Source organism: Carcharhinus amblyrhynchos, chromosome 13 (genome assembly GCF_965287045.1).
Source record: "Carcharhinus amblyrhynchos chromosome 13, sCarAmb.v2.hapA, whole genome shotgun sequence".
NCBI classification, from domain to species: Eukaryota; Metazoa; Chordata; class Chondrichthyes; order Carcharhiniformes; family Carcharhinidae; genus Carcharhinus; species Carcharhinus amblyrhynchos.
Window position 1 is genome coordinate 72,751,922 of NC_137336.1, and position 59,847 is coordinate 72,811,768.

The window sequence follows — 59,847 nt, forward strand, 5'->3', positions numbered from 1 at the left end:
ATTTGGTTTTTGGAACAAGCAAGGAATGGATTTGTGCCTGCCAGGTCCACCCTGAACATTGGCTTTTTAACTATAAAAATGGAGTAAAAAATTTAAAAAAAGCACTTGTCCAATTCCTTTCTCAAATTATTTCTGAATTCCATTTCCACCGGATTTTTTGTCACTAGTTTCTCCCTGAGAAAATTTCCTCTCATCCTCTTCCAAATCTTTGGCCAATTATTTTAAAGCTGTGACCTTGGGTTATTGACAACTCTGGAGGGAGAACATAAGAAATAGGAGCAGGAGTAGGCCATCTAGCCCTTTGAGCCTGCCCCGCCATTCAATAAGATCATGGCTGATCTGAAGTGGATCAGTTCCACTTTCCCGCTTTCTCCCCATAACCCTTTGTCTATCAGAAATCTATCTACCCGTGACTTAAATATATTTAGCGTGGTAGCCTCCACCACTTCAACGGGCAGAGAATTCCAGAGATTCACCACCCTTTGAGTGAAGAAGTTCTTTCTCAACTCTGATCTAAACTGCCCCCTCCTTATCTTGAGGCTGTGTCCTCTAGTCCTGCTATCCTTTCTAAGTGGGAAGAATCTCTCTACCTCTACCCTATCCATCCCATTCGTTACCTTTCTGAGAAGACCATTGAGAAGATCAGTGGTTTGCCAAGCTTTTTTTTCCTCTCTGGTGACCCACTTCAACCAAACGGCTAACCCACGCCACCCAATAATAAAAACTAGTTAAGTATGAATCTAATTGTAGGTGTAGTCAAACTACTTTGGAAAAGGCACTGGTGATAAGAAAATGATATTTCATACACAGAAAACAAAGTGCTGAAAAACTCAACAGGTCTGTCAGCATTTGTGGAGAGAGAGTAGAGCTAATATTTCATAAGAACATAAGAAATAGGAGCAGGAGTAGGCCATCTAGCCCCTCGAGCCTGCCCCGCCATTCAACAAGATCATGGCTGATCTGTCGTGTCTCAGTTCCACATTCCCGCCCTCTCCCCATAACCTTTAATCCCCTTGCCTATCAAAAACCTATCAACCCGCGTCTTAAAAATATTGAGCGAGGCAGCCTCCACCACTTCAACGGGCAGAGAATTCCAGAGATTCACCACCCTTTGAGTGAAGAAGTTCCTCCTCAACTCCGTTCTAAACCGACCCCCCCTTTATCTTGAGGCTGTGCCCTCTAGTCCTACTGTCCTTTCTGAGCGGGAACAGCCTCTCCACCTCTATCCTATCCATCCCATTCAACATCTTATACGTCTCAATGAGATCTCCCCTCATTCTTCTAAACTCTAATGAGTACAAGCCTAGTTTATTCAGCCTCTCCTCATAGTTCAACCCTCTCAACTCCGGAATCAGCTTAGTAAACCTCCTCTGCACTCCCTCCAAGGCCAAAATATCTTTGCGTAAGTGCGGCGACCAAAACTGCACACAGTACTCCAGCTGCGGCCTCACCAGTGCCCTGTACAGTTGCAGCAGGACCTCCCTACTTTTATATTCAATCCCCCTCACTATGAAGGCCAGCATCCCATTCGCCTTCCTGACCACCTGCTGCACCTGCAGGCTGGGTTTTTGCGACTCTTGCACAAGGACTCCAAGGTCCCTCTGCACAGTCGCATGCTGCAGTTTTTCGCCATGTAAGTAATAGTCCTTCCTACCATTATTCCTATCAAAGTGGACAACCTCGCATTTGCTAACATTAAATTCCATCTGCCACTTCCTGGCCCATTCGCCCAACCTATCTAGATCCTTCTGCAGACTCTCCACACCCTCCGCACAATTTGCCGTTCCACCAATCTTGGTGTCATCAGCAAATTTCGACACCATACACTCGGTTCCCTCCTCCAGATCATCTATATAAATGGTGAATAGCTGAGGCCCCAGCACCGACTCCTGATTTCGAGTCAGCATGACCCTTCATCAGAACCCAATTTCATGAACAGGCTGTTACAGGCTTAATTCACTTACTTAACATGATAGGTCAATCTGCTTGGTCCTTGCCATCTCACTCCAGTCAGCTTTACAGGATGAGTGGGCAACGCACAGAAGCGAATTAAAGCAAAATGGGGAAAGAAGAATACTGATCCAAACTTATTGTATATACTTAAAAATGGAACACCAGTAGGATGGGGATATAATACTGGTCAACTGTTTCTGCCTCCTGGGCTGCATCATATTCAGCCGGTATCTGTGTGTCATCTCCGCTTTTGTCAAAATGTGAATTCCATCTCACTCATAGAGTAATTGAGTCATAACATTTTACAGCACAGAAAGAGGCCCGTTGTTCCATTGTGTTTGCACTGGCTATTAAACACCTATCTATTCTAATCCCATTTTCCAGCTCTTGGTCTGTTGCCTTGTATGCTAGGGTGTTTTAAGTGCCCACCTCTTAGAGCCATAGAGATTTACAGCATGGAAACCTAAACCTTCTTATATTTTCCAGGGCTTTCTGGCACTAATATTCTCTCAGGCAGTGCATTCCAGATTCCCAACACACGCTGGCTGAACAAGGTTTTCCTCAATTCCCCTCTAAGTCTCCTGTTCACTACCTTAAATCTATGCCCCCTGATTATTGACCTCTCTGCTAAGGAAGAATGTTCCTTTCTATCTTCCCTATCTCTATGCCTAACAATTTTGTACACCTCAATCCAATCTCCCCTCAGCTCTCTCTGCTCCAAGAAAAACAACCTCAACCTATCCAACCTCTCCATAGCTGAAATGCTTCAGCCCATGCACCATCCTGGTGAATCTCTCTTGCACCGTCTCCAGTTCAATCACATCATTCCTATAATGTGGGGACCAGAATTGCACACAGTACTCTAGCTGTGGCCTCCCAAATGTTGTATACAGTTCCATCTTAACCCCCCTGCTCTTATATGCTATACCTCGATTAACATAGGCAGATAACCTATATGCCTTCTTAACCACCTCTTAGAACATAGAACATTACAGCACAGTAATGGCCCTTCAGCCCTTGATGTTGTGCCGAGCTATGTCCGAACCCAAGATCAAGCTATCCCACTCCCTATAATTCTGGAGTGCTCCATGTGCCTATCCAATAACCACTTGAAAGTTCCTAAAGTGTCCGACTCCATTATCACAGCAGGCAGTGCATTCCACACCCCAACCACGCTCTGAGTAAAGAATCTACCTTGGACATCCCTCCTATATCTCCCACCATGAACCTTATAGTTATGCCCCCTAGTATCAGTTACATCCACCTGAGGAAATAGTCTCTGAACGTCCACTTTATCTATCCCCCTCATCATCTTATAAACCTCTATTAATTCGTCTGTCATCCTCCTCTGTTCTAAAGAGTAAAGTCCCAGCTCCCTCAACCTTTTCTCATAAGACCTACCCTCCAAATCAGGCAGCATCCTGGTAAATCTCCTCTGCATCTGTCCAATGCTTCCATTTCCTTCTTATAGTGAGGTGACCAGAACTGCACACAATATTCCAAATGTGGTGTCACCAAGGTCTTGTATAGTTGCATCAGAACCCCATGGTTCTTAAACGCAAAGCCCCTGTTAATAAACGCTAACACACTGTAGGCCTTCTTCACGGCTCTACCCACTTGAGTGGCAACCTTCAGAGATCTGTGGATATGAACCCCAATGTCTCTGTGTTCCTCCACATTCCTCAGAACCCTGCTGTTGACCCTGTAGTCCGCATTCAAGTTTGTCCTACCAAAATGAATCACCTTTCACTTATCAGGGTTAAACTTCATCTGCCACTTTTTCGGCCCAGGTCTGCATCCTATCAATGTCCCTTTGCAGCCTACAACAGTCCTCCACCTCATCAACTATTCCACCAATCTTGGTGTCATCAGCAAATTTACTAACACACCCTTCAGCCCCCTCTTCCAAGTCATTGATAAAAATCACAAGTGCACTGTGGTACACTGCTGGTCTCCAGTCTGAAAATGTTCCCTCCACCATGACCCTCTATCTTCTATGAGACAGCCAGTTACTTATCCAATCGGCCAAATTTCCCTCTATCCCTCACCTCCTTACTTCCTTCGTGAGCTGACCTTAAATGCCTTACTAAAATGTATGTGACATCAACTGCTCTATCTTCATCTACATACTCAGTTACCTCCTCAAAGAATTCGTTCAAATTTGTGAGGCAAGACTTACCCTTCATGAATCTGAATTGACTATCTCTGATTAAGCTGCATCTTTCCAAATGGTCATAAATCCTATCCCTCAGGACCTTTTCTGTTAACTTATTGACCGCCGAAGTAAGACTAACTGACCTATAATTACCAGGGTCATCCCTATTACCTTTCTTGAACAGAGGGACAATATTCACCACTCTCCTAATCGAAGCCAAAGGCTCTGCAATCTCATCCCTCACCTTCCAAAGAATCCTAGAATATATCCCATCTGGCCCTGGGGAGTTATCGACCTTCATGTTTTCCAAATTGCTAATACATCTTCCCTCAGAACATCTACCTCCTCCAGCCTATCAACTTGTATCACATTCTTATCCTCAAAAACATAGCCCCCCTCCTTGATGGACACTGAAGAAATGTATTCGGCATCTCTTCTGAGTCCATGCACAATTTCCACTACTATCCTTGACTGGCCCTAATCTCAGCCTGGTCATTCTTTTATTTCTCACATAAGAGTAAAAAGTCTTGAGGTTTTCCTTGATCCGACCCATCAAGGACTTCTCATGATCCCGCCTAGCTCTCCTAAGCCCTTTTTTTTAACTCATTCCTTGCTACCTTGTAACCCTCAAGCGACCCAACTGAACATTGTTTTTTTTCATCCTTGTATACACTTCCTTTTCCCCCTTGACAAGACATTCAACCTCATTTGTGAACCATGGTTCCCTCACTCGGCCATTTCCTCCCTCCATTTCCTTATGAGAAAAGGTTGAGGGAGCTGGGACATTACTCTTTAGACCAGAGGAGGATGACAGACGAATTAATAAAGATTTATAAGATGATGAGGGGGATAGATAAAGTGGACGTTCAGAGACTATTTCCTCCCTGCAGTATTTGTTCCTTGAACAAGTTTCACTTTTCATTTGTGCCTTTACCTGACAGTTTCTGTTCCCATCTTATGCTTTATAATTCTTGCCTAATCGCATCATAACTACCCCTACCCCAATTATAAACCTTGCCGTGCCATATGGCCCTATCCCTCTACGTTGCAATAATGAAAGACACTGAACTGTAGTCACTATCTCCAAAGTGCTCTCCCACAAACAAATCTAACACTTGGCCTGGTTCATTACCCAGTACCAAGTCCAATATGGCCCCGCCTTTTGACAGCCTCTCAACATATTGTGTCAAGAAACCCTCCTGCACACACTGTACAAAAACTGCCCCATCCAAACTATTCAACATATAAAGGTTCCAATCAATGTTTGGAAAGTTAGTCATTCATGACTACTACCCTTTGACCTCCACACCTAGCTATAATCTGTTTTGCAATTTCCTCCTCCACACCTCTATTACTATTTGGGGGCCTATAGAAAACTCCTAACAATGTGACCGCTCCTTTCCTATTTCTAACTTCAGCTCGTATTGCCTCAGTTGGCAGATATCTCTCGAACACACAGCTGTTAAACTATCCTCGATTAACAATGCTACTCCTCCACCTCTTTTACCACCTTCCCTCCTCTTAGTGAAACATTTATACCCCAGAATTTCCAAGAACCATTCCTGCCCCTGTTCTAACCATGTCTACTTAATGGCCACAACATCGTAGTCCCAAGTATCAATCCACGTTCCAAGTTCACCTACCTTATTCCGGATGCTCCTTGCATTGAAGTAGACACACTTCAACCCACCTTCCTGTCTACTGATATACCCCTGCGACCTTGGTACCTTCCTCAGTACCTCACTACATTGAGCAGGGGCTTCTGGACACAGCTCATTTCCCCATCCCCCTGACAAATCAGTTTCACCACCTCCACCACCAATGCCCCCACCCCTGCTCCCCCCACGAAGAGCCTTGGCAAATTTCTCTCCCAAGATATTGGTGCCCCTCTGGTGCAAACTGTCCTGTTTGTAGAGGTCCCACCTTCCCCAGAATAAGCTCCAATTATCCATGTAACTGAAACCAACCACGCCGCCCCCCCCCCACCACCGCCCCCCCTCCACCGCCCCCCCACCACACCGCCCCCCCCACCCCCATCTGCCCCCCCACCCCCCCCGAAACAAATCTACACCATCCCTGCAGCCACATGTTTATCTGCTCTCTTTCCCTATTCCTCAACTCACTAACACGTGGCACTAGCAACAAAACCGGAGATGACAACATGGTTTGTCCTGGCTCTCAGCTTCCACCCTAACTCCCCAAATTCCTATTTTAAATCCCCGTCCCTTCTCTTACCTATGTTGTTGGTACTGATGTGTACCACAACTTGTGACTGTTCGCTCTCCCCCTTAAGGATCCTGAAAATACGGTCCGAGACATCATGGACCCTGGCACCCGGGAGGCAACATATCATCCGTTAGTTCACTGCCACAGAACCTCCTATCTGTCTCTCTAACTATCGAGTCCCCAATAGCTATTGCTCTCCTACTCTACCCCCTTCCCTTCTGAGCCACAGGGACGGACTCAGTGCTGGAGATCTGGTCACCGTGGTTTACCACTGGTAGGTCGTTCCCCTCCACTATATCCAAAGCGATATACTTGTTGCCGAGGGGAACAACCAAAGGGGATCCGTGTCCTGACTGCTTCCTCCCAGCTTCTCCCAGCGTCACCCATCTATCTTCATTCTTTGGAATAACGACATCCATGAAGCTTTTATCTATGACCACCTCTACCTTTGCCTCCCGAATGATCCGAAGTTCATCCAGCTCCAGTTATCTACCCAATCACTGACTCTGTCACCATATGCACATGACGTGGAGATGCCAGCGTTGGACTGGGGCAAACACAGTAAGAAGTCTCACAACACCAGGTTAAAGTCCAACAGATTTATTTGTACAAACGCCACTAACGTTCGAAACTGGCTGTTCCTTCGTCAGGTGGGTGGGAGTTCTGATCGCAAACAGCGTATATAAAGACACAAACTCAATTTACATGAATAATGATTAGAATGTGAGTCTTTACAGCTAATCAAGTCTTAAAGGTACAGACAATGTGAGTGGAAGTCTGATATGTGAGACCTTGTCAAAAGAGATTGGAGAGTTGGGTCTGTTTTCCGAGGAGAAAAGAAGACTGAGAAGAGACTTGATAGTTGTATTCAAGACCTTGAGGGTTTGGAACAGGGTAAATTGTAAGGAGCTATCCCTGCTGAGGGGAGTATCAATAAGGCACAGTGTCAGAATATTGGACTAAAGGTGTATAAGTGATGTGGGGACTGGTTCTTTCACCCAGTGTGTGGTTGGAGTCTGGAAACAGGCTTCCCATAAGAGTGGTGGAGGCAGGTTGGATCAAGTTGTTCAAAAGGTAATTGGATTGCTATCTAAAAAGAGTGAATGTGCAAAGTTACGGAGATAAGACAGGATGTGGGATTAGGTCAAATGCTCTGTCAGAGAAGCTATTGCAGATTCATTGGGCCGAATGGCTACTTCTGCCCTGTAAATGTTCCGTGGTTCTGCAAGTTTCCCACCATCTAATTTATAAATGCTTCACTTTGGCATTTTATGCTTTCAATTTCAAAGCCAAAAATTATTAAATTTTAAATCGGCTATACAGCTTTTTTGCTGGATCCAAGCTGAGTCAGTCCTTGTGCCATGTTTAAAATGGTGCATAGCTCTCAAGTAATGATTTGTGACACATTTTTAGCAGCTCCTGACATCCAGGTCAGGAACTGAAGATCAGTACGAGATCATTACCTACAATGCAATTTATCCTCCAGTCGATAATTTAGAAATAACTCCCACAGTAACAAATCCCTTCACAAAATCACTTCTTACATTAACTTTACACAAAGTAACAGGTTCATCCCTTCCATTAGCACCTCTTATTAATACTTCTTCCTTCATAAAACTTCCTGGAATACAGATTGTCTTATCAGCCACCATCAATGACTGATCTGCTCCCATATCTCTCTGAAACAAATTTTAATTTGTTTACTTCTTTCGTAAAATGGGGAAGGGAATACTTCTTCCTTTGAAACCAAACATCCAGAACCCCCAATAACCTGATTTCCTTCATTAGTATTGACACCTGGACCCACATCTGGGTGGTGTGGTGGGTAAGGGAGCAGCAAACACCCATGTGGGGCCCCATGATGGATGGAGTAGGAATCTCGCCTGTGTTTTGAAGATGCCACGACAGATGTTGTAACTCTGTACCAATGAGTAACCAGTGAATGATGAGCACGCTGAGGGCCCCCCCCGCCCATTGACATCTCCGTTGACCATTGGGGTAAGTATATTCCTGTTGCAGGCTAATCAGAGACAAATTAGTCATAAGTGTGGGGTGTCTGACGATTTAAGCCCTGTCCACTAACCCTAGTGGCTGAAAATGGCCTAGCCCATATTTTCAATGACTGGGTGCATATGATTGAGAGTGAAAATTTGCCCAGAAAGTGGATCAGGAACTCTCCTATTTACATGCTAGCTCAACGCTGAGAAAAAAATCCTGTAAAATTCCACTCAATGTGTCCGAATTTGTTACAATGGAAACATTAAGGCCTCTGAATGTCACTTCTGCCTCAGATCCTTTTTGATCTCTGGTGAACTTTCCTGACCATTCCCAAATGTTCCATCTTTTTCTTGACTGTGTTTTTGTTTCTCCTTTCCACCTTCTATCCTTCTCATGTTTAAAAGGATGATGGGAAAAAAAAATGTTTGGTTCACTGGACCAGTTCATAATCATCAGCCATGTCTGCTGCCTGTCTAGCAGTTTTAAAAACATTTTGGTTCCTCAACAAGCATCTTAACTGAAGGAAGTGAATCTTTAAATTCTTCTAAAAGAATAAAATTTCTTAGAGCTTCATATGTTTTATCTATATTTATTGCCCATATTCAAAAATATTTTGCTTCACTCCCTGAAATTGAATGAATTTGTCTTGACTGTGTTCTTACATTTGAAAATTTCTATCTGTGCACTCCAGGGACCAACTCTGTGCACTAAGAACAGCTTTCTCCACTGCATCATAATGTACAAATATGTCTTCTGACAATGATGCATATACCTTGTTAGCTCTATCTACCAATCTATTATGGAAAAGTAGAATCCACATTTATTTTGTCCATTTTATCTGCTTAATTACCTTTTCAAAAAAATGAACACTTCCACATCTTTTTCCTCAGATCTTAGAACAGTTATATACAGTTAAATATTTCTTCACTGTGTACTTGTTTAGAACTTTAAGCTCCTTCAACTTGCTCTCATGTCTGTGCTTTAACTTTCCACAGTTTAAGTGGAAATTCTTCCTCTTTCTCCTTTTCTCTTTCTTTCCTTGCTAACTTTTTTGTTTCCAATTTCCTTTGCAAAGCTCTCTTTTCGTCTCTTTCCCGTCTATTTGTTTGCTTTCCCTGCACCAAATTTCTTCAGTTCTATTTCTTTTTGTTTTTCCTTTGCTTCCGATTTGATCATCTGTATTTCTATTTCTTTCTCTTATATTTTGCTGCGTTTCTAATTGTTTATTTGTAATCTAATGTAACTAATACAACTGCCTATTTTTTTCAAAATACTCGGTTCCGCCAGAGAAATCTTCCAATTTCAAATGTTTTGCTATGATTTCAATAACTTCATTTCCCCTCAGCACTGCAGGTAATCCCAATTCCAGTTCTGACTCTTAGTTACTTTCTGTAAACTAGTCAAAGATCATTTCCCATCTTTAGGGAAGTCTTAGCAATTTCCAATGCTCCTTTGAATTCTAACCTGTGCAATATACCTCGGTATAACTCAAATTTGTTTGTCCACTATCTCAGTACTGCACTTTTTAAAAATGATTTACAGAACATTTACCCATAACAAATTTAATATTAAGCATCCAGTAACTTGCTTTCTGTATTTCAACATATGCCAATGAATTACTATTAAATAGTACCTAATAACCATTTCTCTATGTGCTGAAATGCCGCAAGAGTCCCCACATCTGCTACAATCCCAGTTGATATTATAACTGGGCAAGAAGATCCCACAATGGAACCCTGGTTTGAAAGGCTATAAATTTTATCTTTTTATTATAAAACGGGGAGGAATAGCACCACAGGTCCACTAAATAGACAACACGACAAGAAAACACATTTGTTAAACATGAAACATTTGTATTATGACACAGTACGCTTTTACTCCCTGTTTATCTTAACAATGACATACAGGTTTTAGGATTAACACATTACAAAGTACATCTTAATCTATAATGATCTCATTAACACAACATCCCTTTGACGCGCAAGATGACTGGGTAAATACACTCTCCAGTCCCAAGTGACTGTCTGTGGGTGTCTCCTCTCTCCAGCTGATTGTCAAGTGTGAGTTTTCAATCTCCATTCCGAAAAGCACACTTTAAAATCTTCTCTCACAGTAAACAGTTTGCATTCTGAAGTCCAGACCATATTTTGCAAATGACATTTTAAAACAAAGCCTCTGATTCACTTTTATCAGTGATTCTAGTCCATGGTTTTACAACAAGCTTTTTAGGATTTCTCTGTCTTGGCTGTGCAAGCAGATGCTAATTGTTTTTACTCTCAATGCTGTATTAAAATGGTATCAAACATTTCATCTAACTCAGAAGAAAGCTGTCCCACTTTAAATCTAGTTACTGCAATTGTCTCTTTAACTCAAGGCACTTTGTTTATTCTTCCTGTAATTCTTTTGAATAATACATTGGCCTTTGTTCTCTTATCTTCAGCCACGTTTTTTCTGTCGCTATTTCCTGGTTACCTAGGCTGTATCATTTTCTTTAGGGATCTTATATTTTTACAACTCTCATATCCTGTTCAGCTTTTCCTGGTAGACTTGAGAGTTGTTCACTTCCCAGGATCTTGTCTGAAACTACAATAAAATTCACCAAATAAAACTCAAATGTTTCTCTTGCTTACAAGGCCCCCGTTGCTAAACAACCCTCATCATTATGCCTGATATTTATTATTCATGCTGTAGTGCTCACTGAGCACAATAGAAACATAGACTGAACTTAACCAAACCAGACACATACAAATACCTTTGTCCAATATGAATCGAACTATAGGCACAGGAGCATTGGTTCAAACGCACTTAAAACAATACTTTATTTCTAATGTTTACCAATACAAATACAAATCCCTTAAAGTACCTTTGTTTTCCAAAACCAGTAGCAGTGAAGGGATACTGATATATATTTCCAAGTCAGGATGATGAGTAGCTTGGAGGGGTCTTCCAGGTAGTGCTATTCCCATGTGTTTATTGTCCTTTTCCTTCTAGATGGTAGTGGTCGTGTTTGGAATGTGCTACCTAAGGAGGCTTTGCAAGTTTCTGCAGTGCATCTGTTGGATGGTATACACTGCTGCCAGTGTGTGTATATGAGTGTTGGAGAGCACGTATTTTGATGGATGGATAATGAGTAAATGCCGTTGGAGCTTGGGTGGCACGGTAGCACAGTGGTTAGCACTGCTGTTTCACAGCTCCAGGGTCCTGGGTTTGATTCCCAGCTCAGGTCACTGTCTGTGTGGAGTTTGCATGTTTTCCTCGTGTCTGTGTGGGTTTCCTCCGGGTACTCTGGTTTCCTCCCACAGTCTAAAGATGTGTGGGTTAGGTTGATTGGCCATGCTAAGAAATTGCCCCTTAGTGTCGAGGGATTAGTGGGTGGGATTGTGTTTGGTGCAGACTCGAAGGGCCTCTTTCTGCACTGTAGGGGTTCTATAAACCTCATTTAGACTCAACATTTATTTCTTTAATTGTATTGTTGCCATCTCCTTTAGCTTTGTATCAGCATCCCTTTTTCAATTACACCTCTGTCTTCCATCCAGTCACAAATATTGCCTTACCATCTTTCACCACCGCCCCATTTCCACTGTTCTGTTTAAAAACTTTCACATATCAACCTGTAGGCAATACTTTCAGAATGACCAAAAATCTTAACTCTGATTAGCTTTCATTGGAGGTTAGTATTTTAAATTTTTAATGCACAACATCTCATTTCCCTGACTTACTATCTGTCAGACTCACAAGAAGCAATCTATTTCTCTTTTGACAAAATCATTCAAAACATTTCGTCCCAATACTTATCCACCAACGAACATCTCCAGAACAAAACACTATTGTATTGCAGTGGGGGAGAACTCACTGTGCACCCACTGACTTCAGAATTTCCTACTTTCTATTCATGGCTGCAACTCAACAATATTTCATTGACTCCCAGGTGATTGCACTTGTCTTTCAAGGTGACACACAGACATGGGGTGGGGTGGTAGTGTACTGGCATTGTCACTGCTAGTAATCCACAGATCCAGGGTGATGCTCTGATCACTGGAGAGCCACGAGACTTTGGAATTCTCTTCCTGAATATAAGGTGATAGCAGAATCTTTGCTTTTTTTTCTAACAGTGGTGTATATTTTCTTAGTAAGCTGAGAGGGGGTTGGTGGGGAGGGTGACAGGAGAAGGAGGATGATAGACAATATTGGGGGGTGGGGTATGCAGGATGCAGATTTGAGGTTACTATTAATCATAGAACCCCACAGTGCTGAAAGAGTCCCTTCGGCCCATCAAGTCTGCACCAAACACAACCCCACCCAGGCTCTACCCCCATATATTGTACTCACTAATCCCTCTAACCTACACATTCATGGACACTAAGGGGCAATTTCTTAGCATGGTCAATCAACCTAACCCGCACATCTTTGGACTGTGGGAGGAAACCGGAGTACCGGGAGGAAACCCATGCAGACACGAGGAGAATGTACAAACTCCACACAGGCAGTGACACAAGCCGGGAATCGAACCCAGAACCCTGGAGCTGTGAAGCAGCGGTGCTAACCACTGTGCTACCATGCCGCCCTTAGGTCAGTGACGATCTTATTAAATAGCATAGCAGGCTCTAGCAGTTGAATAGAGGCTGGTGACCTCTGGCTTTAATCCAACCACGACTGATAGTGAAATCTGAATCCAATAAAAATCTGGAATTAAAAGTCTAATGATGACCATTGTCATTTGTTGCAAACGTCCATTTGGTTTGATAATGACCTTAGGGAAGGAAATTGGCCTTCCTTACACTCTTGGCTTACGTGTGACTCCGAGACCCACATCAATATGTTTGAATCTTTACTACCCTCTGGAATGGCCGAGTGAGTCACTCAGGTGAAAAGCAGTTAGAGATGAGCAATAAAGTCAGCCAGTGATGCCCACAGCCCATGAATGAATGTTTCAAAAATGGATTGGGTGCAGAAGTAGGCCATTTGGCTCCTCGAGCCATTTGATAAAATCATGACTGTTTGTGTTTCAAGTTTTTCTTATGGATTATAATAGAAACACAAGAATTGTTTTATTGTCTCTACCTGTAATATTGTTAAAACATGCATTTGCTTATCTGATTCTCACGTGTGAATCTTTTTCAAGATCGATCCCAGATCTTTCTCTGGAACTGCCGCAGAAATCTCGATGGGGAAGTGGAGAAGATGGAGACAGTACACAAAGTGACATCAGTAAAAAGGCAGAGAACGTGATCGCCTGAAGCTTTGCCAAGTTAAAAATATCTAATTTCTACATTAGGAGACTTGAGGAGCTGAGCATTGTAACAACACCAGGGGCATAGGAAGGGGGTGGGGAAACTCTACAGATTGAACCTGACCACAGTCTCCAAAGGGACGATACAACACCTGGAGCAGGAGTGGTAGTGTCTGTGTCCAGCCAATGAACCATAACTGATGTGTCTCAGATTTCAAATCATCTGCATTTGAAAACCTTACACTTCAATAAGATTCTCCTTTACAAGGACAGCAGTCCCCTCATTGTGTGCCTGCAACGGAATTATATCTGGAAACCTGATTTTTTAAGAATTTATATATAAACCACATGTAACAAAACAATGAGAAAGTTGACTCGCTACGTTGCCAGGGTAGTGGTGCTGTCTGGACTGATCTTGACCATTCTCTGTGGATATTTATTCTGGAGACCAGATGTGAGGCCGAACTCTCGGAAAACTGTTAAAGAAAAGCCAAGTTATCGTGTGCGGTATGAGTCCCTTGAGCTGTCGGAAGAGAACTCGAGTTGTTGGAAGATAATTCGCGGTGACCCGGAAGCCATTGAAGAGGCCCTTTTAGAGTCAATCCAAGTCGTGAAGAAGCATAAAGTCTTCACCGAAATCGATTATTTATTGATGACACGGAATTGCGACCGTTTTGTTAAAACCCGCAAGTATATCACATCCCCCTTAAGTGCCAAGGAGCGGGATTTCCCTCTGGCCTATTCAATCGTGATCCATGCCAACATTGAAATGTTTGAGAGACTCCTAAGGAACATTTATGCTCCACAGAATGTGTACTGTGTCCACGTGGACAGGAAGTCTACAAAACCATTCCTCTCAGCTGTCCAGGCCATCACTTCCTGTTTCACGAATATCTTCATTGTAGGGAAATCTGAGTCGGTGGTATATGCCTCATGGTCCCGAGTTCAGGCTGATCTGAATTGTATGGAAGAGCTCCTGCCCAGCCCCGTCTCCTGGAGATATCTCATCAATGTCTGCGGACAAGACTTTCCAACCAAAACCAACAGGGAAATAATCGACTATCTCATGGCCCAGAATGGCTCGAATGTTATTGAGTCAGATCCTCCGCCAGCATTCAAACAGGTAAGGAAGCCACCTTAGTGCCCCAAGAAGGGTCATTGGTATGGAAACATTCTCCACAGGTGATGCCAGACCTGCTGAGGTTCTTCCCCATCCTCCACCCAATTTTTATTCCCCCCCTCCAGTGTTGAGTGTCCATCTGCCCCATCACGGTACTCCATCCGTCCTTCTCTCTACCCGCTCGCCAACGAAGAGAAAATACTGCGGATGCTGGAAGTACTCAATATGTTTGGCTTAAACTATGGAGAGAGAAAGAGGGAACACTGATTTGCAATGGCCAGTATGGAGATTTGGTAATTAGGAGTGCTAATAGGACGCTATCATTTATAATGAGGGGAACTGAATTCAAAAGTAGGGAGTGAAAAACAGAAGATGTTGGATAAGCACAGGCAGCATGTATAGACATGATGAGGAGATGCCGGCGTTGGACTGGGGTAAACACAGTAAGAAGTCTCACAACACCAGGTTAAAGTCCAACTAGTTTATTTGACAGTAAACCCACTTAAAGAGAGATTGCCAAAGATGTCATGGGCACAAGACGATGGGTATGGTAATGGTATAGCATTAAGGGCTAAAAAAAGTGGTGGTGGTATAAAGCAAAGATAGCAGAATGTGGGGAGGAGGGGGGGCTGGGGAAGAGAGGGGGATTGGGAGGAGGGAGGGGGGATTGGGGAGAGGGAGGGGGGAGAAGGGGGTTTGGGGGGAAGAGAGAGGGGGCGGGGGGAGGGAGAGTGGGGGGAGAGAGGGGTAGGGGGGAGGGAAGGGGGAGAGGGGGGATTGGGGAGAGGGAGGGAGACAAGGGGGTTTGGGGGTAAGAGAGAGGAGGTGGGAGGAGGGAGAGTGGGGGGGAGAAGGGTGGTTGGGGGGAAGGAGAGAGATGGGGGTGTGGGGGGAGGAAGAGAGGAGAGAGATGGGGGGAGGAAGAGAGAAGAGGGGTTGGGGGGAGGGAGAAAGGGGAGGTTGCGGGGGAGGGAGAAAGGGGAGGTTGGGGGAAGGGAGAGTGGGGAGGAGAGGGGTGGTTGGGGAGGGAGGAGAGAGATGGGGTCTGGGGGGGAGGAAGAGAGAAGAGGGGTTGGAGGGAGGGAGGGGGGTTTTGGGGGGGAGGGAGAGAGACGGAGAGATGGGGTGAGGGGTGGAAAAGGGGTTGGGGTGATGTTTGCACTGGGACAGAATAAATCAAGGAAATGAAAGCAAGGAAGGGCCATGATGGAGCGGAATGTTCAGAGTCAAAAGTTGAGCTCAAAGTTCAATCCAGAAAGCTATAACATGCCTAAACAATTGTTCCCCCAGTTTGCATTGTTCTTCATTGGAGCATTGCAATGGGCCAAGGACGGACATCTGGGCATGAGAGCCAATGTGTTAGGTTGGAAGGGTAAGTATCAAGAAGGTTGGGGTTAATCTTGTGGATGTTGCAAAGGTGTTCTGCACAGTCGTAACCTAGTCTGTGTGTGATTTCCCCAATGGAAGGAGGCCACATTGGGAGCAGTGAATACAGTAAGTTGAATTGAAACACTGCTTCATGTATTTGTGCCCTTGGACAGTGAGAAGATAAAGATGTATAATAATTTCCAGTTTCCTGGCCCAACTGTCTTCTCTTGCCTGTAGATGTATAATCCCTCCACACCTCCATTCCCCACCCAGTCGGTCTGAGGGCTCATCAGTTCCTTCTTAACCACCGACCCAAACAATCCCCATCCACCATCACTCTGCTTGGCTGAACTCATTCTCTCACTCAACTATTTCTCCTTCAACTTGTCTCACTTCCTGCAAATAAAAGGTGTGATTAACCGGGATCTTGGCTTCATGTCACAGTATCTGTAACCCCCACATCTTGCCTGGGCTTGCAAAATCTCACTAACTATCCTGTCTGGAGACAATACCAATCCCTTTAACCTGTGCTCAATGCTCTCTCCACTCACATTGTCTGTACCTTTAAGACTTGGTTAGTTGTAAAGGCTCATGTTCCAATCATTATTCATGTAAATTGAGTTTGTGTCTTTGTGCCCAGTTTGTGATCAGAACTCCCACCAACCTGATGAAGGAATAGCGCACTCTGAAAGCTTGTGGCATTTACTACAAATAAACCTGTTGGACTTTTAGCTGGTGTTGTGAGACTTCTTTCTGTTTTTACCCCAATCCAACGCCGGCATAGAATCATAGAACCCTACAGTGCAGAAGGAGGCCCTTCGGCCCATCGAGTCTGCACCAAACACAATCCCACCCAGCCCCTACCCCCATATCCTTACATATTATACTCACTAATCCCTCTAATCTACGCATCCCTGGATACTCAGGGGCAACTTCTTAGCATGGCCAATCAACCAAATCCGCACATCTTTGGCATCTCCATATCATGACTACCCGCATGGGCCCCCAGATATATCTGTCTTTTTGTGGGGTATGTGAAACACTCCTTGTTACACTACTCAGGTCCTCTCCCACAATTCTTTTCCCGTTACATTGATGACTGTGTCAGTGCTGCTTCATGCTCTCGTCTGGACCTGAACAAATTTATTGATTTTTGCTTCCAAAGTCCAGCCCTATTTAACTTTCACACGGGGTCAATCTCTACACTTCTTTTCCCTTCCTTGACCCCTCCCACTCCATTTATCGTAATACGTTGCCACCAATGTTCATTCCAAATCCCACAATTCCCACAGTGCCTATCACGAGGGGGGTCACAGGCTCAAGGTGAGAGGGGCGAGGTATAACTCCGATATCAGAGGGACGTTTTTTACGCAGGGGGTGTTGGGGGCCTGGAGTGCGCTGCCAGGTAGGGTGGTGGAGGCAGACATGCTTTTTTTTTGGCCTTCATAGCGAGGGGGATTGAATATAAAAGTAGGGAGGTCTTGCTGCAGCTGTATAGGGCATTGGTGAGGCCGCAGCTGGAGTACTGTGTGCAGTTTTGGGCACCGCACCTGCGCAAAGATATTTTGGCCTTGGAGGGAGTGCAGAGGAGGTTTACTAGGCTGATACCGGAGTTGAGGGGGTTGAGCTATGAGGAGAGGCTGAATAAACTGGGCTTGTACTCGTTAGAGTTTAGAAGAATGAGAGGAGATCTCATTGAGACGTATAAGATGATGAATGGGATGGATAGGATAGAGGTGGAGAGACTCTTCCCACTCAAAAAAGACAATAGGACTAGGGGGCACAGCCTCAAGATAAAAGGGGGGCGGTTTAGAACGGAGTTGAGGAGGAACTTCTTCACTCAAAGGGTGGTGAATCTCTGGAATTCTCTGCCCGTTGAAGTGGTGGAGGCTGCCTCGCTAAATATCTTTAAGACGCGGGTTGATGGGTTTTTGATAGGAGAGGGGATTAAGGGTTATGGGGAGAGGGCGGGAAAGTGGAACTGAGCAGCGACAGATCAGCCATGATCTTATTGAATGGCGGGGCAGGCTCGAGGGGCTGGATGGCCTACTCCTGCTCCTATTTCTTATGTTCTTATGTTCTTATGCTGGCATCGTTTAAGACTTACCTGGATAGACACAAGAGCAGCCTGGGAATGGAGGGGTACAAGCGAATGGTCTAGTTGGACCAATGCGCGGCACAGGATTGGAGGGCCGAAGGGCCTGTTTCCTGCGCTGTACTGTTCTTTGTTCTTTAGTTACCCTAACTAGAGCTTCTCACACCTCGCTCCCATAAGGACTCCATCCCAATCTTTGCCTCTGTTGCATCTGTTCGATGATGCCAACTTCAAAAATGGTGCTGATATTTTGGCCTTTTTCTTTAACTGAGGCACCCAACTGTGTCTGAGATGGGTGTGACTGCCCACTTACCCATCCCTAAAAATTGCCCTTGGACTAAGTGGCTTGTGGTGTCATTTTGGGATGCAGTTGTGTCAACCATATTGCTGTGGATCCGGAGTCAAATTTGCAGTTGCCAGTGACATGCACGCATGCACTCGATGGAATTCTCCAGCCCTTCATCTTGCTGGAACTCTCGGGTTTCACCAGCAGTAGGTTTCCAGCCGTGTGGGGTTGCTTCAATGCAAACCATGGACCAGAGCATCCCACCACCACCAGTGAATAGCATGCCGCTTCTTGCTGCTGAGAAACAGCTGGGAGACCATCCCACCCCATCAAAATAATTTATCAAGGGCAGATTATGTTTGACTAATCGAATTGATTCTTTTTCAGTGGAGTTTTTGGAATGTATTTAACAAGAGTATCATAAGGCAAAAATTGAGTCTTAAAGGGCCAGTGTACAATCAGATAGAAATGGCCTTAAGTATTGAAACCAATGTGTAGTAGGGCTAAATAGTTGATTCTCGGATTGCAAGGTCATAGACATTGCTGTTCCCCAAGATTTGGACCACTTCTTCATTTTCTTAATAATCTTGATCTTGGAATATGGAGTTAACATTTCGATACTGCAGGGTGCAGGGTGCAGGGTGCAGGGTGCAGGGTGTCAAGTGCAGGGTGTCGAAATTTGCTGATGACACCAAGATTGGGGGAAAGGCAAATTGTGCGGAGGGTGTGGAGAGTCTGCAGAAGGATCTAGATAGGCTGGGCGAATGGGCCAGGAACTGGCAAATGGAATTTAATGTTGGCAAGTGTGAGGTGGTCCACTTTGGTAGGAAGAATGGTAGGAAGGACTATTACTTACGTGGCGAAAAACTGCAGCAGGCGACGGTGCAGAGGGACCTCGGGGTCCTTGTGCATGAGTCGCAAAAACCCAGCTTGCAGGTGCAGCAGGTGGTCAGGAAGGCGAATGGGATGCTGGCCTTCATAGCGAGGGGGATTGAATATAAAAGTAGGGAGGTCTTGCTGCAGCTGTATAGGGCATTGGTGAGGCCGCAGCTGGAGTACTGTGTGCAGTTTTGGGCGCCGCATCTGCGCAAGGATATTTTGGCCCTGGAGGGAGTGCAGAGGAGGTTTACTAGGCTGATACCGGAGTTGAGGGGATTGAGCTATGAGGAGAGGCTGAATAAACTAGGCTTGTACTCGTTAGAGTTTAGAAGAATGAGGGGAGATCTCATTGAGACGTATAAGATGATGAATGGGATGGATAGGATAGAGGTGGAGAGACTCTTCCCGCTCAAAAAAGACAGTAGGACTAGGGGGCACAGCCTCAAGATAAAGGGGAGGCGGTTTAGAACGGAGTTGAGGAGGAACTTCTTCACTCAAAGGGTGGTGAATATCTGGAATTCTCTGCCCGTTGAAGTGGTGGAGGCTGCCTCGCTAAATATTTTTAAGAAGCGGGTTGATGGGTTTTTGATAAGCGAGGGGATTAAGGGTTATGGGGAGAAAGCGGGAAAGTGGAACTGAGCCACGACAGATCAGCCATGATCTTATTGAATGGCGGGGCAGGCTCGAAGGGCTAGATGGCCTACTCCTGCTCCTATTTCTTATGTTCTTATGTTCTTATACTGGCCCATTAAGTTGGAGGCGTGGCAAAAAGTGAGCATGATGCAAATTATCCCCAGTAGGGCGTTGATATGTAAGTGAAATGGATAGACAAATGGCAACTGGAATTGAAAGGAATGAGAGATGAGGTGATGTGCTTTGGCAGAAAGGTTGGGGAGAGGCTATCTTGCAGAAATGTATCAATTCTCAGGAATGCAAGAATAGAGGTGACCTGGGAATGCATGTGCATCGATCTTTGAAGGTGTGTGGATATGTCATGACGTGGCAGTTGGTAAATGCCAGGCAGCCCAAATACTAAAAGAGAAATAATGAAATAAGCTGCCATAACGGTTTGAAACTTGTGTATTATGAGGAGTTATCTGGTGTCCAGATGGGTAAGATGAAAATAAGTAACTCTCAGACCACTTGTGATGATTTTAAACAATAAAGTTAAATGTGTATTACACTAAGTAAAAAACACTTGAACAAGAAAATTGTTACACAGTTAACACTAACTTTACAAATATTTATTAAAAGATATTGGATTAAATAAACTCAGAATTAAGCCATCTCTTCATGGTAACAGTCTTCATAGATATGTAATCTATAGATTTGGCTTCAACACATGCTATTTTAGTCAAAAACTCACAACCACACCCCAGCAACCGTCAGTCTCATTTAATATATTTTTCCCATTTGATATTCTACTTTATTGTTTCTACAATCCTTTAGGACTTCTACTTTCCAGAACTGGTTAACTCCTTTTAAAGTACTTAGTGACTTACTATACTTATAAAGTAAACTTACCATCTTCCCTTACATATGTCTGATTTCCTACATGGTGGCACAATGGTGCCTCACAGTGCCAGGGACCCAGATGTGGAGATGGCCTGTGCGGGGTCTGCATGTTCTCCCCCTGACTACGTGGCTTTCCTCCGGATGCTCTGGTTTCTTCCCACAGTCCGAAAGACGTGCCAGTTAGCTGCATTGGCCATGCTAAATTTTCCCTCAGCGTATAAAAACAGTGGGGTGAAGTGACTTGGGGATTTTTACAGTAACTTCAGTGCAATGTTAATGTAAGCCTACTTGTGACACTAATAAATAAACTTAAAACTTAAACCCAATTCGATATGATTTCTTTGAAATCCAACAGTCAATTTTGAAACCGCTTCTCTTAGCTGCTTAATGTAAATTTCCAGATGATGTGCTCCCCAGATCCCTCCCTCCTCCACTCCTCTCATTCCGTTCCCCTGCCTCTCTAACACGTTCATTGCAATTTCAACCACTTGTGATGCTTTGACCTTTCTAACCTCCAGTTTAATGATACCAGTGACACCACTAATCCACAGACATGCTCTTATCTCAGTATATGACAATACGACAATAACATTGCACAACCAAATAACTGCTCTCAGTTTCCTCACAATATAATGAGAGCCTGCTTCACGAAGCATTTGGGATCGTGGGCTTCAAAAATAGAGTAAGAAGTCTCACAACACCAGGTTGAAGTCCGACAGGTTTATTTGGCAGCATAAGCTTTTGGAGCACTGCTCTTTCATAGAATCGTAGAACCCTACAGTGCAGAAACAGGCCCTTCAGCCCATCGAGTCTACACTGACCACAATCCCATCCAGGCCCCACCCCCCCATATCCTGACACATTTACCTGCTAATCCCTCTAACCTACACATTCCAGGACACTAACGGGCAATTTTTTTTAGCATGGCCAATCAACTTAACCCACTTTGGACTGTGGAAGGAAACCAGAGCACCCGCAGGAAACCCACACAGACACGAGGAGAATGTGCAAACTCCACACAGACAGTGACCCGAGTCAGGATTCGAACCCAGGTCCCTGGAGCTGTGAAGTAGCAGTGCTAACCACTGTGCTACCGTGCCGCCCTTCATCAGGTGAGTGAGGACTTGTGTTCACAAACAGGGCACATACAAACACACGCAATTTACAACATAATGGTTGGAATCTAAGTCTTTATAGGTAATCAAGTCTTAAAGGTACAGGCAATGTGAGTGAAGAGAGGGCCAAGCACACAAGTTAAAGAGGTGTGTATTGTCTCCAGCCAGGACAGTTAGTGAGATTTTGCAAACCCAGGCAAGTCGTGGGGGTTACAGATAGTGTGACATGAATCCAACGTCCCAACAAAGAACAAAGAAGAAAGAACAACCCAGCACGGGAAACAGGCCCTTCGGCCCAACAAGCCCACGCCGCCGCATCACCCTACACCTATTCTACCCTGCGTGTCTACGAATAGAACCCCTGACTTAGCCAGATTCAGGGGAGAATAGTGTCAATTTGGTAAAACCAATCAGCCTAAGAGCACATCTTTGGGGTGTGGGAGGAAACCGGAGCGCCCGGAGGAAACCCACGCAACCACAGGGAGAATGTGCAAACTCCCACAGACACAGGCCCAAATCCATGTATCTGCACAGCTAGCAGTGCTAGTCACCGAGCTGTTGCGGCGCCCGTCTACCGGTCCAGGATCAAGCACACACGCCGACACGAAGTACTAGGCCACTCCTGGAACCTCCAAGAGTAGCCCACGCACGACCCACCGTGTGCATGCCCCTTGTTTGACAACGAGGTGGACCTCCACCTGTGGAATAAAAGACAAAAACGTTAATCACAAGCCTGCCTTTCCGGTGTCTCCCGAGGTTCTAACCCTTATTTAATAACCCCTACAATAACCCTCCATCCTCATTTCACTCATGTGCCTATCTAACTGAACCTTAAACGAGTCCAACATTCCCGCCTCCACCACCCTACTCGGTAGCGCGTTCCATACCCCCACAACTCTCTGCGTAAAGAACCTTCCTCTCATATCCAAATTATACCTCTCCCCCCTCACCCTTAAATCATGTCCTCTTGTATTTGTAACCAATCTAGGGAGCAGTCCCTCACTATTGACTCTGTCTATTCCCTTCAGTATCTTATATACCTCTATCATGTCCCCCCTCAATCTCTGTCTTTCCAAGGAGAACAGTCCCAGTTTCTCCAACCTTTCCTCATAACCCAGCCCCTCCATGCCAGGCAACATCCTGGTAAACCTCCTCTGCACCCTTTCCAGAGACTCCACGTCCTTCCGGTAGTAAGGTGACCAGAACTGGACGCAGTACTCCAAATGCGGTCTAACCAACGTTCTATACAACTGAAGCATTAGACGGCAGCTTTTAAACTCTATACCCCTTCCCATAAAGGCTAGCATTCCATAAGCCTTCCTGACAACATTCTCCACTTGTGTCGCAACCTTCATGGATTTGTGAACCTGCACTCCCAGGTCCCTCTGTGTTTCTATACCCCTAATTTGTCTAACTTTAATCACATAACTCCTCTCTACATTATTCCTTCCAAAATGCATCACCTCGCATTTGTCAGGATTAAATTCCATCTGCCACCTATCTGCCCAATGTACCAACCTATCTATATCCTGTTGTATCACCTCACAATCCACTTCAGTACCCGCCAACCCTGCCATCTTGGTGTCATCAGCAAACCTGCTGATCACACCACCTATGCTCTCTTCCAAGTCATTTATGTAGACTACAAAGAGGAGAGGTCCCAGTACTGAGCCCTGCGGCACACCACTGGTCACTGGCCTCCAGCCCGACAAGGTCCCCTCCACAACTACCCTCTGTCTCCTATTACCCAGCCAGTTCTCAATCCACCTAGCTACCTGACCTCGTATCCCATGCGCCTTAACCTTTTCTACCAGCCTACCATGAGGGACTTTGTCAAACGTCTTACTGAAATCCATATAGATGACATCAACGGCTCTCCCATCGTCAACCGTTTTTGTCACCTCCTCAAAGAATTCCACCAGATTCGTAAGGCAAGACCTCCCTCTAACAAAGCCATGTTGTGTATCCCTAATCAGACCGCAACGCTCCAAATGCTCATACATCCTACCCCTAAGTACTTTTTCCATTAATTTCCCTACCACCGATGTCAAACTCACCGGCCTATAATTTCCAGGGTGATCCCTGCTACCTTTTTTGAACAGTGGTACTACATTTGCTACCCTCCAGTCTTCTGGGACCTCACCTGTGTCCAAAGAAGAGACAAAGATTTGCGCCAGAGGCCCAGCAATTTCATCTTTCACCTCCCTAAGCAGCCTGGGATAAATACCATCAGGCCCCGGAGCTTTATCCATCCTTACGCTACCTAAAAGCCCTAGCACTTCCTCCCTCGTAATAGATATTTCCTGCAGCTGATCCTCAGCTCCCTCTAACAGACCGCACGATTCCGAACCCCTCTCCTTCGTGAATACCGACGCAAAGTATTCATTCAGGAGCCCCCCCATTCCCTCCGACTCAATACATATCTCCCCACTTTTGTCCCTAAGAGGACCAATTTTCCCTCTAACTACGCTCTTGCTCCTAATATAGGAATAAAATGCCTTCGGATTTTCCTTAATCCTACCAGCCAAAGCCATTTCATGCCCTCTCTTCGCCCCTCTAATTCCCCTTTTTAGCTCCCTCCTACTCTCTCTATAATCCTCCAGCGCACTCTCCGTACCCAGTTGTTTCGACCTAACATACGCCTCCCTCTTCTTCCTGACCAAGCCTTCAATACCCCCTGTAATCCACGGCTCTCTAATCCTACCTTTCCCATCCTTCCGCTTAACCGGAACATACCTCCCCTGCAACCATTTCATTTTGCCCTTAAAAGCCTCCCACTTGCCAACCGTGGACTTTCCAGCTAACAGTCCCTCCCAATCAGTGTCCAGCAGCTCCCTCCTAATCCTGCCATAGTTCGCCTTTCCCCAGTTCAGCACACTCCCGTTTGGCCGGCACTCGTCCCTTTCCATTTTTATCCTAAAGTAGACGGACTTGTGGTCACTATTAGCCACATGTTCACCTACCTCTACCTCTCCCACCTGCCCTGGCTCATTACCCAACACTAAATCCAGTATAGCCCCTTCCCTAGTCGGACTAGTTACATACTGCTCTAGAGACCCTTCCAAAACACATTTCACAAACTCCTCTCCCTCCGTACCCCCAGCTCTAGGCCCCCTCCAATTCACTCCTGGAAGATTAAAGTCACCCACTACAACCACCTTATTCTTCCTGCACCTATCCAAAATGCCCCTGCAAATGCCTTCCTCCACTGACCTCGGGCTGTTGGGTGGCCTATAATACACCCCTAGCAACGTAATCTCTCCCTTTTTATTCCTCAACTCCACCCACAGCGACTCAATCCTTAACTCCTCCATATTGTCCTCCCTCTGCACTACTGTGATGTTCTCCTTTACTAACAGTGCCACCCCTCCACCTCTCTTCAACCCTCCTCTGTCACACCTAAAACACTTGTACCCAGGAACATTCAGCTGCCAGTCCTGCCCTTCCCTTAACCATGTCTCTGTTACAGCCACCACATCTAACTGCCTCACAAACATCAAGGCCCTAAGCTCATCCGTTTTCCCTGCCACACTCCTAGCATTGAAACAGACACAGTTCAACCCACAAGTGTCCCTCGGAACCTCCTTCTCCCTGAAACTTTTCCTTTCACCTGACTCTCTCCCAGCCACATCCCCACCCCCCCTCCATATTAGTTTAAACCCTTCATAAACACCCCAGCTAACCTCCCCGCTAAGACATTAGTTCCCCTCCCGTTCAAATTCTCCCCACCCCTCCTGTACAATTGCCCTTCTCTCCTAAACACCTCCCAGTGATCCACAAAAGTAAAGCCCTCCACCCTACACGAATCCCTCAACCATGCATTCAGCTGCATGATCTCGTCATTCTTTGCCCTGCTGGTACTGGGCAACAACCCAGAGAGTGTCACCCTGGAGGTCCTACTCTTTAGTTTGGCCCCCAACTCCCTAAATTGCCTACGGACCTCTACCCTACTCCTCCTTCCTATGTCCCCCTCCCCTACATGTACTATGACCTCAGCCTGTGCCCCCTCCCCTTTCAAAATTCCCTCTACCCTGTCCGTTACATCCTTGACCCCTGCTCCAGGAAGGCAGACCACCATCCTGGAGTCACGCCTCTGTCCACAGAACCTCCTATCGATACCTCTGATCCTCCAGTCCCCTACCACTATCACCTTGCCAGTCCCAGTTGAGGCTGTCCTCATGTCTGCAGAACTTGGCTATCAGTCTCTGCTCAGCGGCTCTGCATTGTCATGTGTCATGAAGGCCACCTTGGAGAACGCTTACCTGAAGATCAGAGGCAGAATGCCCATGACCGCTGAAGTGTTTCCTGACTGGAAGGGAACACTCCTGCTGGATGATTGCCGAGTGGTGTTGTTGTTGTAGCGTCTGCGTGGTCTCCCCAGTGTACCATGCCTCGTATCAGGTAGACAACGTTGGCCGAGTCGCAGGAGTATAGACCATGTACCTGGTGGAAGATGTTCACGTGAGATGATGGCATCCGTGTCGATGATCCGGCATGTCTTGCAGAGGTTGCTGTGGCAGGGTTGTGTGGTGTTGTGGTCACTGTTCTCCTGAAGGCTGGGTAGTTTGCTGCGGACAATGGTCTATTTGAGGTTGTGCGGTTGTTTGAAGGCAAGAAGTGGGGGTGTGGGGATGGTCTTGGCGAGATGTTTGTCTGCAACAATGATATGTTGAAGGATCTAGAGAGGATGTCATAGTTTTTCTGCTCCAGGGAAGTACTGGACAATGAAGGATACTCTCTCCGTTGTATCCCATGTTTGTCTTCTGAGGAGGTCAGTGCGGTTTTTCGCTGTGGCGTGTCGGAACTGTCAATCGATGAGTCGAGCACCTCCTGTTCTTGTGAGGGCGTCTTTCAACATCTGGAAGTGTCTGTTGCAATCCTCCTCAAGTGAGTAGATCCTGTGTATACGGAGGGCTTGTCCATAAGGGATGGATTCTTTAGCATGTTTAGGGTGGAAGCTGGAGAAGTGGAGCATCATAACGTTATCCATGGGCTTGCGGTACAGTGAGGTGCTGAGGTGACCACCCTTGATGGAGATGCATGTGTCCAAGAATGTAACTGATTCTGGAGAGTAATCCGTTGTGAGTCTGATGGTCGAGTGGAACTTGTTGATGTCATCATATAGTTGTTTCAGTGAATGTTCACCATGAGTCCAAAGGGAGAAAATGTCATCGATGTATCTAGTGTATAGCATCGATTGAAGGTCCTGTGCGGTGAAGAGGTCTTGTTCGAATCTGTGTATAAAGATGTTGGCATACTGAGGTGTGAATTTGGTCCCCATGGCTGTTCCGTGTGTCTGGATGAAGAACTGGTTGTTGAAGGTGAAGGCGTTGTGGTCCAGGATGAAGCAGATGAGTTATTGCATCTGGAGACTGGTAGTTGTCGGCATTGAGTACTGAGGCAGTAATGCCATCGTCGTGGGGGATGCTGGTGTAGAGTGCTGAGACATCCATTGTGACGAGGAGTGCTCCTGGTTCAACTGCTCCATGTGTGCTGAGTTTCTGTAGGAAGTCCGTAGTATTGCGACAGATGCTGAGGGTTCTTTGTACAATGGATTTCAGGATGCCCTCGGTGTAGCCAGAGAGGTTCTCGCACAGGGTCCCACTGCCCAATACAATTGGACGGCCAGGTGTGATGGCCTTGTGTATCTTCGGGAGGCAGTAGAGATCTCCAACACGGGGAGTATGTGGGACGAGAGCACGGAGGGTGCTCTGATCAAAGGTCTTGATCACTCTGTTGTGTTGACGGGTATGTTCTTTTGTCGGATCTGTGGGTAACTGTCTGTAATGTTCCTCGCTGTTTAGTGGTCGGTACACTTCTTTGCAGTAATCCATTCTGTTCAGTGTGTCAATGGCCCCTCCTTTGTCTGCTAGTTTGATGACAATGTTGCGGTTGGTCTTGAGAGCGTGGATGGCGTTGCATTGTGCTGGGGTGATGTTTTGGGCATTGGAGATCTTGACTGCCTCCCAAAGATACACAAGACCAACACAACTGGCTGTCCCAACGTATTGGGCAATGGAAGCCTGTGTGAGAACCTCTCTGACTACGTCGAGGGCATCCTGAAACCCATTGTACAAAGAACCCCCAGCTTTGGTTGCGACACTACAGACTTCCTACAGAAACTCAGCACAAATGGAGCAGTTGAACCAGGAGCACTCCTCGTCACAGTGGATGTCTTGGCGCTCTACACCAACATCCCCCACAACGATGGCATTGCTGCAACTGCCTCAGTACTCAATGCCGACAACTGCCAGTTTCCAGATGCAATTTTACAACTCATCCGCTTCATCCTGGATCACAATGTCTTCACCTTCAACAACCAGTTCTTCATCCAGACACATGGAACAGCCATGGAAACCAAATTTGCACCTCTTTACACACAGATTCAAACAAGGCCTCTTCACCGCACAGGACCATCAATCGATGCTATACACTAGATACATCGATGACATTTTCTCCTTTTGGCCTCATGGTGAACAATCACTGAAACAACTATACGATGATATCAACAAGTTCCATCCCACCATCAGACTCACCATGGACTATTCTCCAGAATCGGTTACATTCTTGGACACACACGTCTCCATGAAGGACGGTCACCTCAGCACCTCACTGTACCGCAAGCCCACAGATAACCTCACAATGCTCCACTTCTCCAGCTTCCACCCTAAACATGTTAAAGAAACCATCCCCTATGGACAAGCCCTCCGTACACACAGGATCTGCTCAGATGAGGAGGATTGCAACAGACACCTCCAGATGCTGAAAGACACCCTCATAAGAACAGGATATGATGCTTGACTCATCGATCGACAGTTCTGATGTGCCACAGCCAAAAACTGCACCAACCTCCTCGGAAGACAAACATGGGGCACGGTACCCTTCGTCATCCAGTATTTCCCTGGAGCAGAGAAGCTAAGACATCTTCTCTGGAGCCTTCAACATGTCATTGATGAAGACAAACATCTTGCCAAGGCCATCCCCATACCCCCACTTCTTTCCATTAAACAACCGCACAACCTCAAACAGACCATTATCCGTAGCAAACTACCCAGCCTTCAGGAGAACAGTGACCACAACACCACACAACCCCTGCTGCAGCAACCTCTGCAAGACATGCACCAGGTACACAGTACATACTCTTGTGACTTGGCCAATGTTGTCTACCTGATACGCCGCAGGAAAGGATGTCCTGAAGCATGGTACATTGGGGACAACATGCAGACGCTATGACAACGGATGAATGAACATCACTCGACAGTCACCAGACAGGAGTGTTCTCTTCCAGTCGGGGAACACTTCAGCGGTCATAGGCATTCAGCCTCTGATCTTTGGGCAAGCATTCTCCAACGTGGCCTTCACGACACATGACAGTGCAGAATCACTGAGCAGAAACTGATAACCAAGTTCCGCATACATGAGGACAGCCTTAACCAGGATATTGGGTTCATGTCACACCATCTGTAACCCCCACAACTGGCCTAGGCTTGCAAAATCTCACTAACTGTCCTGTCTGAAGACAATACACATCTCTTCAACTTGTGCTTGGCCCTCTCTCCACTCATATTATCTTACCTTTAAAACTTGATTCCCTGTAAAGACTGGCATTCCAATAATTATGTTGTAAATTGAGTTTGTGTCTGAATATGCCCTGTTTGTGAACACAAGTCCTCATTCACCTGATGAAGGAGCAGTGCTCCGAAAGCTTGTGCTGCCAAATAAATCTGTTGGAGTTTAACCTTGTATTGTGAGACTTCTTACTGTGCTTTCCCCAGTTCAATGCCGGCATCGCCACATCATTCATAAATGGAGGCATTGAACGCAGAAACAGAGAAGTTAAACTGCAACCTCCTAAGGCTTTGTTCTGGACCTCAACTAGAATGTGGAATTAACATTTCAATATTGGTCAATGATGTAAGGTAGGGGGTCAAATTTCAAAATATCAATGCAGGAGGTGTGAAGGCAAGTGGTTGAAATGGTAATGAATGTGGCGGGGGATGGGATGGGGAGGGATGAGAGGAGGATGGGTGGGGGGGAGGGGGGGCATTGGGGGATCTGGGAAACACCTCAACCAGAAATTTACATTATGCAGATAAGAGAAGTGATTTTGAAGTTTACTGCTGGATTTCAAAGGGAACTTATACAATTCTGTCTACGTTAGACCTTTAAGTTTATCTATTAGTGTCACAAATGGGCTTACATTAACACTGCAATTAAGTTACTGTTAGAGAGAGCTAAGATTTTACCTGTTACAAACCTGTTTAAAATAAGTTTAAAGCACTTTACTCTTTGTAGAACTGTTTAAAGCATTTATTTATTGTATTTACTGCTTTAAGAATTCTGAGGGTGTGGTGAAAAGGCATTTGTGGAACAGCCTGCTTTAATTATCAAGGGGCCACACGGTGAAGCCTTCCATTGTTTGCTGGAGCTGAGAGAGAGAGAGCTAAGATTTTACCTGTTAAAAACCTGTTTAAAATAAGTTTAAAGCACTTTACTCTTTGTAGAACTGTTTAAAGCATTTATTTATTGTATTTACTGCTTTAAGAATTCTGAGGGTGTGGTGAAAAGGCATTTGTGGAACAGCCTGCTTTAAATCAGCGCCAGGTTTAAAAGGAGGCCTGGTGTAGACAGCGGGCAGCGTCTGAGCGGGCAGCGGAGTGAGTTAATAGGGCTTAATATCAAAAAGGGCTGGAAGGAAAAAAGGCCAGGTGAGTTTGTTTGAAAAAAAAACAAGGAAAAAATTTTTTTCAAAACTACTACAGCAAGAAACAAGGAAAAAAATTTTTTCCCCATAAAAAATTACAGTGAATAATGGAGGGGCAAGTGATGTGTGGTTTCTGTATGATGTGGGAACTGGCGGACCCCAGGGTCCTTCCCAGTGACCATGTCTGCAGTAAGTGCAGGTTGCTGGAGGAGCTCCAGCTCAAGGTGGATGAGCTGGCCTCTGAGCTACAGACACTGAGGCTCATCAGGGGGAGAGAGGGTGCCCCTAGACTGGCTAAATCTAAGGGTCAGGGACAAAAGGGGGCTGCTGGGAGGAGGAAGGGGGGTGAGGAGCGGAGGCCACAGCCTCTTAATCTGCATAACAGGTTTGAGGTTCTTGCTTCCAGTCTGGAAGAGGACGAGGCAGGTGAGGTTGGTGAGCAAACTGCACATGGTACAGTGATGCAGCAGGACATAGGCAAAGAGAAGGGGAAAAGGAACGTAGTAGTGATTGGAGATAGTGGGGTGAAGAGTATTGACACTGTCCTTTGTCACAATGACAAAGTGCACAGAAGGGTGTGTTGTCTGCCTGGTGCTGGGGTACAGGATGTTGCAGCTGGGCTGCAGAGGAACCTGGAGTGGGAGGGTGAGAACCCAGTCGTTGTAGTACATGTGGGTGCCGACGACGTAGGCAAGGTGCGGACTGAGGATCTGGGGAGGGAGTATGAGAAGCTGGGAATGGAATTAAAAAGTAGAACCGACAAGGTGGTCGTCTCTGGGCTACTGCCTGAACTGAGTGCAGACGGGCGTAGGGTTGACAAGATAAAGGAAGTGAATGGGTGGCTCAGGGATTGGTGTGGGAGGAATAGGTTCGAATTTATGGGGCATTGGCACCAGTATTGGGGTAGGTGGGACTTGTTCGGGCGGGATGGGGTTGGTCTGAATCGTGCTGGGACCAGAGTGTTGGCGAATCGAGTAAAGAGGACTGTAGACAGGGCTTTAAATTAATTGGGGGGGGGAGGGTGCGAGGGTAGGTGACGCTACGAGGTCTAAAGTTAAGGATAGGGTACAGGTAAGGGAAGAGGCCGAGGATGTCCCAATTGGTGGCGTTACGGCAAATAGGGTCCAGGTGAAGGCTGGGATGAAAGCGCTTTATCTGAATGCATGAAGCATTCGGAATAAAGTGGATGAGCTGGTGGCGCAGATCGACACAAATGGATACGATCTGGTGGCCATTACAGAGACGTGGCTGCAAGGTGACAGGGACTGGGAGATGAATGTACAGGGCTATCAAGTGTTTAGGAAGGATAGGCAGGAGGAAAGAGGGGGTGGTGTAGCTCTGCTGATTAAGGATAGTATCAAGGTGGTAGCAAGGGATGATATCGGAGCCAAAGAGCAGAACGTGGAATCGTTGTGGGTGGAGATTAGGAACAGCAAAGGGAGGAAGACGCTGGTGGGTGTCGTCTATAGGCCCCCGAATAATGATCTGGAGGTGGGGCGGGCTGTTAACACGCAAATAAGTGCGGCGTGCAGGAATGGGACGGCAGTAGTTATGGGAGATTCCAATCTGCATATTGATTGGTCGACCCATGTTGGACGAGGTGGGCTCGAGGAGGAGTTCTTGGAATGCTGCCGGGATAGTTTCCTTGAACAGTGCGTGTTGGAGCCGATGAGGGAGCGAGCTATCTTGGATCTGGTGCTATGTAATGAGGCGGGTAGAATTAGGGACCTTGCGGTGAAGGATCCTCTTGGAGAGAGTGATCATTGTATGGTGGAGTTTCTGGTGCAGATGGAGGAGGAGAAAGTGGGTTCCCGGACACGCGTCCTTTGTTTGAATAGAGGGGAGTATGGTAGGATGAGAGAAGAATTGGCAAATGTGGACTGGGGGAGTGCGTTGGAAGGTAGGTCTGCTGAGGAGCAGTGGAGGATCTTTAAGGAGATCTTTCTTGGTGCTCAGCAGAAATTTATTCCGATGGTTAAAAAGGACAGTAGGAAGAGAGGTAATAAGCCGTGGATAACGAAGGAGGTGAAGGAAAGTGTTAAATTAAAAGCGGAGGAATTTAGAGTAGCTAAGAGCAGTGGGCGAGAAGAGGATTGGGAAAGGTTTAAATGTCAACAAAGATTGACAAAGAAGTTGATAAAGGAGGGTAGGAGAAGCTATGAGGCTGGGCTAGCACTTAATATAAAAAAGGATAGCAAGAGTTTTTATAAATATATAAAAAGGAAGAGGCTGGCTAGGGTGAACGTTGGTCCTTTAGAGGATGAGAAAGGGGAGCTAGTGGTAGGGGATGGGGATATGGCTAAGGTCTTGAATAACTTTTTTGTTTCTGTCTTCACGGAGGAGGACGTGAATAATTTGCCGGGTGTTAGAGATGGAAAGGTGGTAGGAATGGAGGGTCTTAATGACATTACTGTTACTAGAGAGGTGGTGCTCGACAGACTGGAGGGGCTGATTGTGGACAAGTCCCCAGGACCGGATGGAATGCATCCGAGGGTTCTGAAAGAAATGGCGGAGGTTATAGTGGATGCCTTGGTGGTTATTTTCCAGACGTCGCTGGATTCCGGGGAAGTGCCGGAAGATTGGAAAACGGCTAATGTTACGCCGTTGTTTAAGAAGGGTGCCAGGCAAAAGGCGGGGAATTATAGGCCGGTTAGTTTAACGTCTGTGGTAGGTAAAATGTTAGAATCCGTCATTAAGGAGGAAATTGCGAGGCATCTTGAAGGGGATTGCTTGATAGGGCGGACGCAACACGGTTTCATTAAAGGGAAGTCGTGTCTGACAAATTTACTGGAGTTCTATGAGGATGTGTCTAGGGCAGTGGATAGAGGAGAGCCGGTGGATGTGGTCTTTCTGGATTTTCAGAAGGCGTTTGACAAGGTACCTCACAGGTTATTGCAGAAGGTCAGGGGACATGGAGTTGGGGGTAGGGTGTTAGCGTGGATAGAGGATTGGTTGTCAAATAGGAGGCAGAGAGTGGGGGTCAATGGGTGCTATTCGGATTGGCGGTTGGTGACTAGTGGGGTGCCCCAGGGGTCGGTGCTGGGGCCTCAGCTTTTTACCATTTATATAGATGATCTGGAGGAGGGAACCGAGTGCAGGGTGTCGAAATTTGCTGATGACACCAAGATTGGGGGAAAGGCAAATTGTGCGGAGGGTGTGGAGAGTCTGCAGAAGGATCTAGATAGGCTGGGCGAATGGGCTAGGAAATGGCAAATGGAATTTAATGTTGGCAAGTGTGAGGTGGTCCACTTTGGTAGGAAGAATGGTAGGAAGGACTATTACTTACGGGGCGAAAAACTGCAGCAGGCGACGGTGCAGAGGGACCTCGGGGTCCTTGTGCATGAGTCGCAAAAACCCAGCTTGCAGGTGCAGCAGGTGGTCAGGAAGGCGAATGGGATGCTGGCCTTCATAGCGAGGGGGATTGAATATAAAAGTAGGGAGGTCTTGCTGCAGCTGTATAGGGCATTGGTGAGGCCGCAGCTGGAGTACTGTGTGCAGTTTTGGGCGCCGCACCTGCGCAAGGATATTTTGGCCCTGGAGGGAGTGCAGAGGAGGTTTACTAGGCTGATACCGGAGTTGAGGGGATTGAGCTATGAGGAGAGGCTGAATAAACTAGGCTTGTACTCGTTAGAGTTTAGAAGAATGAGGGGAGATCTCATTGAGACGTATAAGATGATGAATGGGATGGATAGGATAGAGGTGGAGAGACTCTTCCCGCTCAAAAAAGACAGTAGGACTAGGGGCACAGCCTCAAGATAAAGGGGAGGCGGTTTAGAACGGAGTTGAGGAGGAAGTTCTTCACTCAAAGGGTGGTGAATCTCTGGAATTCTCTGCCCGTTGAAGTGGTGGAGGCTGCCTCGCTAAATATTTTTAAGAAGCGGGTTGATGGGTTCTTGATAAGAGAGGGGATTAAGGGTTATGGGGAGAGGGCGGGAAAGTGGAACTGAGCCACAACAGATCAGCCATGATCTTATTGAATGGCGGGGCAGGCTCGAGGGGCTAGATGGCCTACTCCTGCTCCTATTTCTTATGTTCTTATGTTCATATTGTGTCAATTTCACGACACAGTGGATGGCATGGTCGGTGGCACAGTGGTTAGCACTGCTGCCTCACAGCGCCAGGGACCTGGGTTCGATTCCCAGCTTTGGTGACTGTCTGTGTAGAGTCTGCATGTTCTCCCCATGTCTGCGTGGGTTTCTTCCAGATGCGCCGTTTTCCTTCCACAGTCCAAAAGACGTGCTGGTCAGGTGGATTGGCCACGCTAAATTCATCTTCAGTACGGAAACAGGCTCTGGAGTGTGGCGACTGGGGAATTTTCACAGTAACTCCATTGCAGTGTTAATGTAAGCCTACTTGTGACAATAATAGACAAAGTTAAACTTTAGTTCTTTAAGAAAAAAGCCCTGAGAGGGTGCACAGAGGAGATTTCCCAGGGTGGTTCCAGGGAGATTAGAGAGGGTTCCTTTCCAGCACAGCGGTGGTGGGGGGGGGGGGGGGGGGGGGGGAAGGGGGTGGTTTGCTGCTATACTTTCATAAAGTTTAGTTGGGTAAGCTAGGGGTTTTCTCCGCGTTGGAAAAGAGATATGATGGATTTGACAAGATAATGACTCGCATTGATAATATAGACAAAGAAATGAGCTAATTGTACATGACCTAGGAACACAGATTTAAGGCTTTGAGCGAGGAATGCAGGGGAGTGCGGAGAATTTTTATGAAGAGTGGTAATGCTCCTAAACCCCATTTGCCACCACCCCAAAAACCAAATGTCTGACTGAGGCTATTCAGTATCACTGTTACTGCTGTCAATGGTGGGTGTTGGGACAGAAAGATGACATTTTTCGGTGAAAAATAATTTTAATTTTCGTCGTCTTTCAGAGATGGTGGAAATTTCATTATGATGTGAAGGAGTCTGTGACCATCACCGGGCAACTTAAGACACCCCCTCCCATAAGGGGCTCCATGTTCGTGGGCAGCGCTTACTTTCTGGTCACCAGAGAGTTTGTGAGTCACTTGTTTGTGACGGCGGAAATCCAAGCGTTCTTCCAGTGGTCCAAGGACACCTACAGCCCCGACGAACACATCTGGGCGACACTGCATAGAATGCCCGGGGTGCCGGGCCATATTCCGCACACACCCCTCCGCGGTGGCCAGTCCCGTGTTATTACCCGAACTGTGAAGTGGTCTACCGAGGCTGGCGACATGGCGAAGGGAGCCTTATATCCCCCTTGCACAGGAAGGTTCCGTCACCTGATCTGCATCTACGGGAGTGGAGATCTCCCGTGGATCGTCCAACAGAAACCTTTGTTCGCTAACAAGTTTGACCCGCAAGTAGACAACATGGCTGTGCAATGCATGGAGGAATACCTTCGGCACAGAGCAATTCAGGGAGCAGGTAGCACAGATTAAATGAGGTGGGGGACAAAGGAAACAGCGAGGAGACAAAGGTTTTCAAGGACTACTGTGGCAAGCGTCGCTGTTCTATTTGTTACGAAGTTGCATCACACAGTCACAATTTTCTTTGGTTTTGTTCCATGCCAAAAGATCTAAGAAAAACCCATTAAGATCCCAGGTTGAAGCAAGGCATTGAATGTAAGACCGGGCATTGTGAGTGCTTACAATCTTCAGACAGAGAAAAAAAACAAAGAAATCAATTATATCCAATAGACGACGTTGAAATTGGCATGGAAAAAAACAAAAAAAAACCTGTATGATGGAACTTTGCAAAACAAAACGGCAATGCAACATTCAATGGTGAATTTATATTGTCACTTAACTAGTCATCTAATCACTCAAGGTAATTCTCTGGACTTTCAGGTTTGAATGCCACCACAGCAGGTGGTTAAAAATCTGCATTTAGAAAGATCTAATGATGTTGTAAGAAACCATCTGGTTCACAGGGCAGGATATAGAACATTACAGCGCAGTACAGGCCCTTTGGCCCTCAATGTTGCGCCGACCAGTGGAACCAATCTAATGACCCTCTAACCTAAACTATTCCAATGTTATCCATATGCCTATCCACTGACCATTTGAACGCCCTTAAAGTTGGCGAGTCCACAACTGCTGCAGGCAGGGCATTCCATGCCCTTACTACCCTCTGAGTAAAGGACCTACCTCTGACATCCATCCTATAATTACCACCCCTTAATTTAAAGCTATGTCCCCTCGTGTTAGCCTGATTATCTGCTATCCTAACCTGGCCTTTATCTACCTCCGGACCCAGTTGACCCTTACCTGCTCTCTGAAGTGGACATGATTCAAGAGCTATTTGGGATGGATGTAATTCAAGTCATCCCACTGTAGGAAGGATTCACTATAGGATGTTCATCAGGATGTTGGCTGGGTTGGAGGGCTTTGGCTATGAAAAAATCATTGGTTCGCTCAGGTTGTATTCCTTAGAGCAGTGACTGAGGTGTAAAAAATTATGAAGGATGTGGATAAGGTAGATAGGAAGGAGCTAGGTGTTAATAACCTGAAGCATGCATATAAAGAAGGTTTCAGGAAAAAATGGTTTTCATGCAGAGGGTAGTGGGAATCTGGAACTCGCTGCCTGAAAGCGTGGTAGAGGCAGGAAACCTCACAACAATTAACATTGAAACATAGGAACTAGAAGCTGGGTAGGCCATTCAGCCCTTCAAGCTTGCTCCACGATTCATGGTTGATCATCAAACTCAATAGCCTGATAGCACCTTTCCCACATATCGTTCGATCCGCTTTTCCCCAAGAACTGTACCTAACTCCTTTCCGAAAAGATACAGGGCAGAATTTTCTCAAAGTATTCCAGTTGTAAAGGTGGAGTCTCAACACACCTGCGAGGCTGGCTTCTGAGCTGAACTGAGCTGCCGGTGGTGGGTGGGGGGAGGGGGTGGGGGTGGGGGGGTGTGGAGTGGGGGGCAGGGAGAGGTGTGTGGGTGGGATGGGGGTGGGGGTGTGGAGTGGGGGGGGTGGGGGTGGAGGGGGTGGATGGGGTGGAGGGGGTGGGCGGGTGGGGTGGAGGGGGTGGGTGGGGTGAAGGGGGTGGATGGGGTGGGGGGTGGATGGGGTGGAGGGGGTGGGTGGGTGGGGGAGTGGGGGCGGAGGGAGTGGATGGGGTGGAGGGGGTGGGCGGGTAGGGTGGAGGGGATGGATGGGGTGGGTAGGTAGGGTGGAGGGGGTGGATGGGGTGGGTGGGTGGGATGGGGGGATGGAGTGGGGGGCAGGGAGAGGTGTGTGGGTGGGGTGGGTGTGGGGGGGGTGAGGGGCAGGGAGAGGTGTGTGGGTGGGATGGATGTGGGGGGGCTGGAGTGGGGGGCAGGGATGGGTGTGTGGTGGGGGGTGGGTGGGGGGTGGGGGTCTGTACTGTTTATAAGGCCTTCACATTCTTGGTAAGGTCTGGTGCCCGAAACTGGATGCAATACTTCAACTGAGACAGAGCAAGTGTTTTGTGCAGGTTTACCCTAATTCCCTTTTCTTTGTAGTCAATAATTGTTTTAATTCATTTATGGTCATTGCTAATTGGGCCTGCATTTAATACCCCTCAACTGAACTATTTCAGAGGACGTTTGAAAGTCAGCCATATTGAATGTAATTCTGGCTATGAAGTTGATAAAGAAGCTTGCAGAGAGTCATCTAACCTCATCCAAACTGATAACAGTAATGTCAATTGGGTTGTTTTTAAATATATCAGGCACCTTATTGTTCCTGATTCACAGAGCACAGGCCAAGGGGACTCTAAACTTCAATGTAAAATGACTGACCAGGCAAAAATGGCCGATTCCTTCCCTAATGGACATTAGTGAACCAGAATAATCGAATCATAGAATCCCAACAGTGCAGACGAGGCCATTCAGCCCATCAAGTCTCTGATTGAATATCTTACCCAGCCCGAAGAGAGAAGGCAGCTCACCACCACCTTCACAAGACGGAGGTATGGTTGGATAATAAATGATGTGGAGATGCCGGCGTTGGACTGGGGTAAACGCAGTAAGAAGTCTGACAACACCAGGTTTAAGTCGAACCAATTTGCTTGGATGTAAACCTGGTGTTGTCAGACTTCTTACAGTGGACAATAAATGCCATCCTAGCCAGCGTCATCCACATCCCATAAATAAATATTTGTGGTTTGAAAAATAAAACCATCCACTGCCAAGACTTGCAAGTTTATTCAGTAATAGAAACTCTCAGTTAAATGGAGAATAAAAAGTACACATCTATTCTTACTATTCGTTTGCGTAAACGTCTGGAGATCAAATCAATGACTGATGAATTACAGCCGAGACACTCCAAAAAGGTGAGGACCCCTAACAAGGTGACACAATTCATTGACTGAGCAAAGTATGCTCCAAGTCATGTTCTGATTGAAGAATCCAAGTTGGAATGTTTTTGACCCAGACAAGCTGTAAGGTTTGTTTAATTTGATAAGAAAACTTCATGTCTTGTATTATTTGTTTCTGAAATTGGCCTGGTGTCAAAACAGGAAATTATATTAATTACAGACGCATGTTGTGTGCATCGAAACTGGGAAGATTTAATAGATTTGGACTGATGTAATTCAGTGTGATAACACTGGAATGATTCATATCTATCCGTAAATAAAGTTGTTTGAATTTACTACTTGAAGACCCTGAATGTTCAAATCTCATTCAAACCAGAATGAAGTAAAATAACACTTAATTTGGGTTAATTCCTAATTGGTGCCCATGAGAAATTCTTACAATATACACTTGATATTAACTGAAGGACTGCTGATTAGGTGCTGCATGTTAGAAATCAACTGGATAGCTCTTTCTTGGATGGCATTGACATGACAACCTCCTTCTGTCTGCCAATCTTTCCATATATCTTTGCTTATTTTCCTACACAGTGGGAATATTGGAAGAATAATTCCTTCTGTAAAGATGGTCGAGGTGACATTCCCCAGGGCTAGCCATTGGGCTCTTTGCTTTTCCTGATGTATAATCAGTGATCTACATCTAGGTGTGCAAGGGACAATTACAATGTTTGTGGATGACACAAACTTGGAAATATTGTAAAATGTTGGAAATAGTATAGAACTTCAAAAGGGCATAGACAGCTGGGTGGGGTGGGCAGATAGGTGGCGGATGAAATTCAATGCAAAGAAGAGTGAGGTGATGCATTTTGGTAGGAGGAAGATGGAAAAGCAATTTAATATAAGGGGTATTTTTTAATGGGTTGCAGAGGCATGATGTATATGCACATAGATCATTGAAGGTGTTAGGACAGCTGGAGAGAGCAGTTAATAAGGTATATGGTGTCATGGCCTTCATTAACAGGGGCACAGAGTACAAGAGCAAGAAGGGTAAGCTGAACTTATGGATGACACTAATTCATCCTCAGCTCGTGTATTAGGTGCAGTTATGGGCGCCAGATTATAAGAAGGATGTGAACACTCTGGGAAGAGTCCACAAAAGGTTTAAAAGAATTGTTCCTGGGATGAGATACTTCAGTTATGAGGACAGAATGGAAAAGTTGAGACTATTCTTCCTGGAGAGAAGAGTTGATAGAGATATTCAGGGGGCAAGGCAGAGTAGATAGGGAGAAATTGTTCCCAATCATAAAAGGATCAAGAACATGGAGGGCACAGGTTTAAAGGGATTTTTAAAAGAAGCAAACATGATGTGAGAAAATGCTTCTTCACACAATGAGTGGTTGGGGTCTGGGATGCACTGCCTGTAACTGTGGTGGAGGCAGGTTCAATGGAGGCATTCATAAGAACATAAGAAATAGGAGCAGGAGTAGGCCATCTAGCCCTTCGAGCCTGCCCCGCCATTCAATAAGATCATGGCTGATCTGAAGTGGATCAGTTCCACTTTCCCGCTTTCTCCTGCCTATCAAAAACCTATCTACCCGTGACTTAAATATATTCAGTGAGGCAGCCTCCACCACTTCAACGGGCAGAGAATTCCAGAGATTCACCACACTTTGAGTGAAGAAGTTCCTCCTCAACTCCGATCTAAACTGCCACCCCCCCACCTTATTTTGAAGCTGTGCCTTCTAGTCCTGCTATCCTTTCTATTCAGTGCATTCAAGAGGACATTAGATGCTTATTAGAAAAGAGAGTGCGCAGAGGTATGGGGAAAGGCAGGGAGTAACATTAAGTCGTAATGCTTGTTCTGAAGAGCCAGTGCAGACGCGATGCACTGAATGGTCTAATTCTGCGCCTTAACAATTCTGTTTCTGGTGTCTAATACCCGAACACAGTGATCCCGCCAGTTTTGGAACAAAAGCCATTTCTGCTATTAGAATGGTCATCATGGACCTTTCAATGGTCCAGCAAATATTTTGTGACAACTGCCCCACCCCCACAGTTTGTGGGACTGGAAAATCTGTTGAACTGTTACTTTTCAATGAAAATAATAATTGGCCACTATATCGGGCACCCGTGCGCATCAGTACAGAGGGGAAACTTACCAAGTGCCAAGATGCACACCCGGTTATTACGGTAACTCAGGGTGGAAAATGTGAAGGCAGTCCCCATAAGTTTTCAATCCTCTTTAGATACAGGGCTGGTGACAGAGGAATGTTTTTTTTTTGATCAAGGATGGGTGTAGGATAAATCCAGCAGCAGTATGCTAGCCAGTTTAACCTCAGAGTGGATTTTTTCCCAATGAAATGAATAGACAATAGTGCACGAATTAAGAAAGCCTCTGTGTATTAGACAAAATCCAGCTTAAATAATATGGTTACATTATTTTTGATAAGGAAATGGAGAGGAAAGGTTTAGAAGGATATGGGCCAAATGCAGGCAAATGGGGTTAGCTTAGATGGGCATTTTGGTCAGAATGCATCAGTTTGGGCCAAAGGGCCTAATTCCAAGCCATAGATTCTGTGATTCTCCAAGAGGGCTGACAAGGTTAATGCTGCACACATGGATTATCTTTGATAAGGTGCTACATAACAAAGCTTCTCAGCAAACTTAAGTATTTATTTTCAGCTGAATGGAGATATCTGTGGGGTTCCACACAGCTGTTGGTTTTTTGTAATATGTATCTTTTGAACCATTTCTTTTCAATGAAAATAATAATTGACCACAAATTAAAAAAGGTGTGTATTGTCTCCAGACAGGACAGTTAGTGAGATTTTGCAAGCCCAGGCAAGTCATAGGGTTACAGATAGCATGACATGAACCAAAGATCCTGGTTGAGGCTGTCCTCATGTGTGCGGAACTTGGCTATCAGTCTCTGCTCAGTGACTCTGCGCTGTTGTGTATCGTGAAGGCTGCCTTGGAGAACGCTTACCCGAAGATCAGAGGCCGAATGCCTGTGACCTCTGAAGTGTTCCCCAACATGAAGAGAACAGCCTTGCCTGGTGATTGTCGAGCAGTGTTCATTCATCCGTTGTCATAGTGTCTGCATGGTCTCCCCAGTGTACCATGCCTCGGGACATCTTTTCCTGCAGTGTATCAGGTAGATAACATTGGCCGTGTTGCAAGAGTATATGCCGTGTACCTGGTGGATGGTATTATCTTGTGAGATGATGGCATCCATGTCGATGATTCGGCATGTCTTGCAGAGGTTGCTGTGACAGGGTTGTGTGGTGTTGTGGTCACTGTTCTCCTGAAGGCTGGGTAGTTTGCTGCGAACAATGGTCTATTTGAGGTTGTGTGGTTGTTTGAAGGCAAGAAGTGGGGGTATGGGGATGGCCTCGGCAAGATGTTCGTCTTCATCAATGACATGTTGAAGACTCCAGAGAAGAGCTTCTCCGTTCGGGGGAAGTACTGGACGACGAAGGGTACTCTGTCCACTGTGTCCATGTTTGTATTCTGAGGAGGTCGGTGTGGTTTTTCGCTGTGGCGCGTCGGAACTGTCGATCGATGAGCGCCATACCTTGTTGTTATGAAGGCATCTTTCAGCGTCTGGAGGTGTCTGTCACGATCCTCCTCATCTGAGCAGATCCTGTGAATATGGAGGGCTTGTCCGTAGAGGATGGCTTAACTTTTTTAGGGTGGAAGCTGGAGAAGTGGATCATTGTGAGGTTATCCGTGGGCTTGCGGTACAGTGAAGTGCTGAGGTGACCGTCCTTGATGGAGATGCGTGTGCCCAAGAATGTAACCAGTTCTGGAGAATAGTTCATGGTGAGTCTGATGCTGGGATGGAACTTGTGTCATCATATAGTTGTTTCAGTGATTGTTCACCATGAGTCCAAAGGAAGAAAATGTCATCGATGTATCGAGTGTATAGTGTCGATTGAAGGTCCTGTGCAGTGAAGAGGTCTTGTTTGAACTGTGCATGAGGATGTTGGCACATTGAGGTGCAAATTTGGTCCCCATGGTTGTTCTGTGTGTCTGCATGAAGAACTGATTGTTGAAGGTGAAGACATTGTGGTCCAGGATGAAGTTGCTGAGTTGTAAAATTGCACCTAGAAACTGGCAGTTGTCGGCGTTGAGTACTGAGGCAGTTGTAGCAATGCTATCATTGTGGGAGATGTTGGTATAGAGCGCCAAGACAGCCATTGTGATGAGGAGTGTCCCTGGTTCAACTGCTCCATGTGTGCTGAGTTTCTGTAGGAATTCTGTAGTGTCGCAACAAACTCTTTGTACAATGGGTGTCAGGATGCCCTCGACGTAGCCGTAGAGGTTCTCGCTCAGGGTCCCATTGCCCGATACAATGGGACGGCCGGGTGTGTTTGCCTTGTGTATCTGTGGGAGGCAGTAGAGATCTTCAACACGGGGAATACATAGGATGAGAGCACGGAGGGTCTTGATCAGTCTGTTGAGTTGACGGGTGTGTTCTTTACCTGCAGGTAACTGTCTGTAGTGTTCCTTGTTGTTCAGTTGTCGGTACACTTCTTTGCAGTAATCCGTTCTGTTCAGTAAGACGATGGCCTATTTTGTCTGCTGGTTTGATGACAATGTTGCGGTTGGTCTTGAGAGTGTGGATGGCGTTGTCTTGTCCTTGGGTGATGTTCGGGGCTGTCTTGTGAGTGCGGCTGATGAATCTGGTGTTGATGCACCTCCTGATGGCTTGGGCATACATGTCCAGTCAAGGGCAGCAGCCTTCTGGAGGAGTCCATTGAACTCATTACTTTTCGGTTGCTGCACTGCGGATCTCTCTGTCGGCTGTTTCGGTTCATTGGCTGTCTACACACTTGTCTGACTACACACTTTAACCAGATGAAACCGAAGTTCTCAGTCGAGGGCTCAATTTCTGCCCCATCACCAAAATGGACCCCATCAGTCTCGCAGTGGACACGGAGGAATTCATCAGGCCAATGAGGCTGCGGGAGTTCTTCCACAAGCCCCAAGAGGCCAACATCGAACACAATGAGACAGCCAATGAACCAGAGAGATCCGCAGTGCAGCAACTGAAAAAGAAAGAGTCCAACTGGACTCCTCTGAAAGGCTGCTGCCCTCGGCTTGACATGTATGCCCAACCCATCAGGACGTGCGTTAACAACAGATTCATCAACCGCACTCACAAGACAGTCCTGGCCATCACCCAAATACAACACAATGCCATTCACCCTCTCAAGACCAACTGCAACATTGTCATCAAACCAGCAGACAAATGAGGGGCCATCGTAATACTGAACAAAACGGATTACTGCAAAAATATTTCCCCAAAACTGGACAATGAGGAACACTACAGACAGTTACCTGCAGGCCCACCCATCAACTCAACAGACTGATCAAGACCTTTCGTGCTCTCATCCCACGTACTCCCTGCGTTGGAGATCTCTACTGCCTCCCGAAGATACACAAGGCAAACACGCCTGCCCGTCCCATGCCATATCGGGCACTGGGACCCTGTGCAAGAACCTCTCCGGCTACATTGAGGGCATCCTGAAACCCATTGTACAAAGAACCCCCAGCTTTTGTTGTGACACTACGAACTTCTTACAGAAACTCAGCACATATGGAGCAGTTGAACCAGGAGCACTCCTCGTCACAATGGATGACTTGGTGCTCTACACCAGCATCCCCCACAACGATGGCATTGCTGCAATTGCCTCAGTACTCAACATCGATAGCTGCTAGTTTCCAGAAGCAATTTTACAACTCATCCACTTCATCCTGGACCACAATGTCTTCACCTTCAACAGCCAGTTCTTCATCCAGACACACGGAACAGCCATGGGGGCCAAATTCGCACCTCAATATGCCAACATCTTCATGCACAGGTTCAAACAAGACCTCTTCACTGCACAGGGCCTTCAACCGATGCTATACACGAGATAATCGATGACATTTTCTTCCTTTGGACTCATGGTGAACAATCACTGAAGCAGCTATATGATGACATCAACAGTTCCACCCCACCATCAGACTCACCATGGACTATTCTCCGGAATCGGTTGCATTCTTGGACAATGCATCTCCATCAAGGACGGTCACCTCAGCACCTCACTGTACTGCAAGCCCGTGGATAACCTCACGATGCTCCACATTTCCAGCTTTCACCCTAAACATGTTAAAGAAGACATCCTCTACAGACAAGCCCTCTGTATACACAGGATCTGTTCAGATGAGGAGGATTGCCACAGGCACCTCCAGTTGCTGAAAGATGCCCTCATAAGAACAGGGTATGGCGCTCGACTCATCGATCGACAGTTCCGATGTGCCACAGTGAAAAACTACACCGATCTCCTCAGAAGACAAACACAGGACAGGGTGGACAGAGTACCCTTCGTCGTCCCGTGCTTCCTGAGCGGAGAAGCTATCACATCTTCTCCGGAGTCTTCAACATGTCATCGATGAAGACGAACATCTCGCCAAGGCCATTCCCACACCCCCACTTCTTGCCTTCAAACAACCGCACAACCTCAAACAGAGCATTGTCCGCAGCAAACTACCCAGCCTTCAGGAGAACAGTGACCACAACATCACAGCAGCCTCTGCAAGACATGCCGGATCATCGACATGTGTGCCATCATCTCACGTGAGAACACCATCCACTAGGTACACGGTACATATTCTTGCAACTCGGCCAACATTGTCTACCTGATACGCTGTAGGAAAGGATTCCTGAGGCATGGTACATTGGGGAGACCATGCAGATGCTACAACAACGGATGAATGAACACCACTTGACCATCACCAAGCAAGACTGTTCTTTCCTGCTGGCGAACACTTCAGCGGTCACGGGCATTCGGCCTCTGATCTTCAGGTAAACGTTCTCCAAGGCGGCCTTCTCAACAGACGGCAGTGCAGAGTCGCTGAGCAGGGACTGATAGCCAAGTTCCGCACATGTGAGGTTGGCCTCAACTGGGATCTTGGGTTCATATCACACTATCTGTAACCCCCACGACTTGCCTGGGCTTGCAAAATCTCACTAATTGTCCTGGCTGGAGACAATATACATCTCTTTAACTTGTGCTTAATGCTTTCTCCACTCACATTGTCTGGACCGTTAAGACTTGGTTGCCTGTGAGGATTTGCATTTCAGCCATTATTTTGTAAATTGATTTTGTGTTTTCATATGTCCTGTTTGTGAATTGAACTCTCATTTACCGGATAAAGGAGCAGTGCTCCAAAAGCTGGTGGCTTTTGCTACCAAATAAACATGCTGGACTTAAACCTGGTGTTGTGAGACTTCTTACTGTGCATATCAGCTAGACAACTTTGGCCGAGCTGCAAGAGCATGTACCGTGTACCTGGTGGATGGTGTTCTCACGTGAGACGATGGTATCCATGTCGATGATCCGGCACGTCTTGCAGAGGTTGCTGTGGCAGGGTTGTGATGTTGTGGTCACTGTTCTCCTGAAGGCTGGGTAGTTTGCTTTGGACAATGGTCTGTTTGAGGTTGTGCGGTTGTTTGAAGGCAAGAAATGGGGGTGTGGGGAGATGTTCGTCTTCATCAATGACATGTTGAAGGCTCCGGAGAAGATGTCGTAGCTTCTCCATTCCGGGGAAGCACTGGATGACGAAAGAGGAGTCTTCTGAGGAGGTCGCTGTGGGACATTGGAACTGTCAATCGATGAATTGAGCGCCATATCCTGTCCTTATGAAAGTACCTTTCAATGTCTATTGTGATCCTTCTCATCTGAGTTGATCCTGCGTACATAAAGAACAAAGAACAACACAGCACGGGAAACAGGCCCTTCGGCCCAAAGAGCCCACGCCGCCATCTTAACAATGTGTTTTTCCTACTCCACCCTTGACCCATGTCTATGCTTATGGTACCCCCAGTGGAAACCAGATTAAGGGGAGAATAATTTAGGGACAATTTGTTACACCAATCAGCCTAAGAGCACATCTTTGGGGTATGGGAGGAAACTGGAGCACCCGGAGAAAACCCACGCAACCACAGGGAGAATGCGCAAACTCCCCACAGACACTGGCCCAAATCCATGTATCTACACAGCTAGCAGTGATAGTCACTGAGCTGTTGTGGTGACCATCTGCTGGTCCAGGTTTAAGCATACACAAACGACGCGAAGTACTAGGCCACTCTCGAAACATCCAAGAGCAGCCCACATACGACCCACCGTGTGCGTGCCCGTCGTTAGACAACAAGGTGGACCGACGCACCTGCGGAGTAGAAGAGAAAAACATCAACACATGTAGCATTAGCTTTCCAGGAACATCCCGAGGCTCTGATCCTTATTTAAAACAGTCTCCTATAGCCCTCCATCCCTGTTTCACTCATGTGTCTATCTAAGTAAACCTTAAACAAGTCCAGCGTGTCTGCCTCCACACATTACTTGGCAGTGCATTCCATACCCCCACGACCCTCTGTGTGAAAAACCTCCCTCTAGCATCCAAATTATACTTCTCCCCCCTCACCCTAAGCTCGTGGCCCCTCGTGATATTTGTCTCCAATCTAGGAAAAAGCCTGCCACTGTTTACTCTATATCCTTCATTATTTTATACACCGCTATCAGATCCCCCACTAATTTCTGTCTTTCTAAGGAGAAGAGCCCCAGTTTACCCAATCTTTCCTCATAACCCAGTCCTTCCATACCAGGCAGCATCCTGGTGAACCTCCTCTGCACTCTCTCCAGGGTCTCCACGTCCTTCCGGTAGTAAGGTGACCAGAACTGGATGCAGTACTCCAAATGCGGTCTAACCAACGTTCTGTACAACTGTAGCATTAGACGCCAGCTCTTGAACTCTATACCCCTTCCTATAAAGGCTAGCATACCACAAGCTTTCTTCGCAACATTCTCCACCTGGGTTTCCACCTTCAGAGACTTGTGCACTTGCACTCCCAGGTCCCTCTGCATTTCTATACTCTTAATTGGTCTACCCTTTATCATGTAACTCCTTCTTGCATTATTCCTTCCAAAATGCATCACCTCGCATTTATCAGGATCAAATTCCATCTGCCATTTATCTGCCCAATATACCAGCCTATCGATATCCTGCTGTGTCACCTGACACTCCTCCTCACTATCCGCCAATCCTGCCATCTTTGTGTCATCTGCAAACTTGCTGATCACACCACGTGCACCCTCTTCTAAGTCATTTATATATATTACGAATAGAAGAGGTCCCAGTACTGAGCCCTGCGGCACACCACTGGTGACAGACCTCCAGCTAGAAAAGGACCCTTCCACTACTACTCTCTGTCTCCTGATGCCTAGCCAGTTTTCAATCCATCTAGCTACCTGTCCTTGTATCCCATGCGCCTTAACCTTTTCTACCAGCCTACCGTGAGGGACTTTGTGAAACGCCTTACTGAAATCCACATAGATGACATCAACGGCTCGCCCATCGTCAACCGTTTTTGTCACCTCCTCAAAAAATTCTACCAGATTTGTAAGGCAAGACCTCCCCTGAACAAAGCCATGCTGTGTATCTCTAATCAGATCGCAATGCTCCAAATGCGTATACATCCTATCCCTAAGAATTTTTTCCAACAACTTTCCTATCACTGATGTGAAACTCACTGACCTATAATTACCAGGGTTATCCCTACTGCCCTTTTTAAACAACGGTACCACATTAGCTATCCTCCAGTCCTCTGGGACCTCACCTGTGTCCAAAGAAGAGACAAAGATTTGCGTCAGAGGCCCAGCAATTTCATCTCTCACCTCCCTAAACAGCCTGGGATAAATGCCATCAGGCCCTGGAGATATATCAGTTTTTATGCTGCCTAAAAACCCTAACACTTCCTCCCTCATAATGGATATTTCCTTCAACTGGTCTACAGCTCCCTCCAAGACATTACAAGACACCAAGCCCCTCTCCTTCGTGAATACCGACGCAAAGTATTCATTCAGGATCTCCCCCATTTCCTCAGACTCAATGCACAGTTCCCCTCCTTTGTCCCTAAGAGGACCGATTTTCCCTCTAACCACCCTTTTGTTCCTGATAGAAGAGTAAAATGCCTTTGGATTTTCCTTAATCCTATCTGCCAAAGCCATTTCATGCCCCCTTTTCGCCCTTCCAACTCCCCTTTTGAGCTCCCTCCTGCTCTCTCTCTATATTCCTCCAGTGCTCTCTCTGTTCCCAGTTGCTTAGACCTGACATATGCCTCTCTCTTCTTCCTGACCAAGTCCTCAATATCCCCTGTAATCCACGGCTCTCTAATCCTGCCTTTCCAATCCTCCCTCTTTACCGGCATATGTCTTTCCTGCAACCTTTTCAGTTTTCCCTTGAAAGCCTCCCACTTGCCGACCGTGGACTTACCCGCTAACACCCTCTCCCAATCAGTGTCATTAGCTCATGCCTAATCCGGCTATAGCTTGCCTTCCCCCAGTTCAGCACCCTCCTCTTCGGACAGCACTCATCTGCTTTCCATAGAGATCTCCTCAGAAGACAAACACGGGACATGGTGGACAGAGTCCATTTGTTGTCCAGTACTTCCCCAGAGTGGAGAAGCTATGACATCTTCTCCAGAGCCTTCAACATGTCATCAATGAAGACAAACATCTCGCCAGGGCTATCCCCACACCCCCACTTCTTGGCTTCAAACAACCGCACAACCTCAAATAGACCATTGTTCGCAGCAAACTACCCAGCCTTCAGGAGAACAGTGACCACGACACCACACAACCCTGCCACAGCAACCTCTGCAAGACATGCCGGATCATCGACATGGATATCACCATCTCACATGAGAACACCATCCACCAGGTGCACGGTCCATACTCTTGAGACTTGGCCAATGTTTTCTACAGATACTCTGCAGGAAAGGACGTCCAGAGGCATGGTACATTGGGGAGATCATGCAGACGCGACAACAATGAATGAATGAACACCGCTCGATGATCACCAGGCAGGACTGTTCCCTTCCAGTCAGAGAAAACTTCAGCAGTTACAGACATTCAGCCTCTGATCTTCGGGTAAGCGTTCTCCAAGGCGGCCTTCACGACACACGACAACACAGAGTCGCTGAGCAGAGACTGATAGCCAAGTTCCGCACACATGAGGATGGCCTCAACTGGGACCTTGGGTTCATGTCACACTATCTGTAACCCCCACGACTTGCCTGGGCTTGCAAAATCTCACTTACTGTCCTGGCTGCAGACAATATACATCTCTTTAACCTGTGCTTAACCCTCTCTCCACTCACATTGTTTGTACCTTTAAGACTTGATTAGCTGTAAAGACTCGCATTCCAACCATTATTTTATAAATTGCGTGTGTGTCTTTATGTGCCCTGTGTGTGAACACAAGTCCTCAGTCATCTGATGAAGGAGTTTGAGACTTTGAAATCTAGTGCTGCCAAATAAATGTTGGACTTTCTCCTGGTGTTGTGAGACTTCTTACTGGCCTTACTACGAAGCCAGGGGATCAAACCCGATTCAACTGACAGTGCAGGAGGGTATGCCAGCACCAGCACCAGGCATACTTAAGAATGAGGGTCAACTGGTGAAGCTACCAAACAGGGCTATTTTCATGCCAAATGGCATAAACAGCAAGTGATAGAGAGAGGTAAGCCAACCCACAACCAAGGGATCAGGTCTAATCTCTGAACTCTTGCCACATCCAGTTGTGAATGGTGATGGACAATTAAACAACTCATTGGAGGAGACTCCTCGAATATCCCCAGTCTCAATGATGGAGGAGCCCAGTAAAAGGTAAGGCTGAGTCACTCTCAGCAATCTTCAGCCAGAAGTGCCGAGTGGATGGTCTATCTCAGCCTCCTCCAGTGGTCCTCAGCATCTCAAATACCAGTCTCAAGCCAATTTGATTCACTACACGTGACACTGTACTCCGGAACTTGTACTCCAGAATTTGCCATTCCCCTAGCCAAGCTCTTCCAGTAGTTACAGTACTGACAATGTGGAAAATTGCCCAGGTATGCCCTGTACACAAAAAAAACAGGACAATTCCAACCAGAGCAATTAGCTCCTGATCAATCTATTTTCGATCATCAATAAAGCGATGGAAAGAGCCACCAACAGAGCTATCAAGCAGTGCCTGGTCAGCAATAACATGCTCAGTGATGGCCTGTTTGGGTTTCGCCAGGGCCACTAAGCTCCTGACTTCATTACAGTCTTGCTTCAAAGCCGAGCAAAATAGGAATCAATGGGTATCTGGAGGCAAACTCTCAACTGGTTGCGGTCATTGCTGGTAGATAGGAAGATGGTTGTGCTTGTGGGAGGGAGACGAAGGAACCCCTGCAGGAGTCCAGCAAGGTGGTGACCTAGGCCCAAACATCTTTAGCTGCTTCATAAATGACCCTCCCTCCATCATAAGGTCAGAAGTGAGGATGTTCACTGCTAATTGCACAACGTTCAGCACAATTCGTGACTCCACAGATACTGAAGCAGTCCTTGCTCAAGATCTAGACAATATCCAGACTTGGGCTTACAAGTGGCAAGTAACATTCACAGCATGCAAATGCCACGCAATGACATCACCAATAAGAGACACTCTAATCAGCACCTCTTGACATTCAATGGTGTTATCATCACCAAATCCTCCACTGTCAATATCGCTGGGGTTACCAATGACCAGGAACTCAGCTGGACTCGCTACATAACGGCAACAAGATCAAGTGAGAGGCTCGGAATACTGCAGCAAGCAACTCAACTCCTGAATCCCCAAAGTCTTCCCACCATCTACAAGGCACAAGTCAGGAGCGTGATGGAACACTTCCCACTTGCTTGGATAGGCGCAGCTCAAACAACTCTCAGGAAGCTTGTCACCATCCAGGACAAAGCAGCCCGTTTAATTGGCAACACATCTACAAATATTCATTCCCTCCACCACTTACGGCCAATGTGGACTATCCACAAATTGTACTGCAGCAATTCAGTAAAGATCTTTAGACACTACCTTCCAAACCCACTATCTCGAAGGACAAGGGAGCAGGTACATGAGAACACCACCATCTGCAACTTCCCCTCCAAGCCACCCACTGTCTTGACTTGGAAATTTATTGCCATTCCTTCATAGTGGCTGGGTCGAAATCCTGGAATTCCTTCCCTAACCGCGTTGTGGGTCAACCCACAGCGCATAGACTGCATCAATTCAAGAAGGCAGCTCACCACCACCTTCTCAAGGGCAGCTAGGCACAGGCAACAAACGCTGGCCAGCCAGCGATGACCCATGCCCATGAATGAACTAAAAAAAAGACCAATACAGAACTCAGAACCCGGATAGGTGCCAACGATGGGAGCCAACAGAACTTTCCTGTGCAATACAGTTCCTTGGATGAAATTGCAAACATGGACATAGAACAGCAAAATATCCAGATCTGTTTATTAGCAGCAACAGAATTAACAATTAGAAAGAGGAAAAGGAAATATAAAAGGATAAATGAATTACATAATTAATCTTGGATGTCAGAACTTAGAAATTACAAGATGAAGATAGCAGAGAATATAACTATAGCAACAAACGGGTATGAAGAAACTGTGTCTCATGAAGGAAATAAAGAATGAATGAACAATGTGAAGGAATTGAAGAGCTTGAGGGAAAAAAAACATTCAAGTTGCGTACGTCAAGAAAGCAAAGTTGCCAACTCTAAAAGCTACTGTATCAAATCAATGCCAAATATGTCACAATAACATTCCAGAAATTGGCATTCCGGTTGATGTGCAGAATCACTGATTTTTTCCAGCGCAGGGGACCATGTGGCCCATCACGGCTTCACCAGGTCTCCGAATGAACGTCATGACTTTGTGCCATTTCCTGGCCTTTTCCTTGTATCCCCATGCATAGATTCATTTCAAACAATCAATAAATGGAGGCCTTATGAATGCCTCCATTGAAACTGTCTCCATCAAACTTCCAGTAGATTCCAGACCCACAACAACTTGCTGTGTGACGATTCTTTTCTCACAACACGTTTCTTATTTTGCAAGTTACGGAATATACAGAAAAATATTTCTTTGTTGAAAGGAGGGACAAAACCAACCAGTGTAATGGCAGTAGAAGGAACTTCAACTGAGAAAACAGAAATACTGTGCGTGTACCTACAATCCATGGACTGTTGTGGTTCGATAAGGCAAAACTCTCTTCTCAAAAGGAATTAGGCGGGGGCACAAGACACTGTTCGAGCCAGTGACACCCACAACCTTAGCTGAAAAATATAATCTCAGAGACATGCAACCTCAATTTCAATCAATGAAGAAAATGAAGAAGGGTCAATGGAAGGGAATAACAACAAAAAACAGGAGATGCTAGAAGGCTGAAATAAGAATAGAACAAAGAACAAAGAACAACACAGCAATGGGAAACAAGCCCTTCGGCCCAACGAGCCTGCACCACCATTTTAACATTATGAGCGTCCTCCTTTACCTATGACCTTTGTCTACGCCTACTGGGGAAGGGTGAGGGGGGAGAGGTATAACACAGATATTAGAGGGAAGTTTTTCACACAGAGGGTAGTGGGGGTATGGAATGCTCTGCCAAGCAAGGTGGTGGAGGCAGGCACACTGGAGTTGTTTAAGAGTTACTTAGACAGGCACATGAGTGGGTTGGAGATGGGAGGATATAGGAGATTGTTGTAAATAAGGTTCATTAGCATTGGGACGTCCCTGGTAATGTATAAGGATGTGGAATGATACTAATGTTTTTCTCTTTTAATTCACAGGTTTAAGTCATGTTGTCCAACGAGGGGCATACACGCGATGGGTCGTACAAGGGCTGCTCTTGGATGTTCGAGAGTAGCCTAGTACTTCATGTCGTTAGTGTGTGCTTAAACTGGACCAGATGCTGGGCAAGACGACAGCTCAGTGACTATCACTGATTGCTGTGCAGACACATGGATTTGGGCCAGTGTCTGTGGGAGTTCACGCATTCTCCCCGTGCTTGCGTGGGTTTTGTCCGGGTGCTCCAGTTTCCACCCACACCCCAAAGATGTGCTGTTAGGCTGATTGGCAGTAATAAATTGACCCTAAATTAGTTTCTCTCAATGTGGATTGCCATAAAACAATAGATAAGGGTCATGGGTGGAGGCGGGGGCTGGTAATGTTAAAATGGCGGCGCGGGCTCGTTGGGCCGACGGGCCTGTTTCCCAGGCTGTTTTTGTTCTTTGTTCTTTTGTTCTTTGTTCTAAGACTAATTTAGGGACAATTTATTACACCAATCAGCCTAAGAGCACGTTTTTGGGGTGTGGGAGGAAACCGGAGCACCCGGAGAAAACCTACGCAAGCACGGAGAGAATGTGCAAACTCCCGCAGACACTGGGCCCAAATCCATGTATCTGCACAGCAAACAGTGATAGTCACTGAGCTGTCGTGTTGCCCGTCAGATGGTCCAGTTTAAGCGTACACTCATGACGTGAAGCGCTAGGCAACTCTCGAAGCAACATCCAAGAGCAGCCCTCGCACGACCCACTGCGTGTGTGCCCCTTGTTGGACAACAAGGCGGACAGAAGCACCTGTGAAGTAGAAGAAAAGACATCAATAAACATGCACAACTTAGACAGACATTTACGGAATCCCCAGAAGCTCAGAGGTAAAACAAGTGAGCCAATAAATATGTTGGAAGGAATCAATTGATTCCCAGGGACGTCCCAAGGCTCTTGATCTTTATTTAGAACAGTCTCCTGTATCCCTCCATCTTTAGTCCGCTCTTGGGAACATTTAGCAGGTCTGGCAACATCAGTGGAAACAGTTCACATTTCGAGTCTGCTTGCCTCTTCTTCAGAACTGGGGATAGGTAGCAATGTTTACAGTTGACGGGGATGGGGGGGATGGGACGGCATGGGAGCTGAAGAGAGATTGGCAAAGATGTCACAGACAGAAGACAAATGGAGTGTTAATGGTAGCATTAAGGATTAAATAAATTGCTGTTTGTGGCATTAAGGTGAAATTGCAGAATATGTTAATTGGAGATGAAAGGTCAGTGAAAGCAAAATTAAAAAACAAGTTAATTTGTGTGGCCAGACATGATTTTGACATTGGAAAAATTAGGATTTAAAAAAAACCTCATTTACATGTGTGGGCATTGCTAGCCAGGCCAGCCTTTATTGCCCACGCTTAGTTGTTCTTCAGAAGGTGGTGGTGAGCTGCCTTCTTAATCCACTAAAGTCCCGGAGCTATAGGTACATTGACTGTGATGTTACAGAGGGAGTTTCTGGATTTTGACACAGTGATAGTGAAAGAACAGCTGGAGTTGCAGGGCTTGGAGGAGTTCCTTCAAAAGATTTAGGAGGAGTATCCCGCCACTGGAAATCTCAGTTACAGTGGAGTTCAAGTTGTAGTTAGAACATAGAACAGTACAGCACAGTACAGGCCCTTCAGCCCTCGATGTTGTGCTGAGCTACGTCTGAACCCAAGATCAAGCTATCCCACTCCCTATCATTCTGGTGTTCTCCACATACCTATCCAATAACCGCTTGGAAGTTCCTAAAGTGTCCGACTCCACTATCACAGCAGGCAGTGCATTCCACACCCCAACCACTCTCTGAGTAAAGAATCTACCTCGGACATCCCTCCTATATCTCCCACCGTGAACCTTATAGTTATGCCTCCTAGTAACAGCTACATCTACCTGAGGAAATAGTCTCTGCACGTCCACTCTATCTGTCCCCCTCATCATCTTATAAACCTCTATTAAGTCGCCTCTCATCCTACTCTGCTCTAAAGAGAGAAGTCCCAGCTCCCTCAACCTTTCCTCATAAGACCTACCCTCCAAACCAGGCAGCATCCTGGTAACTCTCCTCTGGATTCTCTCCAATGCTTCCTCATCCATCTCTGGGAATCCACAGCGAAAGGGAGACGGAATAGAGCATTGCCCTGCAGTTGTCAAGGGGAACTCCGCCAGCCATCATGGCATCCTGGGCACACAGGCATCGCTGGCGACCAGGAACAGTCAATGCACATCGAGTGACTTCCAATGAAACCGAGCTTTCCCATTTTACTTTTTCTAAGATCCCAGATCAGTAGGGTCGGTGTTGATCTCCCCCTCTCCCCCTCCCTGGTGAATATGTGCAGGGGATTAAGGATGGTAGGAAGAGGGTGGTGGGTGGGGAAAGAAAGTGTGTTGTGTTCTGTGAAGAGGAGTGGGCTGTTTTCTGAGGGGAGCAGTAGTTCACTGTGTGAGGACATATGGGGGCGAGATTGTGTGTGCCAGAGCTTTTGTTGGGCGGGGCGATGGGGCAGATTGTTGCCAACGAACAATAAGTGAATCTAGATTGTTGGGGGGGCAGTGAGAGATGATAGGAAAGCCCGTGAGTGCAGCCGTCACTGACATGGGGTCAGGTTTGTCAGGCTGGGTCTATGCGTAGCTCAAAGTCAAAGCCTCCTGTAAGCTGGAAGATGAGGTGGCATGGAATATCTCCGCGTGCACCCGCCGCCATTGAGCACTGATGAATTCATGCCCAGTTGGCATGGAGCTCCAATTCACACACCCTTTCCCGTTCAAGTTGGCAGCCAGTTGCTCAACGGACTTTAGCTTCATGTTCAATTTATGGCCCACTCACATTGACTACGCATCCAGTTTGCAAGGAATCTCCGAGCGGGAATGAGCTCCTCTCCAATCCGCGTTGCCATGGGTAATGATTAACAACCCATTTACGTCCAGCCCAACCCTACGTCTTGGCTGCCCATTGAATCAGGGCTGGCAGCTGGTTGGTGCAGTGTGACCCCACTGCCTTCTCATGGCACCAGGCTTTCACGAGTGGGATTCTCTTGTCAGTGTTACACTCACTGACATGGTCTGCCTCAGGTGGGTATCATTTGTTTTGGGTGCTGGGTAAATGAAATGGTAGGGCGGTCGATGGGATAGGGGTCGGGCAGGGGAGGGCGGAGATGTAGGAGGTGGAGGCAGGAAGGAGGATGTGAGTGTTGTAATTTCTCTTTCCCCTCCCAATTTGTTTGTCTTTTTGTTCCTCTTATTGACCACTTAGACCAGAGGGGCAGCGGGCGTCATGAATCGTGAGTTGTGTTGCACTACTCGTGTGGAAGAGGTGGGATATTTCTGTTTTCCCTTCCCTCCTATTCACCCAACATAACCTTCTCTGTGGATTTCTGCCAATGCCCAGCATGGGCAGCATTGATGACGCAGTCCCAAATGGGCATGAGCAGTTAGGGCCAAAATATTTCAGTATAAATACAGCTCTTGTAGATAATGGGATAGAACAATATCGTGGTTATCATAACTCCAGGTGTTGGTTGTGAACACACTGTGCTTTTATTGCACAAATTAAAATAATAATAATGAGAAACCTGTGGTGAACACAACAGGTCCCAATTGGGACTAAAAGATTAATGGACTCGGTCAGGGTCTTGCTTTATACAGGGCTCGGTATACAAACTCCACCTGGTTGGCTTATTACCACTCCTCGACAAGCTCATATCCAATTAGTCCAATTAGGAGGTTAATTAATGATTCCTCATGTAGATCATCGAGTTATCACAGGAGGAAGTTTTTCGGAGGAGACTATTGAGTTGGATGATCAGCCACGATCATACTGATTGGTAGAACAGGCTGAAGGGCTGAATAGCCCACTTCAGCACCTATTTTCTACATGGAAGCAAAGTTGGAAAAAGAACATTTGCTGTCAGTATTAGTGCTGGAAAATGCCATGAGAATATGTAGATGCTCGATGGCTGACGCAGACAGAATGGGCCAAAGAGCTTCTTTTGCTGCTGTAAAGCTGTATCCTGTAAATGAGGAAAGAGTAATGAGAACACAAATGTCTGAAATAACATATGAATAATATCCTAAATTTAAGAGTGTTCTCAAATGGGGCCCAACAATGAAACCGCCTAGCAAAAACCATTATAGGGATCAAATTTTTACTTACAACTAACTTCGTCGGAAGTAATTGTGAACATCACAGTTAATTCTCTACTGGAAGGCTGTGGTTTGGTAGATATGGAACATATTAAAGCCTGAGATTGAAACGCTGTTGGGCTCCAAATAAATGTAGGGATTTGAAGCTGGGTTGAAAAAGTGGAATTGATGTCCAGGTTCAACTGAAACTTAGTGAATGATCCCGCAGCTTTGTAGGGCCATCAGGCACGGACTGCTCCTCCTTCCAATGTGTATTTGTGCGCGGCAAGGATTGGGATATTTGGTTGTATCTCAGCACAATAGAAATTGTGGCACAATTGGTGATGCAGATTTGGTGCGTTATTGGTGGTCAGGTAGTCTAAACCCCATTGGCTGGTTACACAATTCCAGCGTCACCTCCCTTTGTGATATCAGGACCCCAGCATCAGGTTGGGGGGGGGGGGATATTTTTCAGACAAACCAAGTATACAAACTGAAATTACGTTAGGACAAAGGAAAAGGGGTGGCTCCCCAAAAAGGGAAAGGGTGAATGGCCTGAACAAAAGCAAAAATTACAAAGGGAACCCCAGCACCAGGGTCACCAGAATCAGTCACTCTGCCTCACAGTGCTTCTTCTGCAGAATATCCGGGACATTATCATCACTGAATCCGCCCCCCCCCCCTCCCCCCCCCCCCCCCCCCCCCCCCCACCACACACCCCACCCTGATATCAAACTCCAGGAGGTTGCCATTGACCAGAAACTGAACTGGGTTAGCGGCATCAATACTGTGGCTACAAGAGCAGGTCAGAAGCTAGGAATGCTGCAGCAAATGACTCACTTTCTGACACCTCAAAGCCTCCAACCATCTAGGAGGCACAAATTAGGAGCATAATGAAATGCCCTCCACTTGCTTGGATGAGTCCTGTTCCAGAAATGGTCAAGAAACTCAAAACCATCGAGGACAGAGCAGCCCCACTTGATTGCTATCCCTTCCGCAAACATTTAATCCCCCCACCACCAACACACAGTGGCAGCCATGTGTGCCATCTACCAGATGCCCAGCAAGAACTCACCAAGGTTCCTTAGGCAGTATCCTAAAAAAAAAACCCATGACCACTACCATCCAGAAGAACGAAAAGATTATAGGAGGGTAAAGGTCTAACATGTTCTATCTAGGGAAGGAGTAACAAGTGCAGAGAACAATGGATGACCAGAGATATTCATGATACAATGAGAAGGAAATTAGAGTATTTTAGGAGTCTCAAGGGAGCAAATCGGCAAATGCATTGTAGGAGTAAGAAAGTGCGGAGTGAAGCTTAAAAAGGCAATTAGAAGAGCAAAGGGTGGAATATGAGAAAACTGTGACTGGTAGAAGTAGAGAACATCTCAAGGTATTCATTCTGCAAATATATTTGAGGGAAGAGAAAAACTAAGCAATGATTAGAAGCTTTTAGGGATAAAGGGGACAATCTATGGCTGAAGCCACAGAAATCAATAGTGTTGAATGAACACTTCACATCCATCTTCACTCAAGAGATTGAGGATGAAGGTATGGAACTCATGGAGAGAGAAATTATGAGGCTCTTGAGCAAATTAACATAGAAAAGAACAAGATATTGGAGGTTCTGGATTTAAACAAGCCAATACAATTGGACAAATATCCAGGTCCAGATGAATTGTGTCCGAGGCTTCTGTGGGAAGCAAAGGAGGAGATTGCAAGAGCTCTGACTCAAATTTTAATTCCTCTCTGGGAGGTGCCAGATGACTGGAGAATAGTTAATATGGTTCTACTATTTAAGAAGGGTTGTAGATATAAACCAGGAAACTACAGAGCAGTGTGTCTCCTGTCAGCGGTATTCAATGAATGGCAGGACACTAAGATGTTTTGTTGAACAAAGTGACCTTGGCGTGTTTGTTCATAGATCTCTGAAGATAAAAGGGCATGTTGGTAAGGTGGTGAAAAAGGCACATTGAAACTTGTCTTTATCACTCGAGTTATAACTTACAGAAACAGGGAAGTCACGTTGTAGTTGCATATAAAACTTTGGCAAAGCCACAGTTGGAATAATGTATGAAGTCATGGTCAAATCACAGGAAGGATGTGATTGCACTAGAGGGGATACAGAGGAAATTTGCCAGG

At 46.3% G+C, this 59,847-nt stretch overlaps 1 protein-coding gene across 1 annotated transcript; it reads left to right on the forward strand.

Annotated features, from left to right (window-relative positions):
- Positions 1-13,923: 13,923 nt before the first annotated feature.
- LOC145351328 (beta-1,3-galactosyl-O-glycosyl-glycoprotein beta-1,6-N-acetylglucosaminyltransferase 3-like) lies at positions 13,924-36,050 on the forward strand. The gene is made up of 2 exons (XM_080200949.1): positions 13,924-14,685; positions 35,520-36,050. The coding sequence occupies exons 1-2, from the start codon at positions 13,924-13,926 to the stop codon at positions 36,048-36,050; spliced, it is 1,293 nt and encodes a 430-aa protein (XP_080057075.1).
- The last annotated feature ends 23,797 nt before the right edge of the window (positions 36,051-59,847 follow it).

Excerpts from the sequence above, each read along its gene's own strand:
- LOC145351328 (XM_080200949.1), top strand. The coding sequence starts at position 13,924 with ATGAGAAAGTTGACTCGCTACGTTGCCAGGGTAGTGGTGCTGTCTGGA. Across the intron at positions 14,686-35,519 it reads CTCCGCCAGCATTCAAACAG|AGATGGTGGAAATTTCATTA; the intron begins GTAAGGAAGCCA and ends GTCGTCTTTCAG.